Source organism: Physcomitrium patens, chromosome 2, assembly GCF_059467195.1.
Source record: "Physcomitrium patens ecotype Gransden chromosome 2, ASM5946719v1, whole genome shotgun sequence".
Taxonomy (NCBI): Eukaryota; Viridiplantae; Streptophyta; class Bryopsida; order Funariales; family Funariaceae; genus Physcomitrium; species Physcomitrium patens.
The window spans coordinates 24,021,351-24,093,439 of NC_143411.1; positions in this window are offsets into that span (position 1 = coordinate 24,021,351).

Sequence of the window (72,089 nt, forward strand, 5' to 3'; positions counted from 1 at the left end):
TCCTTACTAGCTAATCAACTTGTTTATTTTTCACCTCTAGCAATGGCATATCAAGTATAACATTATATCTAAAATTTGCTACTTTAAACTTCTCCCTCAAGACATAAGTATTACTTAGCCTTATGATATCTTCTTTAGTTATCTCATTCAATACATTTTTTTGATCATCTACTAGATATATACTTCTTCTTTGATCACATTTATTTTAATTCCAAGTCCGTTGATAATTGAAGTCAAGATGCAATTTTTTGTAGAGCTGCAATCTATAAGAACTTGACATGATAGTCTTTTTAGTTGACTTGTTTGACACACCAGTCTATCCTTTTGATAGTTATCTGAGGCCATGCTATTTGTCTCTAAGAAATAATAACTATCTCTAACACTAGCTTTTAGTGCCTTTATTGGAGAGCTTCATTTTCTTGCTCTACTTTTTCATCAATTTGGTGGCCCTTGAAATTGTAAATCCATCGTGATTTCTTAGTGCTTGAACGTTGATGTTTTGAGCAATCTCTAATCTAATAGTTTGGTTCTCGACAATAAAAGTATAGACCCTTTTGTGCCAATATTTGTTATCTTTGTGGTGTCAGTGGTCCTTGCAAAGCATCAATCTCTATCAACATTTATTGTTGGAACACAATATAGGCTAGTGGCATAGAACTTTGTATTATAGGTTATATTCTATAATTTCTAAAATCTACGATATCCACTGTCTCTACAATCTTAATTGCCTCCTCAAATATTTGTAGATTCTTTAATTCTACCTCTTGCTCAATCACAAGTTTCAATCTTTGTACAAATTGATCTATCAACTTTGCTTGTGAGATGTTGCTAATTTGAAGATATAAGGTGTAACAAAGTATAGATAAGATAATTATATAGATAGTTAGAACCATAGAAGTTTCTAAAATTGAAATTAGATTAGTGGATCAAGTAGGATCTACTATAGAATATTCTAGAAAGAATTTAGAGCAATTATTTAGGTGTAGCATACCATGGAACCTTCTAAAAATGGTATTTAATGTAATTATCTATATAAGGCCCACTACCTAAGAACATTCTCGAAAGTCCAAGGTGGTAGGACAAGGTATAAATAAGACTAGCTAAGGCCTTTTGAGGCATCTGGTCAAGTATGGCTTCAGAATATTTTTCTTAATAAAGTTTGATTTTACATCTTTTTGTTTTGTTCAGTTTTCATTCAGTCAATTTGTCTTTCATGTACTATTTTGTTTAGTTCTATTTAATTTTTTTCCAGTCTATTTTGTTCCATTTAGTGATGAGATTTTTTGTTAAGGACCATATACAAGATAAAAATTCAAGACCAAAGAATGGAGTTAACTCAACATTAAAACAACTACTAGATACAAGGTAAGAAGATCCTAGTTAGACTACAAGAAGTAAGTTGTCGAGACTGAGGATCCCCTCAGTTTTAATTCCAATATATACTAGGTCCTAAGAAGCTTCTTAAGAAGTTTCTATGAGACTTGTGAATAAAGTAAGCCTAAGATCCTTCTTCAGTAACTTTCTAAATCATCTAAAGCTTTTGAGAACCTTCTAGAACCTCCTATGACCTTCTAGAACTTTCTTAGAATCTATTGGAAGCTCTTACCTTTTGGAACCTTCTAAAACATTCAAGAGCCTTCTTAAAACCTACTGGTCCCTTTAGAAACCTTTTGGAACTTTATAGAACCTTTTGGAACCTTCTTTAGTTATATGTCCATGACATCATATCTTCTTCTAGCTTTGAGATCTCCGAAAAGAAATATTGTAATAAGCTAGTAAATGCTTAAGAAGTTGAAGATCTATCACTATTCTAAATATTTGATAACAACTAACTCTTGAGAGGTTGCTTCCTCTTCTTCTTTATGAGGCCAAAAATTAAGAAACTTTATAATAAAGCCATCTTATCAAGCTACTGTTCTTTATTTTGTCACTTTTGGTCTAAATGGATGTTCTTAATAGAACCTTCGAATCTTTATTTGTACATTTATAAGGTTGCCAAGTGGTTTCCACGTGTAATTGTTGATATCATATCTGTTGTTAGGATAGAAAGAGTTTGCCTCAAGAAAGCACTAGGCTTTAGGCTATCACTAATTGCTCAATCAAACTTCAAAATAACAAAAGTCCTAAGTTTATATATAAAATTTCCCTTTTGGAGCAAATACACCAAATACATAAGTCTCAAGTAACCAACAATAGCCAAAATATGATAAAATCCTCTAAAACCTTGTATATCCTTATGTGGAAATTTTTCTAAACTTCAATACCCCATATCTCCTGATCCAACCATCTAAACTTATTCAAATTTTATATGAAGTATTAATATATTCATATCAACTGTTATAACAAATTTCAACTACAAATTCAATATGGATCTTAAAATATCACCAAAATCCTAACAATAGCTTTAAGCTCTAGTTTTTATACACCTACATGCAATTTTTTTCATATCTTACAAACTAAATACCCAAATGCCACAAAGTTTGTATGTATAATTTCTTAATATAATTATCTATGTGTTTTAAAAGATTTGAGCCAAAAATTCTTTTAGAAATTCAAGATATGGCTCTAACCATTATTATGAACAAAATCTCTTACTTACTACCTTTGAATTGGATGCACTGATTTCAACCTTCTATAACTTCTTCATCTAAATTCCAAATTCATTAAATAATATATGAAAAGTATAGTCAAAAAAGTTTTCTCTCCAATCCTAGTTGCCAATCTTTTGTTGCTCTCTATAAACGTATGTTATGCCCCAAGAGTGACAGTAGATATAAAATTGACACCTTAACTTTGATCTTCAATAACTCCTTCAAAAAATATCCAAATAACAAAAAATTTGCATCCAATTTGTACTCACAATCCTAAACTTGATGATCTTAGCCTCCAAAGTTCGAATGACTTTGAAAAAAAAACCCTAATTCCTAATAAGGCCTCGGGCAGCCTCCTTGAAGCCCATTGGGTATAGCCTTTGACCAATAGGAATGAAGATCTCCATTCCTTGTCTTCATTCAACCATGCCTTATTTTCATCTCTCCCAATAAGCCTCCTACTAGTTAAGATTTTCATCTTTAGGCTCTAATCTTCTGTCAAGGCTTCATACTAAACATTTAGATCCTATAATTTTTATAAATGCTATAATAAAAAAAGATAAAACTCAAAATAAAGTTTCTTAGATCTAGTTTCTTTAAATTAATCTATTAACCATTCTAACATACATCTAGATTTATTAACATATAATATATTTTAATTAATTTTTACATACTATAAATTTTTATAATATGATACCATGCAAATAGATTAGATATTCAAGCCTTCAATGTCTTATCTTTGAATCTAATATATCTTCTACTTCAAATTCAACATGATCATTGATTTCAACCATAGGAGGTGGTGGTTGTTTGTGACTTGGTATGTTTGATTCTTTATACCTTTCTGTAAAATAGATATTAATTTATTTTTGAAAGATATTGATAAAATATATTAAAATTTCATATAATAGGAAATTTAGGAGGACAGATGAGTGATTTAGTTATTAAAAGTGGTTAATTACAGAATTACAATTAGAATCTGGAGAATGAGAAGAAAATATATAGGAGTTGTAGAAGTTAATTAAGGTGCCATCACTGTGATAGTTGTGAGCCGGGATAAGCTTGGTGCTATTTCTTTTCTTTTGTTTGTTATTTTCTTTGAATAAGAGGATTGAAAGTTTCTGAATATTGTAAAAAGAATTATGGAATAGAAATGTGATTGGTATTATTTGAGAAGAAGAAAGATTGAATGCTGAGATCTGATTGTAGTTTAGCAGAGAGAATGAGTCTGTGTTTGTATCAAACACCGTAATGTGAATGGCAGTTCTGTGTGAAGAATTCCAGTGATTGGAATGAGGGTAATTGTGAGCTGAAAGCTGTGAGGGCGCAGTATTATACTTGGAGATTATGAAGGTGAATATATTGGTAGAAATAGCAGTTATTAGTATGACTGAATTGCTGTAAGGAAGAGATCGATAAGGTGAAGGAAGAGATTATAGTTTCCTTGTGTGTTTAGATATTGGAAATAGAGATGATACATTCAGGAGGTAATTGATTGTGTGACCTTAACGTGAACGCTCAAGCAACTAGTTATTCCTTGTGTACGAATCCCCCTATACGGATTTATTCCCATTAGAATAAATTAGAATAAGTAAAACAAGCAATCACATTTTGGTGCCATTGCCGAAAAGTCATAATAGCTTTGAATGTTACAAATTAATTACCAAACGTGTGAGAAAATTGGCAATGGAAGACGATTTCAGTAGTATTTGAAGCAAGATTATGGTTAATAAGAACGAGAGCATTGCATCGAGGAAAATAAATCAGTTGAGAGAAAGATAGGAAAGAGCGCAAGGAAGGAACTTACTTAGAGAGGAGCAAGAACGTAATCTTAAAAAGAAGCATCAACAGAATTGGATTTAACCATGGTTGCAAGCTAGTCGGCACATCCGAACATATCAAGAACTGAACAAACTTTTAATTCTGTAATTGTATGTATCGTTAGAAAAACTGCCAAGAATACTCGTGGAAAATTTTATTAACATTCCAGTGGAAATCTTGGGGCCATTAATTGAAAGAGAAGGAGACATAGAAGAATTTGGTACTCCATTGGATATTTTTTCAATAGGGGGTACCGCTGAAACGAGCAATAGTGGCTCTTCAGATTGGCACAAATTGGTTGCCAATAAAGATAACTATATTATATTACAAAATTTGATAAGGTGAAGGAAGAGATTATAGTTTCTTTATGTGTTCAGATATTAGAAATAGAGACGATATATTCAAGAGGTAATTGATTGTGTGACCCTAACGTGAACGCTTAAGCAACTAGTTATTCCTTGTATTCGAATCCTCTTATACGGATTTATTCCCATTAGATTAATTTGGAATAAGTAAAATGAGCAATCATATTTTGGCGCCGCTGCCGAAAAGTGATAATAGCTTTGAATGTTATGAATTAATTACCAAACGTTGTCGTATTACGTGCTTTCTTGCTCGAGAATGCACCGGGCGTCTGGTTGTAGAAGGTAGTATGGAGATTCACCGATAGTCAAGCAGTCTATCAGTTTTGACTACTGAAGTATAAATGACTGCAACAATGTATCGTAAATCTATACGGATGCTCTTCGACTGCTTGTCGAAGTCCTTTTTGCCCTAGCCGGTAGGTCTCTAAACGTTACAAAGAACCCCGAACAACCCAAACTGTTAATCTTCAATACCGCTTTGTACTTACGATCTTGTATCCACTGACTGTCTTGTTAGATTAACCCAATAAATTTCATTCACTCCGCATACTCAATCCTATAGACACCCTTTTAATCCTTCAATCACAGACGTAACTCGATTTCACAAAATAGTCAAGAGTATTCAAACCCACTTCATTAAAAATCTCGATTCACCATTACAATACTGACTTCAGCAGCGATTGCCTTAGTCTTCCCAAAACTCTACGAAGAAGAAAAATCCAAATTCTATGTCTTTCCTTCCCCGACTTGAAGCATGAAGCCCCTCTCTCTAATCCCCTTGATCTTCAAAAACCTCCAATGAAAACCGAACTAGTAACCTTGCAAAAGCTTTCTGCCGCTCCACCCATTCCCCTTCAAACTTATTCTCCCTCTAACCTTATCCTCTTGAATTCCTTCAATCTTCCGTCTTGGATCCGAAATTGGCTCTCGCCATCAAGGCTTAGATCCGAAATTGGCTCTCGCCATCAGAGCTTTTTTCCCCTCTATTTTTACCTTTAAGAGATCCTTTTACCGAAAACAACGTTCCCTGAAATGGCACAGAGAACAGGACAGCCGGAAACAGAATTGAAACCCCGTAATCGGGACCACATTGAGTCGCCCGACCAATTCAGGTCTCATATTGGGTAAGATGCCCGTAATAACCTGGATGTTCCCGTAATTGAGTCTGCATTGGGTTGCCCGGCTAATTCAGGTCTCATATTGGGTAAGAGGACCCAGATTGGATTCTCGAAATTGGATCCAATTGGCTCTTCGAACTCTTCGTGTGAATTGGTCCTTCTCTTCCTACTGACTTCCGTTATTGGAATTGAATGGAGCATTTCAGTATGCCCCGAATGACTGTAACGGGGTGACTGAACCTGGCCACTCAGTATTTGTACAGGAGTTGGTCGATGCTGCCAATATTCGAGGTAACTGAATATTAATAAAATTCCTTTTTCTTTTTATTTTCACTGTATACTCGTGTTACAACACGACATCCACCCCCTTTGAACCTGTGCATCCTCCGGTATGCACCAATTTACCCAATTGCTGTTTGATTCAGAATATATCCTCTACATCTTTGTCCAGTTCGTCTTCGTTACCTTCATTATCCAAATCACTTTCATCTTCTTGCTGCGGAATCTCTATACCTTCATTAAGGTCTTCCATATTCATCTCTGCGTATCTTCGTTTAAATATTTTTACTCGCTTCCCTGCAATTGGTATTTTCAATTTTGTACCATCTAACTCCCGTATGAGTAAGTCGCATTATCATGAACTGTTGTTACCACATATGGTCCAAACCAACGTTTTGAGAATTTCCGCAAAGTACTATGTTGATTATCCAGACTATTGTCATAAACAAGTACCCAGTCACCTTCCTCGATTGCTTTTGGTCTCAATCGATGTTGCTTATCGAATCGCGCCTTGTTTTGTAACCTTGCTCTTTTTAACCTTCCTAATGCTATCTGGACATCTTCCGTTCTTTGCTCCAATTGTCGAATCCTAATAGCCAGAAGTTCTTCTCTTGTCAATCCATCTTCCCATGGTAGCATACTCCAAGTAAGTACCTTTTCTTCAATCAGCATAATTGGTTTTTGACCTGTCATAAGTTCTACTGGCATATATCCTGTCACCGAGCTATGTGTTGTTCGATCAGCCCATAATGTAAATGACAAAAGCCGTGGCCACTCTTTAACTTTCCTATTACAAGCTTTAACCAATGCTTTCACAATCGGTGGGTGATCACGTACGCTTTTTGCATTCCCTTTTGGATTATAAGCAGTAGTCAGTGATAGTTTAACTCCACATCTTTCAAAGAACTTACGAGCTTCTTGTGCATTTAATTCTCCACGATCTGCAGTGATTTTTCCTACACACCCGTAATGGCAAATGACATCTTCAAGCAAAAACCTACAAATCCCCTCTGTAGATTTTGTCCTCAATGCTCTTCCTTCTACTTGATTTGATAAATCTTCACGAGCTAAAACCAAATATCTCATCTGCCATAACCCAACCGGCATAATAACCAAATCAACAACCCATTTAAAATGAATAGCCAGAGGATACGTAGGATGAAGACCATCTCGATGTCGGATATTAGAATACGATTGACAGATTTCACATGACTCTACAAATGAGAGCACATCTCGATACATATTTTTCCACCAATATCGTTCCTTGAGTTTAGCAAAAGTAGCCCAGATTCCTCTATGCCCTGCCCATAAACTATCATGAAACTCCTTTAATAATTTTAGTTTTTCTTCCCTTTTGCCCATCACTCGTTGTGGCATCCCAATTCCTTTCTTCGGTCTCTTCCATAAGAATCCATCTCGAAGTAAAAATCCATATGCTTTTTTTCTTATTTGTTTGAATTTTTCTGTAGACCAATTCTCCTGTTTAGTCAAGATATTCAAATAATGACCAATATCCAATAATTCTCATTCATAAGATTCTTTAAAAAATAGCTTGTCTTCTCTGTTGAAATTTGATATTGAATAGAATTTCAATCCGACATCATCAATGTCTTCAACCATTTCGTCCTCCCTCTCGTATCTTGCTCGAGATAGCATGTCTGCTACTAAATTGTCCTTCCAAGTCATATGCTTAAATTCTGGATTTAGTGACTTAATATAAGCAATCCATCTCAACATTGTAATATCTGGCATTGAACAGTTAATAATCATTCCAAGCAATGGCAAGCAATCTGTTTCAATTACTACTACTGCCCCAATCAAATAGTCCTTTTTAGCTTTCACAGCCAAAACGACTCCCCAAAGTTCTCTTTTGACTTGCGAATATGCACGCTGACGAATACTTAAAACTTTAGCCCCAAATCGAACTGCAAATCTACTCCCATTCGAATCATCTTGACCCACCGCCCATCCAACGGCAATTGGACTAGCGTCTACAGTAAGAATCACTGGTCTATTGCACTTATAATCAACCTTCCTCAATATTGGAGGTGACATCAATAATTTCTTCAATCTTTGCATTGCCTGAATATGCCTTTCTTCCCATTTAAATCGGTAACCCTTGCATAACAGTTCATATAATGGATCCGCTATGTGAGCAAAATGAGGGATCTAGATTCGATAAAATACACATGCACCCAAAAACCTGCGAACCTCTATTAAAGAATCACAATCCTCTTTCATCCTTCTAATTGCATTAACTTTAGTCGGATCTGGTTTTCTTCCGTAAGATCCACATAAATGTCCAACAATTACAACCTCTCGCACTCCAAATACGGACTTCATACCCGATAATGTAAGATGAACTTCTCCAAGCCGAGTTAAAATCTTTTCACAATCTTGTATATGATCAACAACATATCTGCGACACCCCCTCGTATCTAAAGTTTCATCCTTGTCTCCTTCTCTGCACCCTTTTATAGGAACATCATCCAGAAAAGGCATAGTCTTTTCCGGAATAAAATCTCTCAATACCTTATTCATCCCATTCATCATATGGGCAACTGAGTTGGTCGCGCCTTGAGGAAGAGTGCACATTCTAACCAATCCAAGCGGTGTCCTCATCGTTGTCATATCTCTACTTCCTTCGGCAAGTTGAAATTGATCATAACTTGAATACAAATCACCCATTGAATAGATCGCCCTTCCAGCAAACGATTCAGCAAATTCATCCACAATAGGTCCAATTCCTGCATTCCTGACAGTTACAGCATTCACCGGTTGCATATCTTGAATAAACCGTAGTGACCCATTCTTCTTAGATACCGTAAACCATCGACTAGAATACGATACAAATGAAGGTTCTAATATTTTCATCTTTATCTTTTCTTTCAATAGTTCCACCAATTTAGGTAAATGTACCCTCGGTACTAGAATCGGTCTTAGATTCCAAGGTACATGCGGTACAGTGAAGATAACCATAGGTGTTATAATATTTGGATCCACACACCCAATTTCATGAGATTCGAAGGCAAACGATCTACCTTGTTTAGCCAACATCTTTTTGAAGCAAGTAATTTCCTCCGACAATAAAGAACCATCAGAACCAATCTTCAATTCTTCAAAAGTCTCGTCAGTAAACTGATGTCCAATACTCATTGGATCTCTTAAACTTGCTTCTTTTGATGCTTCTCCCATTTGTTCTTTAGAATCCTCTGGTAATGGTCCGGTAACAGGCTTTACCTTCTTATCTGCCGTTTTATATCTCGTCTCTACTGTGACTTCTAGTGCTTGAAAAGATTCAAGCATGGTATAAACCTCTCTCGAATGAATCTCAACAATCTTATCATTATCCCCTAGTCCAATAGATGTAATCAATTCCAATGAATCTTCCAGTCCATTTTCTTCATAAATACCCAAAATCCTCTCATCATCTTGCAATGTACCTATCTTACGTAATTATCCTCAATATTATATAATCTTTTTCTTTCTTTTCTTTTAAAATCATCAACTTTCTTATACATAATATTTCCATTCTCCAATATACCAATAAAACTCGCATCAAAGGCACCTTCATCTTGCAAGAGTACCTCCTCTTTTGTACCTCCATAATCTCGCTTTACAGTGGTACCTCCCCAAAATCCTTAAATCCTTCAACAATCTTTGGCAATGGTTTCTCCCTCAACCTATCTCGATTCCGTTCATGGTTAAGAGGTACTGTTAGAAATTGTACAGCTTTCCTCTCATCTTCGCTCCGTACCCTTGCATAAGCAGAACCATCATCAAGTACTTTTGTTTCCATCCGTGTTGCCATGATATAAGGTTGTCCTAAAATCAACGGATAAGACGTTGTATCTTGAACGAAGAAATGTTGCTCCGTCGCAACATCCTCAATCCGAATTTTGACATCTGGACAAGCTCCATATAATTCGCCTCGTGTGTTATTAGTGGCTCGTATTGCCCATCCATGTTCCATATCAATTGGCCATTTTTGCTTCTTATAAAGATCTTTAGACATGAGATTTATTTCAGAACCATGGTCTACCAAAGCAACTATTGGTTCTTCTATATCTCCTACCTTCACCAATACCTCAGTAGTTGCCCTTGCCCAATGCTTTCGAGTATAATGGCTCAAAGTTTCTATTTCCTTGTCACTAGAATCTTCGAAATGTATTCGCTGATTATACCCATTCTTTTCATTTGTTGGTTGCTTGTAACCAATATCAACCTCTTCTTCATCTCTACATATTCTTGCATCAATAGCATGACTCATTCCAGTTTCGCTCATTAATTGCCTCTTTTGCTTAATGCTGTCAATGATAACATCATGAAACTCCTTCTTTGCAATTCCCAAGACTTCTTTCAATGTGAATTCCACCTTAGCGTTTAATATACGTTCTTCCAACACCCCTTTCAAATTTGTTGCCGCTTCAATATCAGAAAGTAGCTTATAAGCAATTGATTTGCCCTTATCTTTTGTCTCCGTTGTTTTTTCTCCCAATGATGTTGAGGTATCCTTTACAGGCAATTCTTGTGAAGCTGCCTCCCGAGCCTTGTCTCCTCGAGTTTGCCTCTTAAAAGAATTTCTTTCTCTAGTATCATCAAAATTTCCTCGTCTTTTTTCTTCCATCAAAGCTTCATGTTGGCTCTTAGCAATATATGCATGAACTGAAAGAGACTCAACAGGATCCTCCCAACCTGTTCTTCCTCGTATTGTAGCTGCAGTTCTCAATAACGCTTCTCGAGGTAATTTCCCTTCTTGCATTGTAGAAACGGCAGAAGCCCAAAACTCACTAGTTTCCGTACTTCCACCAATTTCATCATCTACTCTAGCACCATAACTTGCACTTTCTCGTACTACTGTTTCATGCTCTTTTAAGTAATCTTGAACCAATGCTCTCATTCCTTCCTTGCCAAAATTGGTTTGAAGAAGATCCTCCCTATCTTTCAATGCTATCTTCCCATCTTTCCAGTAAATAATTCCCTGCCGTATCATATTATTAAATTCATTGCAATCTTTTCTAGTGTGTGAAGCATCATCACACCAAATGCATCTTTGTACATATTCTTGTTTAGAAACATTCTTCGAATTGTTTATAGAAGTATTCTCTTCAAGTCTTGCCAATTTGATTTGAAGATCTCGCATTCCTTGTATAATTTCTTCCATACCCATATCTGCTTTCTTTGACAAGGATGTAAAAGGTTGAACTGTAGGCATTGTCGGTGGTGTTGTACGTACTGGAGCTTTGGTTGCTTGTACTGTTTTCGGAATATTGCTCCTATCCTTCCTCCTTTCATTTTTTGTAAGCAATCCCATCGCATCTTCAACGTTCTTCCACTTCGTCATCAATCCTTCATCTTCTTCTTTGTCTTCAAGAAGGGGTTCTAATTTCTCTTACAATTCTACATCAGCAGCTTGAAGAAATAGATCAACTTTGTTTGGCTCCAATGTCAATTTTTCTACCTTCGATAATTGAGAGTACTGCCTCTCAAATTCCCTTAGTAGCTCTGTTGCTTGCAAATTCTTATTGGGCCGTTCAATCTATCCCAGAAACAGCTTCTTAGTAACGCGATCAGCATCTTCCAAGAAATATTCATCTTTCAATGCATGTGAAAAATCCTCCCATGAATTCCCACAACGATCCGTAATCGATGTAATGTGGTCCCTTATCTCCGGTATCGTGGCAAGTCCAAATAGTGCAACCATTTTCTTCTCAGAAACCCGATTTAATTCCATTTCACGAACATAACATCTTAAATACCTTGAAATATTCCTTCCATCAAATTGATCAATTTTATTGACCACTGCTTGCAATGCTTTGGTTGCCAAAGCTTCCTTTCGATCATTGCTTTGCTGTTGCTGCATTGACAATGAGAGGGCTTGAAACAAACTAGCAATAGACAGATCCATGTGCATATCTTGTCCTTTAGAAGACTCCCCACCAGAAACTTCTCCCAAAAATCCTTCAAAATTTTTATTTTCGTTTTCCATAAAAATAAAGATAAAATCAACCAAAATCCAATACCTTCTACCTCAAGCTTTCACGTCGGGTTCACCACTTATGTCGTATTACGTGCTTTCCTGCTCGAGAATGCGCCGAGCGTCTGGCTGTAGAAAGTAGTATGGAGATTTGCCGATAGTCAAGCAGTCTATCAGTTTTTGACTGCTGGAATATAAACGATTGCAACAATGTATCGTAAATCTATACGGATGCTCTTCGACTGCTTGTCGAAGTCTTTTTTTTTTTTCCCAGTCGATAGGTCTCTAGACGTTACAGAGAACCGCGAACAACCCAAACTGTTAATCTTCAATACCCCTTTGTACTTACGATCTTGTATCCACTGACTGTCCTGTTAGATTAATCCAATAAATTTCATTCACTCCGCATAATCAATCCTATAGACACCCTTTTAATCCTTCAATCACTGACGTAACTCGATTTTACAAAACAGTCAAGAGTATTCAAATCCACTTCATATAAAAATCTCGATTCACCATTACAATACTGACTTCAGCAGCGATTGCCTCAGTCTTCTCAAAACTCTATGAAGAAGAAAAATCCAAATTCTATGTCTTTCCTTCCCCGACCCGAAGCATGAAGCTCCTCTCTCTAATTCCCTTGATCTTCAAAAACCTCCAATGAAACCGAACTGGTAACCTTGCAAAAGCTTGAAAACTAGCTCCCCCCCGATTCCCCCGAAAAAAGAAAAAAAAACCTCCTTCCCTAAAACTATATTCTCCCCTAACCTTATCCTCTAAATTTCTTCAATCTTCCATCTTAGATCCGGAATTGGCTCCCGCTATCAGAGCTTAGATCCGAAATTGGCTCTCACCGTCAAGCTTGAATCCAAAATTGGCTCTCGCTGTCAGAGCTTTCTCCTTCGTTTTTACCTTTAAGAAATCCATTTACCGAAAACAACGTTCCCTGAAACGGCACAGAGAACAGGACAGCCCGAAACAGAATCGAAACCCTGTAATCGGGACCACATTGAGTCAGCCGACCAATTCAGGTCCCATATTGGGTAAGATGCCCGTAGTAACCTGGATGCTCGCGTAATTGGGTCAAATTGGTCTTCGCGTCAGACTGGCTGAGGCCCGTAATAAGACCTGGATTTTCCCGTAACTAGACTGCATTGGATTGACCGGCCAATTCAGGTCTCATATTGGATAAGAGGACCCGGATTGGATTATCGAAATTGGATCCAATTGGCTCCTCGAACTCGTCGTGTGAATTGGTCCTTCTCTTCCTGCTGACTCCCGTTATTGGAATCGAATGGAGCATTTCAGTATGCCCCGGCTGACTGTAACGGGGTGACTGAACTTGACCACTCGGTATTTGCACTGGAGTTGGTCAATGCTCCCAATATTCGAGGTAACTGAATATTAATAAAATTCCCTTTTTTTTTTTTTTTTTTTTTATTTTCACTGTATACTCGTGTTACAACACGACAGCGGTGGCACCAGAGTATCGTTCTATATTAAGTTCATCGTTAACACAGCATAGGCACCGTAATAAAGAAGTTTATAAAGTCAGTTTGAACCTTGACCTCGGTGCACCAACCATCGATGTTTCGATTGACAGTGTTATGATCTCAGGTGTTCGGGTGGATGGTGGTTCCAGCGTCATTTTAATGAATGTTGATACAATAGATGCTTTAGATTTGGAACACTTAGTATCCACGACATTGGTATTATGAATGGCAGATCATAGCAAGATTAAACTAATGGGTATCTTATGAAGTGTTGAAACTATGATTGCCGATATTGTATATGAAATCAACTATATCATCTTTCAATTACAACGTTTGACTTTATCATATCTAATTTTATTGGAACGACCTTAACTTTATCAAGCAAAGGCCAAAAACGATTGGAGTTGGGGTACTTTGACAATTGGCAAGGGCAGAAACAAATTGGTGTTACAAATGTACCTAGTACACTATCACGGGGAGTCTCAATTGCCAGCATCTGAACTAACATCGGACGGTGAGCTTAGCTCCAATGACGACGTAGTAGTATCAATTATGGAGGCGCCCGTGGAGGCAGCACTACATCCTAGAGTAGTGTACCAATGTGGAGGTCCGGGGGAGTACTTGATATACCCGACGGACTCGGAAAACTCGGATTATGTTAGTAGTGATTAGACGACTAAGTCTGATGTGCACCATATTAATACCTTGGATACAGGATTTAGTACTTCATACATGTCAAACTTATCGACTGACTTTAAACCATCGTGGAGATTGAAACAGAACATCTCCGTTGTACCTTTATGTCAAACTATCAACTTGGCAAGCACAATAGAATCTCGGACAATTAAGGTCTACAAAGGTATTAAGGAACAAGAGTTGACCTACTTGACCAAATTTTTCTTGCATCATAAATCCGCTTTTGCTTAGACTTATGATGATTTAAAAGGTATACCCGCTGAAGTCTGTGAGCATCGTATCATTTTTGAGGAGAACGCTAAACCAGTACGATAGAGGCAACATTGCCTTAATCCTAAATATTCCCTCATGGTGAAGGAGGAATTGGACAAGCTTCTTACAGTTGGTTTTATTTACCCGGTAGCAAACAGTGAGTGGGTTTCTCCAATTGTGATGGCGCCAAAGAATAATGGAAAAATCTGGAATGTCAATATTTTTAGAAACTTAATATAGCCACCAAGAAAGATTACTTCCCATTACCTTTAACAGACAGTATGGATAACATGTTGTCATTTTCACCAAGTAGTAAAAGAATAGAAGTGGGGCACTAGTTAAAGTCATTTTGTGGTGTTGTTTTGGGTTGGCTGGAGTGCCATTTTCTTGTATTTCTTGTGTTTTTGAAAGTAGTAGTTCCAAATAAAAGTTAACAGTGAGGAGCCAGTCAGAAGTATCAATTAAAGAAGTTCGAGAAGAGAGGAGTCACTTTCAGCACTAGTTGGAATTGAGATATGCCCAGATCCTAAAATTGGAAGCTCCAATATATGAACTGGGCGAGTACAATGAAGACCTTTCAGCTCAGTTGAGGCAAGAGCTGATGAAAAGATTAGAGGAGGATGAAGATTTGCAATTGGAACCGGAATCGATGGAACGAATAATAGATACTATGGCAAATGATTACATAAATTGGCCAGAGGGATCGTAATTTTTGTAGAGTTTTGTTAGATAATTTTTAGATAGGTATCAATTGAGTGTTTGCGAGGACGCTCCACTCATAGGAGTGGAGCTATGTAGAATAGATATTAATTCATTTTTGAAAGATATTAGTAAAATATATTAATAGTTCATATAATAGGAAATTCAGGAGGATGGATGAGTGATTTAGTTCTTAAAAGTGATTAATTATAAAATTACGGTTAGAAGCTGGAGAATCAAGAAAAAGTATATAAGAGTTGTCAAAGTTAATTAGGGTGCCAGACTGTGATATTCATAAACCGAGGGCCATCGTTGTGATAGTGTGAGCTAGAGTAAGCTTAGTCCTACCTCTTTTCTTTTGTTTGTTATTTTCTTTGAATAAGAGGATTGAAAGTTTCTGAATATTGTGAAGTGAATTATGGAATGGAAATGTGATTGGTATTATTTGAGAAGAAGAAAGATTGAATGCTGAAATCTAGTTGTAGTTAAGCAGAGAGAATGAGTCTGTATTTGTGTGAAACACTGTAATATGAATGGCAGTTCTGTGTGAAGAATTCCAGTGATTGGAATGAGGATAATTGTGTGCTGAAAGCTGTGAGGGTGCAGTATTACAGTTGGAGATTATGAGGGTGAATATATTGGTGGAAATAGCAGTTATTGGTATGACTGAATTGCTTTAAGGAAGAGACCGATAAGGTGAAGGAATAGATTATAGTTTCCTTGTGTATTCAGATATTGGAAATAGAGACAATACATTCAGGAGGTAATTGATTATGTGATCCTAACGTGAACGCTTAAGCAACTAGTCATTCCCCGTGTTCGAATCCTCTTATATGGATTTATTCCCATTAGATTAATTTGGAATAAGTAAAACATGCAATCACAATGGATCAAGTAGGATCCACCATGGAACATTCTAGAAAGAGTTTAGAGTAGTTATTTAGGTAGGGCCTATCATAGAATCTTCTAGAAAAGGCTTAAGAAAATTATTTAAAAGAGGCCTACTACCTAAGAATATTTTAAATAATCCAAGGTGATAGGACATGGTATAAATAAAACTGACTAGGGCCTTTTTGGACATCTGGTCAGGTATGGCTTTAAATCCTTTCTTTTACTAAAGTTTTTTTTTTCATCTTTTTATTTTATTTTGTTTTATTTTTTTTTATTTTTTTAGTTTTTCTTTTATGTCCTATTTTATATAATTCCCTTAAATTTTTTTTTGATTTGTTTTATTCTATTTTGTGATGAAGTTTTATATTATCATAGAAAGAAGGATCTTAGATTTTTGAGATAGTTTGGTCATGTTTCATAGAGACATAAATTGAGAGACATAATCTTGTATTGACCTAGATTGTGTAAGGTTAGCTAACTAATCACATGTTAACTACTCTGCATTGATAGGCCAAAATTGATTCCTAAGTTTTATGTCAAATTCTTCTTAGTTACCAAATCTATCCTAAGTTTTATAGCTTTGAGCTTGACATTACTACCAAATGGCTCTTGTACCTCTCAAACAATTAAAAGCATATATAATCCCTTTTTTGGTATTTGTTCCAAATAATTAGAGGTATTATTGCATGCTTGTAGAATAAGTAAATAGACTTTGTGGTAAGTTACTAGTTGGTTATTGACAACCTTAAAAATTAGACTGATGGTTAGGCAGTTTAGTTAGTAACAGTAGGTTGTTAGTAGAAAAAATGGTTAAGAATTCAAAAGGTCATAACCTTTGGAATCTACTGGCCGACGCATCATCTTTTTAGTAGGAAAAATAGGTTGAGGAAAGAGAGATCAGGGCCAGACTGAGAATCATAAGCCGAGAGCCAAACTGAGAGTCGTAAGTCGAGAGACGGACTGTGAGAATTGTAAGCCAAGAGCCAGATTGTGAGAGTCCTAAGCCGGAATAAGCTTGGTACTACATCTTTATTTTCTTTATAATTTGCTTATGAAGAATTATGATTGAGAAAAGTATTATTGAATTCATAATCATAGAATAGATTATGGGTTGAATTAAGATGGAAGTAATAAGCCTCGATGTTTTGTAGTTTGATAATAGATTTTAGATAGCTAGTGTATAGTCAATTGTGACACTAAGAGATCCAATTCATATAACCGGTCTTTTCCCATGTTTGAACCCACCTCTATTAGTTCAATTGCTTTAGTCTACTAAAGCTTGAACACAACGAGAACAACATTTTGGCACTACTATCGGAGAAATGATAATAATATGAAATGTTAAAAATTGATTGTATGGAATTATATGTTGAATGAGAATGTGAAAAGAACCAATTTTAGGATTACAAATATGTGAGTTATAATTCAAGGCAATATTGATTTTATAAAAAAAAATGATAGATTATGAGTAATAATCATAAGAGGGAGGATTATCAAAGAATTAATCGACAAACGAAAGAAATATAAGAACAATTATGCATAAGAAATAGCCTATGGAAACGACAAAAAGGAATTGCAGGTCCAAGAAAAACCAAAAGAAGAAAAATTCAGATTCAAATAGTAAAGAGACCAGTGATAACACCTATGGCCGTGGAAGTGCCAGAAGTACCAATTGCAGTATAAATGGAAGCAGTAGGAGACCGAACTACAAGTATGGCACCATTATCTATTTTTAATAGTTAACCATACTCTAATCTCGATCACCATATATCTCAATTCTTGACAGTCTACATGGCTAATAATGGTATAACTCAAGACATTTGGTTGAGATGGTTGTCAGCAACTTTAAAAGATACAACTTTTGAATGGTATATTCGGCAACCAGTGGATAGATTTTCCAATTGGGAGGCCTTGAGGAATGCCTTTCTAACCCATTTTAGACTAATTGGATTTGAAGATCGGCTTCGAGAAAGTTTTATGAATAGCAAGATGTCTAGGGAGAAATTCGTAGAGTCTTATTATGGCCGGATCATGGATATACTTTGTAAATGGTCAAATAATCAAATGCCAGATGCGTTTATATTGTTGATATTAATTAACGATTTGCATCCACCAGAATTGAAAATGTTTGTAAAAGAAGCTCGACCAGCTATGGTAGACGCATCGTTGGCATGAGTAGAGGTCTGGAAAGAATGTCATAATACCAATTATTAACAATGGGAGCCACAATGATTCTAAGTTTAGGAAGCGAACAAATACAATCAGAAAATGTGTCGATGAATAATTATCCACAAATGGCTGCCTCCAATGTGGAGAATGTTATGTTGCAACAACCAATTAATTCTACACCACTCCAAGAAATAGTGCCAATAATGATGACACCTTATTTTATATCACCAACCTATCAACAATCGGAGTTGTTCACAAATGCAACTGTTAAAGATCCAAATGAAGCCTTGTTATTAAATCTAACAAAGAAGATGGAAGAATTGGCCGTGAATTTGGTTAAAGATGAGGAGAAATAACATAAGCCTTCTAATATGAGACCTAATGTATGGTATAATAATTGTAAGGGATAAAGTCATTTTGATATGAAATATCCATCAGCCAGACAAACGGGTGTTCAATATACATTTTGCAGAGGAAAGCACCCTATCGAAAATTATTGGCATTTACAAAGGCAAAAATAATTTAGTAATGAGATCATGATCCCACCAACTCAGTGGAAAGTCAATCAAATTCAAACGGGAAATACATATGGATGGAATGGAAATCATTCTAATTGATAAAATTGAATATTCAATAATTTTCTAAGTTCCAATTTTAATCAGAGGTCTGCATTAAACTCCCAGATTTACGAGAAGGAGCAGTAGAGGAATCAGTAATATGCTCCATCGATATCATCGAATCAAGTATCCTCCATATCAATGGGACAACCAAGATCATTTTCTAATCCTACATGGAACAAACTTAGTAGGTATATACTGGTGGAGACAGCCAATATGCCAGATGTGGGTATGAGAAGACTACTTTGTTGTTTCTGTTGCAGAGAGATTGGTCATTATGCCAATGAATGTCCCAATCCCAAAGCTAGTGATGATTATGTACTAGTATGTACAAATTTTAAGTAGTCGGGATATACTTATTAGCAATGTAATGCTTTGTTCAATTTCAATAATCAAGATCGTCAAATCCAAAGCTAAGAAAAAATAGAAGAGATAAATCAAGGTCCTCAAGATTCACTACTTCATCGGGTAGAAGTAATCTAAGTTATCTTTACAAGAAGTCAACAAAAGAGAAAAGGACTAATTCAACATTTCGATGATCTTGAAGCAAAGGACCAATTGGACCCAATTACGGGGACATCCAATCCAGGTCCTGACATGGGCCCCTTACTCAGTATAAGACCTGAATCCATTGTGCATCCCAATGAGGTACCAATTACGGAGGCTTCAATTTCGTGTCAAGCTATTTCGTTCTCTACATAATTTCTAAAACATCCTCTCCATTGAAAGATACTCTTAGAGGTGAGAATTCCAAGGAACCAATATCAGCCTAATTGAGAGAACAATCTTATCTGTTAAAAGAAATGATTTTATAAGCTCTGTCAAATTCAGTTCCAATAGCTTTACAAATTTCTAATATTGAGAAAACTAATTTACTTGCGTCGGTGTCAAGGACTTGGAAGAAGAAACGGATATTAGGAATTACCACTAATATAGAACCATATTATATTCTAAAAGATTTGGGTACCATATAGCCCACAATCTCTATGAAGCAACTATTGGCAGTAGCACCTGAGTGCCGAACTATCTTAAATTCTTCATTAATTTGTCGCAGATCTTGAAATAAAGAAATCAGAGAAGTAAGTTCGAATCATGATCCAAGTGCACCAACGATTGATGTCTCAATTGATGGAGTGTTATTATTGGGAGTGCAAGTAGATGGAGGATCTAGTATAAATCTTATGAATGCCGCTACAATAAAGGAGTTGGATTTGGATCACTTATTGCCTACTACAGTGGTTTTGAGAATGGCTGACTCTAGTGGAATTAAACCTATGGATATTTTATAAAGTATTGATACAGTAATTGGAGGAATTACCTACAAAATTGATTAGATTATTTTTTGATTGCGAAGCTCTATATTGTCATACCTAATTTTATTGGAGTGATCGTGGTTGTATCAAGCTAAAGCTCGAAATAACTAAGGCTGTAGTACATTGTCAATTAGAAAAGGCAATGATAAAATTGTGCTTCAAATGTACCCTGTCTAATATCATAGAGAAATTCAAGTTGTCGTTTCAGAATTCATATCGGATTATGAAAGTGAGTCTACAGAAGAAGAAATTGGTGCATCTATTCCAATTTATGCTGATACAAGGCAAGTTGTCGAGCATATTAGAATGAACTATAAATGTAGGGGACTGAAAGAGTACTTAATTCTTCCAGATGTTATTGACAATTCTGATCAAATGATTGCATATTGGATGAATAGACGGGATGTTTATCACATTAGTGTTATAGAACTAGAGTTGGAAAGTTCTAATGTATCAGATTTTATGAAAGTTTCTAAAATTGAGCAGATTATTATTCTAGAGACACCTGAAATTCCACGATGTCAATAAATTAATTTAGGTATAGGGGAGGCTGTCCAAATAATTCAGATTTACGACGGTATAAAAAACAAGGAGAAAGAAATTTGGGTGGATTATTTTTTAATGCATAAAACTGCTTTCGCTTGGTCATATGTGGATTTGAAAAGAATTCAAGTTGAAGTTTGTGAGCATCAAATTATATTGGAGGAGAACGCTATACTAGTAGGCCAAAGACAATATCAACTTAATCCAAAATACTCACTTATGGTGAAAGAAGAGCTGGATAAACTCTTAGAGGTTGGATTTATCTATCCAGTTCCTTTCAATGAATGGATTTCATCAATTGTTATGATACCAAAAAAGAATGAAAAAGTTTGCATCTGTTAAGATTTCCAAAAATTAAATGTGGCTACCAAGAAGGATTATTTTCCTTTACCATTCACAGATAGTATATTGGATACTATCGCTGAACATTAATGTTATTTATTTCTTGATAGATTCTCTAGTTATAATCAAGTTAAGATTGTAAAAGAAGACCAGTTAAAAACTACTTTTACTATGGATTGGAGGGACCTTTGCCTATAAGGTTATGCCGTTTGGACTTTGTAATACACCAGCTACATTTCAAAGGATAATGATGCAAGCATTTTAAGATTATCTACGAATTTCAATGGAAATAATTTTAGATGATTTTTGTAAATTTAGTACAAGAGTGAGATATTTAGAATATTTAAGTCAATATTTGAATCAATGTACCAAATATGGAATTTCTTTAAATTTGGAAAAATGTCAATTTGGTGTACCTTCTGGTAAACTGTTGAATCATATAGTTTTGATGGCAGACATTGCTACAGATCCAGATAAAATAAAGATTATAGTAGAATTAAAGCAACCAGATACTATTATGGGTATTCGAGCATTTGTCGGCCATGTCAGTTATTATCGGCAATTTATCTATCTATTCCGAGTTATATGTCTTTTTTTGACAAATCACTTCAAGAAACCACCAACTGATGGGACCAGTCTATTTTGGACAAAGGAATATATAATTGCATTCAAAACTTTGAAACAAAAATTAATTTCAGCACCAATATTGGTGGCACTTTGTTGGACAAAACCATTCCAAGTTTATGTGGATGCATCTAATTTCACGATTGGTTCTGTACTAAGCTAGAAAGATGACCAGGGTTTTGATCATCCTATTTATTATGCAAGTCATCAATTGGTAGCAGCTGAAAGAAATTATACAACAACCAAACGAGAAGCATTAGGGATGATTTATTCCATACAAAAGTTTTGACATTATCTTCTTGGTTATAAATTTATTTTCCATGTCGACCATGATGCTTTAAAATATATGATTAATAAGCCTCAATTGAGTGGTCGTATTGCATGATGGGTTCTACTCTTACAAAAATTTGACTTCACTATTCAAGTAAGACCAAAAAAATCACATTCCAATGCGGACCATTTATCTCGATTATCCAATATATTGGATAATGAACCCATTAACGATGCACTACCCGATGCGGAATTGTTTGCGGTAGATGTAATTACTCCGGAGTATAGTGAAATAATTCAATACATGACATTTCAAACCTTTCCATCCAATTTCAATGAAAAGCTTAAACGATGCTTAATATTAAAATGTGTACCTTATACGATGATTGGTGAAGCTTTATATAAAGAAGATAAGGATGGAGTTTTGTGATGTTGTATTTATGAGACTAAAGTGTGAATTATATTGGAAGATTGCTACTTAGACAATTATGGTGGACATTTTGCGGGAGACAGCACGGCTCGTAAAGCTTTACAGACTGGTTATTGGTGGCCAACAATGTTTATAGATGCCCACCAATTTATCAATCATTGTGACCCATGTCAAAGAACGGGTCGACCTATTGGAACTTTAGTAATGCTATTGGTACCAATTCTGGCTCAAGTGCCTTTTAAAAAATAGAGAATTGATTTTGTAGGACCAATTGTACCAGCCTCAAGAAATAGACAAAAATAGTATATACTAGTAGCATCGAATTACATAACAAAATGGGCTGAAGTAGTAGCTATGAAAATTGATAATGCAAGTACAATAGCAATCTTTTTGTATGAAAATATTATTACATTGTTTGATTGTCCACGAGAATTGTTTGGTGATCAAGGAACTCATTTTATAAATAGTACAATCGAAGTACTTACGGCTAAATACAAGATAAAATAGTGTAAGACTATACCATATCATCCTAGCATCAATGGAAAAATGGAAAAGACTAATGGAATTTTATGTAAAAACTTAACAAAAATAGTTTCAAAAGCGGAAACAGATTGGGACATTAAGTTGTTCGCAGCTTTATGGGCATATCGTATTGCGTATAAAGTTACTACCAATGCTATTCTTTTTCAATTAGTTTATGGCCAAGAAGCAATCTTACCCATTGAATTAGAAGTCTAAAGTTTACGAATTGCTATAGATCATAGATTAGGAGATCAAGATTCATTATGGCACCGTTTAGAAGAATTGGAAAAATTAGATGAAACTAGAGCCAATGCATTAATGATAATGGAAACGATACAAAAATGAAGGAAGACTTATTATGATAGTAAGCTTAGACCAAAGGCTTTTATGCCAAATGATTTGATACTTCTTTATGATAGTCGATTTAAAAAAATTTCAGAAAAATTTTAAGTTCAATGGCATGGGCCATATCGAGTTATTGAAGGATTTTCAAATGATTCAGTACAATTGGAAGATTTTATGGATACTAAATTTACAACATGGATCAATAGCAATCGGCTTAAACTTTACTATGCATAAACTCGGGACGGGTTTGCTATTACTAAAGAGGGAGTCGACTCAATTGATTGATCTATAGTAAGAAGTAGGAGAGAGATTCTTGACAAGCATCGTATTTTCTTTTGTAGTTAAGGAGAAGATGGCAAACATGATGTTTGAGAAAGCAAGGATAGAGACCAATTAGAAGGAATGACAAGAACGGCTGCAGGTAGAGGTTGCAATATTATAGACTAAACTAGCCGCATTAGCAAAGAAAGCCAATAATCTAGTATAAATTAATATGCCCGTTTCACTGACAACACCTTCAGAGATACCTTTGAAACCGACAGAAGAATGGCAGAAGATGTTTCAGGAGGATGACAACCAAATTGCCCAACTTGAGTCTCAGGTAGGAGAATTGGGCTTGCTTAATGAAGATCTAATGGCACGTTTGGATGGAGAACCATCGAACACTGAGGCAGATGATGAAGATGTAGTAGAGGAGAAGGTCAAGAATTCAAAGGGTGGTAAGCCAATGCCATTGACTGAAGAAGCCAATGCTGTTATGTCTTTATAAGTTGAGGCTAAACTTCTTAAAGTAGATCATTACAGGCCAAAAATAATATTCAAAGTGATCACAATAATTGACTTCAAACTAAACGATGGCTATCAACACACTACCAAAGAATAGACTAATATTTGCTCTTATATCAATGAAATATTATTAGATTCTCTAAAGTCTAAAACCTTAGCAAATCCATAACAATAAAGATCTTGATACAATGTAAGGCCAATTGTACTAGAATAAAACTAAAAGTAATTAAACGGAATAGAACTTAAAAGATATGACTAAGAAAAAGAAAGTAGAATCAAATAGAATTAAGTACAATCAAATAGAACTAAATAAGTAATTCAAACTTTATTAAAAGAAAGAATTTGAAGCCATACCTAAAAAAATGTCCAAATGGCGTGAGTAACTCTTATTTATATTTTGTTCAACTATTTTAGAACTTTTTAAAATATTTCTAATGGTAGATCTTATTAAAATAACTATCCTTTTAAAAGATTCTAAAAATGGATTCTATCATGATACTTACTATAAACACAATTGATAGCTCTAATAGTTAGTTGTAATTACTTTTCTTATTTTTAACATATTTTTATTAATTTTAATATTAATATAATTAATTTATGGATCTAAATTAGTTTTTTAGTTAAATATGAATTAATTTATAGTTTTAGATTATTGATTAGATAGATATTTCTAACTATTAGATTGAATGATTTTTAAAATTTTTAAAATATCAAATTTAAAAGGTCCATGATTTTTTTTATTTATTTGGTTTAAATCCTCTTTTGGTATTAAAATTAGGATTTTAATAGAATTTTTTTTTTAAATCCTAAAAATTATATCTTGAATTAATCCACAATCTTAGTTTTCAATTCTAAGGCTAATTCCTAATTTAACAATGCTTAGAAAATCCCTTAAGTCTAATTGTCCAATCTTCCTATTTAATTTTTAAGATTTTTTAAGATTAAATTTTATGCCACAATTTAAATGGATTAAAAATATAAAGTCTTATTATTAAAATAGTGATGATTTCTAAAAAATAGAGGTGAACTAATTTTTATGGTGGAGTTTCCTTTCATAGTGATTTTTATCATTATTTGGAATTAAAGAATAGAGAAAAATAAAATTCAAAAAATCAAAAAATCAAAAGTATATTAATTCAAGGCCAAATTAAAATTAAGGATTATGATTTGTCAAGAGTTTGTGCTTAAGAGAGTTCAAATTGAAGAATTGTAATCATGAAGGCTTTGATGGCAAGAATCCTTGCTAATCTCTTAATTAAGATAATTAGAATTAGAATTTTAGTTGAATTTTATAATTAGATTAGTAAATTAATTAGTTTTAATGATTTAGAACTTAGATTTGGACTTATAAATAGTTGTTCTTGGAATTAAAATATGTTGGACACATTGGTGATATTAGTTTTGTTAAAAAGGAATTAATTTTTGATATATAGGCATTTCCAGACTTGAAATTGGGTTTAAGCTTAAGATCATTGTGGATCCTTAATTTTGATTAGGAATTTTTGATCTAGATGGTGGAGATGTGTCCGCCACTTTTGGACCTCCTCCCATTTAGCTAAGAGGGCTTGGATGACTAAGCTCCCTCTTCTTTTCCATTTTTTTCTCGTAGAAAAGCCACGGCAAAATATTTCTCCATTTTGTGAATGCAAATCTTATCTCTTAACCTATAATGCCTTAGTTTTTTTTTCTCAATCTATTTATTTTCGTTTTCTTTTTATGAGTTTTTTAACAAAATTTTATTCACTTTTAGCTTTGTAATGGTATAAGGTATGCTTGATTTGAAGCTGTGACGGATTTTTGGCAAATTTTTAAAGTGGCAGAGATCTATTGCCTTTGGCAATATAAAAGCATTGTGTTTAAAAATCCATAACTCGGTGATCCCTACTTCAACTTTGTTTACTGCAATCCAACTTATTACAAGAATAATTAGTCTTAATATTACAATAAAATAAATATATCTTATTGCTAATGTAGAACTTAAAATATTCTTTATAATAGATATTAACATAAATTTCTTATGATTCTTGAACTTTTCTTAATTTTCTTTATTATTGCATGCAGTTCAAATAAATAATTTGTAAAATCTCTTATTATAAGATTATTATCATTTATAAATTTAAAAGTATCAAATTATTAATAATATCTATAATTAGTATTAAAAGGTGATTATATAATAGAAAAATATATCTTATTATTATAAGCAAACTTTGCCAATGTCAAAAGAATTATCTAAATATCTTTATTATATTTGATGGTAAATCTCATATAATCTTTAAAAATTTAATTCATATGTTTTTTTTATCCATCAATATAAAGATTAAATATCAAATATAATTTTATATCTACCTTAAATATCTTAAAAAAAAATCTTTAAAACCTATATACAAATTGAATCTCTTTATTTGATATAATATTTCTTAGTAATCTATGATAAAAATTACTGTTGCCATAAAATAATTTAATAATTTTTTTATTTGATATAATTTTTATATATGATATAATTTTTTTAATATAGTATCCTAATTTCAAAAATATAAAATCATAAGAAATTTATATTAAAAGGTTAATAATAAAATCAATAAAAATAAAAGATATTAATTATTATAATATAATTAATGGCCAAAGAAATCTATAAGATTAATGACAAGATATTTGTTTTATTTTAAATAAATATTATATGATTGTACAAATTCTTTAAATTTCTTTTGTATCAAGAGCCACTTAAAATCTCTTGAAATTAACTCCAATGTCTTATTGTCAAGGACATGAATCTCAAAGAAAGAAAATCCTCTATACACTCTTATATCATTTAAAAGAACTAAAAATTCACTCAAAGATGATATAATATTGAACTAGAATGGCTATTGTCAAAAAACAAGAAGATTAAAAATTCTTGGAACAAGAGTAAGGACTAGAAAGGCATTGATAAGTATGAAGAAGGCTTCACTCTTCCTTCCATATATATTCATTAACTAAAACCATATAGTGATATTCTACAAGACCTCCAACATATATTGACTTTGTTAGCTACATGTTTTAATTTGTAAGGCAAGTTATATATGTATGTATTACATAGTTAGCTTATTCTACAAGCTTATATATGGGGTTAACTTGTTCTATAAGCTACTACACGGAGTTAACTTGTTCCACAAGCTATCAACATGTGGTTAATTTGTTGGCTAAGTTTCTAACCTATCAACACATCTAACGTCAAAATCATATCTATAAAGCTGCTAGGAAGCTTTTTTAAAAGACTTTATAACATAGATATATATTTATCCACTTCTATCTAATCATATAAGTAACTATTGGAATAAATGTATATATCTATGATATTATCCCTCTTTCAAGGAATAAGTTCCATAAATAGTAGTCATTAACTTTCATGGATCTTTACAATTCTTTATCTTGATTTTGATGGATGTTATTGATGAAAAGCTTTGATCTTCTTTGTTGCAATTACAAGATTCTTTATTGACTCCTATATACATTTGTTAAATAAATATTTGTTATTTTATCAATATCAATGAACAAGATATTTTAACTTATTTTGGCACCATCTTGAATCTAAGACTTCTTCCACCTAAAACTCTTGATTATTATCTACTTCTATAAGAAGTGGTATTTGTCTTCTTTTCGAGATATTCAATGTCTTATACGGCTCAAGAAAGAACACATTATTGTGATGTAATATGACTATATATTAAAATTATAATCAAAATTAAATTTCTAATTAATATCTAATTATCTTGATTCAATATTAATTTGAGGTATCTAAACATAGCTTTTATAAAAGCCTTTAAGATTATTTTTTTATCTTAATAGTTAATAGATTAAAGGTTAGTTAGTAATTTTACCTTCTAGACTATAGAGACTCTTTTATCACCTTAGAAAGACCATAAATTGATAAAATTAGATTAAAAGAGATAAATAATTAGTATAGTTGATACTAAGGTTAAATTGAGGCTTGAATTGGGCTAAAAAATCCTTAGGATAGGTTAGATTGATGCCTAAGGGTTGATTGTTTTTGAGACAAGGTCAAAATCAGACCTCTGGCCACTAAAATGACCGCCTAGGACAATATAGGATTTCATTTGAAGATTAGAGATTAGAATTTGAGAGCTAGTTTAGAGCTTATTTTAGAAATATAAGGTAGGTTTTGGATAGGATTTCCATGATATCTAGAGATCTAACAATTAGATTAAGGTTAAATTTGGTATGGTATTGAAGAACTTAAAAATCAAGTTGTATACTAATTTTGAGTCAAAATTAACGATTGAAAAATGAGAATCATTGTTGGAACTTTTGCTTCATCTTTTAAGTTGGCAGCTAAGTGACGTTAGTGTAATTTTTGGAGGTGTAAGTTGGATTGGGCTGAAAATTCTTGAGCGTATAAAAGACTTATATTGACAATTGTATGCAAAATTTTACATCAAGTAGAAGATCAAATTAGAAGTTACAGCTTATCAAAGCTCAATGATTAGGATTGGGACTTTCAAGAAAAAACTAAATTGCTTAAATATGAAAGTAACAAGGTCATTGAGGCTTATGTGAGATTGAGTGTGATTGCTCGTTTTACTTATTTCGGAAGAAATCTCCCAGCATAAATCCGTATAGGGAGATTCGAACACGAGGAATGACTAGTTGCTTAAGTGTTCACGTTAGAGTCACACAATCAATTACCTCCTAAATGTATTGTCCCTATTTCTAATATCTGAATACACAAGGAAACTATAATCTCCTCCACCTTATTGGTCTCTTCCTTACAAAAATTTATTTATACCAATAATTGCTATTTCTACCAATTTATTCACCCTCATAATCTCCAACTATAATACTGTGCCCTCACAGCTTTCAGCACACAATTATCCTCGTTCCAATCACTGGAATTCTTCACACAGATTGCCATTCACATTACACTATTTTATACAAACATAGACTCATTCTCTCTGCTGAACTACAATCAGATTTCAACATTCAATCTTTCTTCTTCTCAAATAATACCAATCACATTTCCATTCCATAATTTACTTCACAATATTCAGAAACTCTCAATCCTCTTATTCAAAGAAAATAACAAACAAAAGAAAAGAAGTAGCACCAAGCTTACCCTGACTCACACTATTTTAGCGATGGCCCTTGGCTCACGACTCTCATAGTTTGGCATCCTAATTAACATCTACAACTCCTATATACTTTTCCCTGATTCTCCAGATTCTAACCATAATTCTGTAATTAATCGCTTTTAATAACTAAGTCACTCATCCGTCCTCCTAAATTTTCTATTATATGGATTATTAATATATTTTACTAATATCTTTTAAAAACGAATTAATATCTATTCTACATAGCCCCACTCCTATTTGTGAAGCGTCCTCGCAAACACTCAATTGATACGTATCTAAAAATTATCTAACAAATCTCTACAAAAATTGTGATCCCTCTGGCCTATCTAATTAATCAATTGCCGCAGTATCTATTATTGATTCCACCAATTTCGGTTCCAACTACAAATCTTCATCCTCTCTCAATCCTTCCATCGGCTCTTGCTTCAACTGAGCTGAAAGGTCTTCATTGTACTCGCCCAGTTCACGGACTTGAGCTTCCAATTTCAGGATCTCGACATTCCAAAGTTCCAATTGTTTTTGTTGCTGACTCATTTATTCTGGAATATCTTCAATTAATACTTGTGAGTGGCTCCCCACTGTTAACTCTTAACTAGAACTACTATTCTCGAAAACACAAGAAATACAAGAAAATGGCAGTCCAGTCAACCCAAAACAACACCACAAAATGATTTTAACTGGTGCCCGACTACTATTCTTTTATCTAGTGGTGATAATGACAACATGTTACCTATACTATTTGTGAAAGGTAATGAGAAGTAATCTTTCTTGGTGGCCACATTTAACTTTCAAAAATCTTGACATATCTTGATTTTTTCATTTTTCTTCAGTACCATCATGATTGGCGACACCCATACACTATGCGGAACAAGATAAATAAAATCCACGTCAAGAAGTTTATCCAATTTCTCTTTCACTAAAAGAGAATATTTTATATTAAGTTAGTGTTTTCTTTGATGAACTGGCATAACACCCTCCTCCAGAATAATCTAGTGCTCACATACATCTATTGGAATGCCTTTCAAATCCACATACGACCACGCAAAGACAGATTTGTGACACCCAAAAAACTATTTTCAAGCATCCAATTCTGTACCAATAATATCGATATATATTTTAATTAGCTGTGGCATTTCGTTGGTGCCCAGGTTAATAGATTGACACACAGGGTCTTCAACAACCTCTGATTTAATTGTCTTCTCCTGATCTGAATATCTTGTATTATCCGACATATGAGAACCACCCAAATCTGGTTCCAATGTGCTGACTCTATTGACTACGGATTTGTTCATCCATTCAGTAATAGAATGATCCGAGTTAGTCACATTTTCCTGATGTAGTAAATATTCGCCGGAACCTCCACATTGGTAGACTCCTATCTTTGTTGTTGAAGTGTTTTGTCCTACCCCAAATTGCAGTGAACCTATAGCATCATCATCTGCCTCAATCGATTGACTCTTGTTGTCTAATGTAAATTCTGATTTTGGTAATTGAGATTCCCCATGATATTGTACTAGTTACATCTATAGAACAATCTGGTCCCGGTCTTTTCCAATTGTCAATGTACCTTGGCCCTAATCGTTCTTAGCTTTGGCTTGATAAAGCCTAGGTCTGTCCAATAAAATGGGATACAATAACGTAGAACTCTGTAATCGAAATACAATACAATCAATTTTGTATGTCAATCCTACGATTACAGTGGCAATATTACGTAAGATTCCCATTGGCTTTACTCGACTATGATTTGCCATTTGTAAGATCAATGTCGAAGGTAGCAATTGCTTTAGATCCAAGTCCTCCATTGTATCCGTGTTCATTAAATTCACACTGGAGCCACCATCAACTTGTATCTCTAGAATTAAAATGCCATCAATTGATACATCGATTGTTGGTGCTCTCAGATCTGGATTTAAGCTTATTTCATGAATTTCTTTAGTACGGGATCTTTGTCATATTAATGTTGAATTCAATGTAGATCGACATTCCGGTGCTACAGCCAAAAGTTGCTTCATTGTAATTGAAGGCTGAATAACATCCAAATCCTTCAGAATGTCATAGGGTTCCATATTGAGAGTAATTTCCAATGCCCTCTTTCTTTTTATTGGTTTGAGTTTAACTCCATGAGGTAAGATATTCTTCCGTCCTAGACTCAGAATTGAAACAGCAGCCGGGACTTCCTTGGAATTTCCGCCTCCAAGAGGATCTTTCAATAGATAGGACGTTTCTCAAAAGTGCATAGAGATCGAAACTGCTTGGAACTAAACCAAAGCCTCTTTAATTGAGACCTCATTGGGTTGTGCCACCGAGTCAGGTCTCATACTGGGTACGAAGCCCGTAACAAGATCTGGATTGGATGGTCCTCTAATTGGATCAAATTGGTCTTTCCTATCGAGATTATCCAAATGTTGAATTGGTCTTTTTCACTTTTGCTGACTCCGGGTAAGAACGGCTTGGATACATTCTACCCGATTTATCGGAGAATCTTGAGGACCTCTATTTATCTCCTCAAATTTTTCTTTGCTTTAGATCTGGTGATTCCAATTATTGAGATTGAAGAAAGCATTACATTGCTGATACGTATGCCCCAACTATTTGTAATTCCCACAAACTAGTGTATAATCCTCATTGGCTCTGGGATTGGGACATTCATTAGTATAATGACCAATCTATCTGCAACAAAAACAATGAAGTGGTCTTCTTGCACCCCCATCAAGCATATTGGGTGTCTCCACTAGTATATACCTACTAGGCTTGTTCCATGTAGGGTTAGAAAATGATCCTGGTTGTCCCGTTGGTACTGAGGGAACTTGGTTTGATGACATCGGTGGAGTATATTGCTGATATCTCTGCTACTCCTTACTATAATTCTGAGGGTTCGATGCAGATCCCTGATTAAAATTGGAACTTTGAAAGTTATTGAATGTTCAATTTTGTCGATTGAATCGATTTCTATTCCATCCAAACATATTTTCCATTTGCACTTGATTAACTTTCCAATGGGTTGGTGGGATCATGGTCTGATTACTAAATTTTTGTTGTTGTCTTTGTCAATTCCAACAATTTGTTGTTAGGTGCTTTCCTCCACAAAATGTACATTGACCCATTATTTGTGAGGGTGAGGGGCATTCTGTTACAGAATGACCATGGCGCTTACAATTACTACACCATATATTAGTCCTAGTATTGATAGGCTTTTGCCTCTTCTCCTTATCTTTGGCCATATTGAAGGCCATTTCCTCCATTTTCTTCATCAAATTCAATAATAAGGTTTCATTGGAATCTTTTAGGGCTGACATTATTGGTATTTCTACCATAGTTAATGCTTGTTGTTGATACGAAAAATATGGAGTATACATTGTTGTCACATTCGGTGGTATAGCTTGCAATGGGGTGACATTAACTGGCCCTTGAATATTAGTATTGGAATTGGTCCCTGTTTTTAACATCCGTGGATAACTACGGACTAATTTGTTCCAAGTTGGATTTTGATATCTACCTTGAACTGGAATCATCGTGGCTCGTGTAGTTAAAAACTGATCATAATGGCATTCCTCCCAAACCTTGGCTCTATTAAGGGATGCAGCCACTGTAATGGGTTGAGCTTCCTTTACAAACATTTTTAGCTCTGGTGGGTGCAAACCATTGATTAATATGGATAAGATAAATGCCTCCGACATTTTTTGATTTGGCCACTTACTGAGTATATCAGCCATTCGACCATAGTATGATTCCACCACCTTCCATAGGATCATTTTGCTGTTCATTAACCTCTCTCGAATGCGGTCTTCAAAACCAATTGGCCAAAAATGAGATAAAAATGTATTCTTCAATGCTTCCCAATTCGAAAGTTGACTCACTGGTTGGCGGTTGTACCATTCAAACGTCGTATCTTTTAAGGTTGCTGACAGCCATCGCAATCAAATATCTTCAGTTCTGCCATTATTAACTACACATGCTGTAAGAAACTGAGACAAATGTTGATCGAGATCCGTACCCAAAAATCCCCAAAAAGTAGGTAGTGGCACGACACTAGTCGTACGATTGCCTACTGCACCCATTTGTACTGCAATCGGAATGGCTGATCCTCCTGATGCCATTGAATTTCTTGTTCTGCTAAACTCCATTTTAAAATAATCTCTGCTTTTCTTTATTCTAATTTCCAAGCTCTCAGTGCTCCTCGATTTACTATTATTTTCCACAATTAGTTTTATTGGTTGAATTGTGGGTAAAAACGTTGGATTTTGAAATACATAATAGTTATCTTTATTGGCGATTAATTTGTGCTAATCTAAAGAGCCATTATTATTCGTTTTAGTAGTATCCTCTATTAAAAAATTATCCAATGGAGTACCAAATTCTTCTATGCCTCCTTTTCTTTCAGTTAACAGCCTCAAGATTTATACCGGAATGTTAACAAAATTTTCCGTGAGTATTCTTCGAAGTTTTTCTAACGGTACATACGATTGCAGAATTAACAATTTGTCCGATTTTTGATATGTTTGGATGCATCGACAAACTTGCAACTATGGTTTAATCCAATTCTGTCAATGCTTCCTTTTAAAATTACATTCTCGCTCCTTTCTACCTTATTCTAGAAGAAACCTCCCAACATAAACCCGTATAAGGAGATTCAAACATGCGAAATGACTAGTTGCTTAAGCGTTCAAGTTAGAGTCACACAATCAATTACCTCCTGAATGTATCGTCTCTATTTTCAATATCTGAACACACAAGAAAACTATAATTTCCTCCTTCACTTTATCGGGCTCTTCCTTACAAAAATTTAGTCATACTAATAACTACTATTTCCACCAATATATTCACCTTCATAATCTCGAGCTGTAATACTGCACCTTCACAGCTTTCAGCACACAATTATCCTCGTTCCAATCATTGGAATTTTTCACACAGATTGCCATTGACATTACAGTGTTTCACACAAATACAGACTCATTCTCTCTGCTGAACTACAATCAGATTTCAACATTCAATCTTTCTTCTTCTCTAATGATACCAATCACATTTCCATTCCATAATTCACTTCACAATATTCAGAAACTTTCAATCCTCTTATTCAAAGAAAATAACAAACAAAAGAAAAGAAGTAGCACCAAGCTTACCTTGGCTCACACTATCACAGCGATGGCCCTCGGCTCACGACTCTCATAGTCTGGCACCCTAATTAACTTCTACAACTCCTATATACTTTTCCCTGATTCTCCAGATTCTAACCATAATTCTGTAATTAACCGCTTTTAATAACTAAGTCACTCATTCGTCCTCCTAAATTTCCTATTATATGGATTATTAATATATTTTACCAATATCTTTCAAAAACGAATTAATATCTATTCTACATTGAGGCTATTAAAAAGAGTATTTTATAGGACTTTTGAATTAAAATTTGAATTTTATTCTTCTCATATGGATCAAACCTATTAGGATTTCTTAGATATTTGTAAAAAACAACCTCACCTTCTACAACTAGTTGCCCAATGCATTTTCAAATAAGAAATTACATTATCCTATTACATGAAGTTTGGCTTGAGAATGCACTAGGCACATAACTATGGAAGATAAAACAAAAATTGCAACAAAAAGTCCTAACAACTCTAATAGATTCTTAAACAAATTACAATTAAATATTAGAAAATATAATCAAATATCAATCATATTCAATCAAAATTTCAAAGGAATCAAAATTTCAAAAGAAACACAAAGTATTCTTGGAGACTTTTTAAAGAAATCATAAAGAAATAATATAGAAATTCAAAATTATACTAAAATTAAAATCTTAATAAAATATTAAGATAGAAATCTTAATTAAATCCTAGTCAAAATCTAATAAAATTTTAGTCAAACCATAATCAAATTCTAATCAAATTCTTACCAAATTCTAAATGAATCATATTCAAACCTTAACAAATCCTAACCAAATCCTAATAAAATCCTAAAATAAATCCTAAAAAATTCCTAAAAAAATCTTAATCAAATTCTAAACAAATCTTCAATAAACCTTAATCAAATCCTAATCAAACTATAAAAAAATCCTAACCAAATCCTAAATAATCCCAAGTAATTTCTATAGGAAATTTAAACCTCAATAAGTAATGAATGAATTATTGTTTTTAACTAAAATTTTGCATAATTCTTAAAAATTAAGTTGAAAAAAAGTATAGATTTTTTGAAGAAGATCAAAATCACCAAAAAAAAGATTAATCCTAATATTGCTCGGATGTTGGCCGGCCTCCTTCTCAAATCTGAATGTTGAATTTTAAGTATCAATATCTCCTTATTGAACCATTTAATTGATCTTAAATTTCTCACATATGTAGAAAAATAAGTCTACTATCTACTTACATAATTTTCATTCTAATCCAATTAATAGATTATAAGAAATCTTAGAAACCTTCTCTAGACCTAAAACTCTACTTTCAAAGATTCTAATCCACTTAAACCTCAATAATCCTTGATCCAATCCTTCGATCAAGCTCACACTCACAACATATATTGAACACATATAAACTTACAAACCTTCAAAATTTCACCTATAAAACTATTGCCAAACTTATTGAATTCTCCAAAAAGTATTTTCCATTTTATTGCACAAATTCAAAGTCATTTAAAACAAACCTTGGCTTTGCAAAGCTGATAAAAAATCAATACAAATCCAACTCACCTCAAATTAATGCCTATTGATACTTTATCAAGTTTGCTCTCTGATTCCATTCTTTGTTCTACCAAAAAATCCCAAAATCATCATTGAGGCTTAGTTTTTTTCCTTAGGGTCTGATTTTGATCCTATTTCATAACTAGCCTTCTCTGGGTATCAAAATCTAGTTTTTCTAGGTAATTTTTATCAAGATTTATTTTTAACTTCTTCTTAAAGATGCTTATATTTTTTATTTTTCTAATCTACTTTATTTTGCGTTATTTATGGTCCTAAAAATTAAATAGAAGTTATTTTTTTAAAAAGGTAATATGACTACTAAAAGTTTTATTACTTTTTTATCTTTTATCCATATTTTTCTAATTTATCTTTTAACTTGGTTCTTTTATAATAAGATCCATATTATTATCTTTTACCATATAGTCGTATTACAATATGATAATGTAATACAACAATGTGAAATACAAAGTGGATGTTCTTAGATTCTCATAGATATAATCAATAAGCAACAAGATTGATTTGTTCACAAATAAGAAAAGGTCTCAATTATTACATGTTACTTTAATAAATAATTTTTTTAATCTTCTACTACACGATTATCAACTTTTGAAAATTTAAAAGTATCAAGTCATGGATGATAATCATAATTGACAAAGAAAGGTGTTTCTTGAGTAGAAGAATGTATCAAATTATTGTATATAAACTATGCTAATGGCAAAAGAGTTGTTTAATCATCTTGATGATAGATGATGGTATGCATCAAATATTGTTCTAAAATTTGATTCACCCATTGTATTTGTCTATTAGTTTAAGGATGAAAAGTTGAAGAAAGCTTTATATTGATTTTTAGGATCTTGAATAGGATTCTCCAAAATCTTGATACAAATTGAGTCCTCCTATTCAATATAATATCTTTTGGCAATCCAGGATAGCAATAGATATTATCAATGAAAAGCTTAGCTATTTTTTTTACTTAAAATAAATTTTATACATGGTATAAAATATACCATTTAGGTGAACTGATTTATGATTATAAATATAGAGTCATATGAACTTGAGACTAGAAGATCTATGATAAAATCCATAGGAACGGAAGACCATAGTTATTCTAAAATTAGTAATGGTTGAAGAAGTCTATGAGATTAATGGCAAGGAATTTTGGATCTTGAAGAAGTATCGCATGATTGTACAAAATCTTAAATTACCTTCTATAATTGAGGCCACCAAAAATCTCTTGATATTAGCTCCAAAGTCTTGTTGTATCCAAAATATTCAGCTACTAAAAAATCATGATGAGCTTGAAGGACATATAATTATACCTTGTATTTTGGAATATATAGGTGATCTTTGAAATATAGTGGATTGTTCTTAAAATCAAACTTTGTTGTGTCATAGGACTTAGAGGAAGTATTCTTAATATTATGAATAAGAGGATCAGAAGACATACTTGATTGAATTTGCTTAACAAAGGTTGAATCAATAATCAATGTTGATTTTATTGCTCAAAGATGAAAATACTCATGCTTGAAGAAAATCATTCTTTATTGATCAAAAGAGGTATTTCTTTCTTTAGGTATAAGATAAAAAAATTTAGAAAGGGCATTTGATAGACCTTATTGTATTACTAGGTAGAGTTTGTCATATATTTCTATTTGTGATAACAGAAAACTCATAGCAAAGTTTGATGCATCTATTTCCATAAAAAAATACCTTCAAGAAGTCGATATAATATAAAATTGGCATAGAAGTAAACTCCTTCTTTAAAGTATCAAATGATGTTTTTTTCTTTTTTATTCTACTCAAGTTTGTCTTTATAAACCAAACACGTAAGTGGAGTTGCAACTTGAAAAAAGTTCTTGATGAAGATTTCGTAGTAATTAACAAAGCTCAAAAAGCATTACACATCTCATATTGTTCTTGGAATCTTTCAATCTATGATAATTTGGACCTTCTTGGAATCCATCATAAAGCCTTCATTGGAAATGATATATCCTAAAAAGTCAACTTAAGTAGTGTGGAATATACACTTTTTCAACTTGGTATATAATTATGTATGTCTAAATTTCTATAATATGTAGCAAACATAAAGTTCATGTTCTTCTATATTCTTAGAGTAGATTAGAATACCGTCTAAATTACAAATGATAAAATCATCTAGAGACTCACAAAAAATATCATTTATAAGATGTTGAAAAGTGGCCAAAAGACATGACATTATATTCAAAATATCCATGCATAGTTCAAAAACCAATCTTCTATTCATCTCTTTCTTTAATACAAATTAAGTTGTATGCTCCTCATAGATCTATTTTGATGTAGATTTTTGCTTGATTGAGTTGATTAAGAATTCCTAAAATCAAAGGTAAAGGATACCAATTTTTGATGGTGATCTTATTGAATCTTCAATAATCCACACACATCTATAGGTATCCGTCTTTTTTCTTCACAAATAAGATAAGAATCTTGATTAGAGATTTAGAATGGTATATCAAGTTCTTTGCCAAATTCATATCAATGTACTCTTTTAATGTTGGCAACTCATTTTGCAATAAATTATATATTGGTCCAAATAGTGGTTGAGCTCCTTCTTACAAATCAATTGATTATAAGGTTGATGCTTTAAAAGAATATTTATATTTTTCTTTTCAAAAATATCTTGAAATTCTTTGTATTGGCTAAAAATACCACTTGACATTTTTCCACCATTATAAATGGGTACAACATGTATAGCAAAAGATGATCCTATTTTTACAGCATGTATGAAAGTTCTCTCATCTACCAGTAAAGGTTTGGATATATTAGACTTATGTACTTCTACTTCTCTAACATGATCTTGGATCATACTACTGAAAAAGTTAAGATTATAATAAATCCAATTTATTTGAAGATTATATTTTTCTAGCCATGATAATTCTAAAATAATTGGATTGGAGGGAGATTTTATTACATTAAGTATTACTATGCTGTTATGATCTTTAATTGCTATATCTAAAGAAACAGTCTCATAAATAATATTTCCAAAAGATAACAAATGACCATCTATGACTTCTACATGTATGGATTTAGTTTTCTTGATTAAGGTTATATCTTGTTTTCTAACAAAGCCTTCATCTGTAAAATAAATTGAGGCTCTTGAATCCAATAAGGCTAAGACTTTATAATTTTTTGGTCATAAATAGACTTCTATTGTAAAATAAAGTGAAGAATTAGAGGAGAGAATATGACCTTTGTTAGGTGTTGTACATGATTCTAATTCCATAGTTCCTATTGTAGTTGGAATAACTCATTTTTTGTCATTTTCTTCTTTGATAATCATGCTTTTTATTTTGTAATTACGTTGTTTCTTTAGACAATGTTGAGCAGTATGTTTAGCTTCTCTACATTATAAGCATAAGTCTTCTTGATGTTGTCGATTCTTTTTTTGCTTTGTGAGGAATTTGAAACATACTATATTAATTTGCATTGGTTCTGGCTTTGATAAATAAGTTTCCAAAAACTTAGGAGATATCATCATTAGTTGATTTATTCCACTCTAGTCATATCTTTATTCTTGACGTCTTTCAAATAATCAATTATTACCTACAATGGCTTGAGGAATAAATTGCTCTAAAGCTTTTACATTTGGCATTGTGAATAAAAAGTCTTTGATATTATCTTTCAATCCATATCAAATTTGATTGATAAGGGCTTCATCATTTGAATCCACATCGCAAGCAAGGTTTTGGAATTTAACAGCATATATGGTGGCTGATCGTGATCCTTGCCATAAAGATAAGATCTTGGTCTCTGCTACTCTTTTTTGATCACTTTCTCTGAATGTAATTGTAAATACTTCTAAGAATGAATTCAAATCATAAACAAGTTACAAATCTTTTTTCATTAAAGGTGCAAATCAAAAGAGCGCACTTCTTGATAGAAGTATAATTATAAATTCGACTTCAGTAAATCCATTGAGGTATTGGAAAGAATGCAACCTTAAATAGAGCTTGATTTATTGCAAAAATCTTCAAAATTTTGACCTTATTCCATCAAAATTCTTAAGCATATTAATTCTTATCCTTGTCATACTTATAGAAGCAAAACTTCCTAGATTTGGTTGTAAGATTGATCTACTTGTTTTCTTCAACTACACAACTTCTTGCCTCAGATTTTAAACTTCTTGCATAGGCGTAGGGATGGTACTTCCATGGTTCACGTTAGAAATATTTGAGATTTTTACTCTTAGAGTATTAATAAGCTCATGAAGTTCTACAATAGTTACAAATCTATTTTGACTTTTGCTAGGAGTAGCATCCATAATCTTTCCTTCTATGGACAATTTAGACAAATCCAAAAGATTAAATTAAAAGAAAGTAATCTACAACCTTTAATAAAAATTTCCTCAAAGAGGGATCATCTACTCTCTTTAAGAAAAATATCAATGTTAAAAAATAAGATTTTTTATTTAAAGATAGATAGTCTCCAACGTTCAAAATATAATAATAGAAATAGAATAATTTACTCACTTCTAAAATAAGATAAAAATAGTATATTAGTACTCTTGTCAAACTATTAAGGATATAAATCTCAAAGAAAGAAAATCCTTGATATACTCTTGTGTCTCTCAAAAGAACTAGCAAATCAATCAAAGATGATATAATATTGAACTAGAATGGCTATTACAAAAAATAAGAATATTAAAAAGTCTTAGAATAAGACTAAGGACTTAAAAGGATTGACAAGAGTGAAGAAGGCTTCACTCTTGCATCCATAAACACTTTCTAAGTAAGAGCTGCATGGTGATATTCTATAGGACCTCCAACATGTATTGACTTTGCTAGCCACATGTCTTAACTTACAAGACAAGTTATTTATGTATACATTGTCATACTATAATTACTTATAATAAGTAAAAATTAGTTAGAACATATAATATGTTTATAAGTCTTGGTGTATATTAGAATGGTTAATAGATTAATTTAAAGAGAGTAGATTTTAAAAACTTTATTTTGAATTTTATCTTTTTTGATTACAGCATTTAAAAAAATGATAGGACCTAAATATTTAGTATGAAGTCTTGAGAAGAGATTAGAGCCTAAAGATGAAAATCTTAACTAGTAAGAGGCTTATTGGCACAGATGAAAGCAAGATATGGATAGATGAAGGCAAAGAATGGAGATCTTCATTCTTATTGATTAAAAGCCATGTCCAATGGACTTCAAAGAGGTTGCGTGAGGCCTTATAAGAAATTAAGATTTCTTTTTTAAGCTCATTGAGCTTTGGAGGCTAGAATCAATAATTTTAGGTTTTTGGTTATAGATTGGATGAAAATTTTATGTGATTTGAAGTTTTTATAAAAGAATTATTGACACTCAAAGTGAAGGTGTCAATTTCATACCTACTATTACTTTTTGGGACATAACATAAGTTTACAAAGAGCAAAAAAAGATTAGCAATTATAATTGAAGAAAATACTTCCTTAATTAAACTTTTTATATACTATTTGATGAATTAGGAATTTAGATGAAGAAATTATAGAGAGTTAAAGTTAATGCATCCAAATCAAAAGTAGTAAGTAAGTATTTTTGTTCATAATAATGGTTGGAGCCATATCTTAAGTTTTTGGACGAATTTTTGGCTCAAACCTTTAGAAAAGGTAGATTATTGTGTTAAAAAGCTATACATATAAATTTCGTAGCATTTGAGTGCTTAGTTTGTGAAATATGAAGAAAATTGCACGTAGATGTATAAAAACTAAGGTTTGAAGCTACTATTAGGATTTTAGTGATATCTTAAGATCTGCATCGAATTTGTTGTTAAAATTTGTTGTAATAGTTTTTAAAAAAATATCAATACTTTATGTGAAAATTGACTTTGTTTGAATAGTTCAATTGAAAGATATGAATATTTGAAGTTCAAGAATAATATCCTATAAGGATATTTAAGGATTTAGAGATTTTATTATATTTTGGATATTTTTTGGAACTTAAGACTTATATATTTGATACAATAGTATCTAAAAGTATTCTATATATATATATATATATATATATATATATATATATATATATTTACAAACTTGGTCTTTTTTATCTCAAGACTTGATTGAGCAATTAGTGGCAACGAATAGCCCAGTGCTTTCTTGAGGCAAATTCTCTTTATCTCAATATATTGGTGCTTCGACTAAGAGAGCTTTAAGGCACTAATTATTTCAACAAATTAAGATGGAAGACCAAAATCTTGGATTAATATTACCAAATGGAATAGGTACCTATGATTTATTTAGGATATTTGTTCAATTTATAGAAGAAAGGCAACAAGTGCATGGAGAGGAAAGGAGCACTACTAAGGCCTTACAAGTAGTGGAAAAAGTTAAGAGGTTTGATGGGAGGAATATTACTATATTCTTAAGGATTTACACATGTAAAATAGAAGTACATCAAATTCTAGAAATAAAGATGATCACTATCTTTGATTTGGCAATGATACCAAAGCTGATGAATATTTGGATGATAAGCTTCTCTTTTATCTAGCAAACAAGACATTGAAGAGTAGTTTTAAAAATAATTAGAAGTTAGTAAAAGAGATAATGGAGCTTTTAACTAAACAACAGAGGATTAAGACTTGTAGTTTAATATCAAGATTGGAATCAATACCTACATCTCAGAATGAAGTGCCACCTCAAAAAGTGATGAGGATTATCAAAGATGGTACTCTTGAAGAATTAATTAAAGACATATAAGATTTAAAGGTGGAAATGATTGAATTGAAGAATTCTCAAATAGTAAGCTCATCAAAGGATTTGTGGAGAGATATATGTAGTATGATAATCCAAATCATAAGTGTGGTGAGTGTGACAATTATAAGGCTGCAATTAAAGATAATATTGTATATTTTATAGAGGATAGTATAAGATTAAGAGGGTTAGATAAGTCTTTGAAGACTAATTTTGGAAATGGTGGTATAAAAAAATTGATAGAAGAAAAAATATTAAAGAATATTATAATATAAGGAAAAGAAATTGAGTCTTATTTTGTTACAATTGAGCAAAAATTACTTAAGGCTAATTCTTTATCAACTACAAAAACTATGATTAAGAAAGCTGAAGCTATCAAAAAAATGACTAAATGGAATGATCTAGTTGATGTCATTAGTATTAAAGCATTTTTATATGAAAAAAAAATATGATGATTTTTATAATGCTATGGTTGAAGAAAAAAATAGTAGAGCTATTTGTGAAAAAGATGCTACTCAACTTGGAAGCAAGAAGAGGTCTCTATATAATAAAGAAGCTTATGAAGGACAAAAGCTAATGAAGGTGTCTTTTTTTGTTCATCTTGGAGATATATCAGTACCAAAGGAATAGTAGAAGAAAGACAAAGTGAAGGAGAAGGATGATGTTAGCAAAGCCAAAGCTGAAGTTATTATAGCGGAAGCATTGGATACTTGGATAACTATGAATAAAGAAAAAGAGATTGGCCAGATATTTGCTCTTAAATGTGACCCTATGATTAATGATGGCTACAAAAAAAAAAAAACAAAAAATTGGCTCTAGTGAGGCTCAAAAAGAGGAAGTTGAGAAAATAGAAGAATTTTTTAATGGAAAAATAAAAAATAGGGTTTTATAAATATTTTCTAAAATGAATATGAGTAACATAGGGATTATTATGGATATAACATGTATTCAAAATAAAGTTGAATTTAAAAATGGACGAGCACAAGGCTTAATAAAAGAAGCATAGATCATCAAAATTCAAGAATGCATGGTTGAAAAAATAATAAATGAAAAGATGGTTCACAAAGATACAAAAGTACCTATTTATATTGATAACTACAACTTTGAGTGTAGTAAAGAAAAGAAGGTGGATTATTATCATTTATTTTAAATAAAGGTGAAGCTTGGAGAGCTTGAAGTTATGATTTTAGCTTTGATTGTTTATGATTCTAAGAAACAAATCATGTCTAGGAGACTTTTTGACAAAAAAAAATGGACCATTGATATCAGCCAAAAATGGATATTGAGAGTTTTAAATAATATGGAAGATATGTGAATAGAAGTTTTTAATGGTATTTTAGACCACCAATATAATACATAGAAGAAATTTGTTCCATCTCTAAGCTTCACCTTTGTTCAAATGGAGTCATATATACTTGCAACAATACAACACAATAAAACATATATATTTTGTGAATTGGATGGTGTGATTTTGAAGATACCTATAGCTAGAAAGTAGAATAAGGCATTTAAAAGAAGAGATGGCAGATTTATTCCAAATAATCTTTCAGATTTTGAAACATTATATCTAGACCAAAAAAAAGATGCAAAAAAGGGATGAGGATGAAGAGAATAAAGATGGTAAGATTGGCACATATCGAAAGATGTGTAGGTTTGGAGATAGTAGATGTCATATTATAAATGCTTATAGTATGTAAAAATTAATTAAAACACATTATATGTTAATAAATCTAGATGTGTATTAGAGTGGTTAGTAGATTAAATTAAAAGAAGTTGGTATACGAAACTTTACTTTGTTTTTTTACTTGTTATGATTTTGGCATTAAAAAAAATATAGGACCTAAATGTTTAGTATGAAGCCTTGAAAGAAGGTAGAAGCCTAAAGATAAAAATCTAAATTAATAAGAAGCTAATTGGGAGGGATGAAAGCAAGGCATGGTCGGATGAACGCAAGGAATGGAGAACTTCATCCCTATTGGTCAAATATTATGTCTAATGGGCTTTGAGGAAGCTACCTGCAATCTTAACAAGGATTTTGGTGACTTTAAAGAAATCATTTCAGAATTAAAAGTCCAAATTTTAGAGTTTAGAATTTGGACTACAATTTTTGTATAAAAATTAAAAGATTTGGAGTTAAAATGAAGAAGATATAACCATTTGAAGTTAAGGTATTAATTTAAGACATATTTTTACTCTTTTGAGAATATGAGGAGTTATACGGCAGATTTTGAAGATCAAAAGGTGTGGCTAGAACAATGGTTTCAAGGCCTATATTCTTCATCAAAGAATTATTGCTTTTGGAATTCATATAAAGGAATTATAGGGAGTTAAAGGTAGCACTTCCAAATCAAAGTTAGTAAGTGAATGGTTTTATTTATAATAATATTTGGAGCCATAACTTGAGTTTTTACACGAATTTTTGCCTCAAACTTTTTGGAGAATGTAATATTTTGTGTTATTAAGCTAAACATACAAACTTTGTAGCATTTGAGCATATATATTGTGAGATATGAAGAAAATTACATGGAAGTATATAAAACCAAGGGTTTCAAACGGCTATTAGGGTTTTAATGATATTTCAAGATCTGCAATAAATTTACAGTTGAAATTTATTGTAGAAGTTAATAAAAATACATTAGTATCTCATATAAAATTTAAATTTTTTTGGATGGTCGGATTAGGAGATATGAAGTGTTGAAGTTCAGGAAAATTTCTACATAAGGATATACAAGGTTTTAGAGGATTTTATCATATTTTGGATGTTGTTGGTTACTTGAGGCTTATGTATTTGGTGTAATTGCTTAAAAAAGAAAATTTCATATGTAAATTTAATCTTTCTTATCTCAAGACTTGATTGAGTAATTAGTGACAGCCAAGAGTGCAGTACTTTCTTGAAGCAAATTTTCTCTACCCCGATAGTGCCACATAGTTAGCTTGTTCTACAAGATACTACATGGAATTAACTTGTTCTACAAGCTACAAATATGTGGTTAACTTATTGGCCAAGTTTCTAACCTATTAACACATGTAAAGTTTGATCTGTAACTATAAAGCTTCTAAGAAGCTATTCTAAAAGATTTTATGAAATAAATCTATATTTACCTATTTTCATCTAATCATATAAGTAACTATTGAAATAAATGTATATATCTGTGACACTTATTATATCTAAAGTATCATGCAAGTAGAAAACTATAACAAGATTGAACATTATAAGATTCTTTTATATTTTGGAATATATAATTATCTTTCAAAATAGAGAAGATTTTCTTTAAATTCAAACTTAGAAGTATCATGAGATTTAGAAGAATTATTCTTAATATTATGCAAAAAAAGATCTAAAGACATATTTGATTGATGTTAATAAAAAAAAGATTGAATCAACAATCAATGTTGTTTTTATTGCTTAAACATAAAATTACTTTGGCTTCAAAAGAATATTTTTTTATTCATTAAAAGCTGAATTTTCTTCTTTTGAAACAAAATAAGAATATTTTAAAAAGATTTCTAATAAGTTTTATTTATTTTTAGATAATAAGTGATACTAAATTCAAATCTTGACAAGAAAATACTTGAGATTCTTATAATTTTTATAAATACTTATTAAACTCAAAGCACCTTTGAAATAATGGTGCTATTCATAAAATAAATATATAATTACAAAAACATCTTTGTTATAGATCTTGTAACTGATCTTAGTTACTAAATTTTATTTTGAATGATTTTAGTAATTGATCTATGCTTCTAAAGAACTTATTAAGTCTTTGTTAAATCATACACATCTATAGTAATCCATCTTTTTCTTTTGCAAATAAGAAAAGCAATCTTTTTGGAATTTTTGAGTGGCTTATGAAGTTTTTGGCTAAATTTTTATTAATATAATATTTTAGTGAAGCCAAATTATTTTATAATATGTTGTAGATTGGTCCAAATGGCAATTGAATTCTTCTTCAAAGATCAATCAAACAATTATAAAGATATGTTTTTAGAAGAATATTTGTAATCTTCTTCTATATTATTTCTTAATAATTCTTATATTACATTAGAATGCTATTTGAAGTCTTTTTAATATTAAAAATGGATGTGACATAAGTATATATATATATATATATATATATATATATTATGATATGTATAAAAGCTCTTACACTTGTAAATAAAGAATTTATCTTATAAGACTTATGATTTCTCATTTGATTAGCAAAAGTCTTAGTTATATTATAATAAAAATTAAAATTTCTAGAAATCTAATTTATTAAAGGATTATATATTATTAGTCACAATAAATCTAAAATTATTAAATTAAAATGACATATAATTAAATAAAATAATATTAATTTTTTATAATCATTTTTTATTATGTCTATTTAAATAGTTTTATAGATAACATTTCTGAATAATAAAAGACAAAAGACAACCATTTATGATTTTTATATGTATTACCTTAATTTTATATATCAAGGATATTTTATATTTTTAACAAAATATCTATTTAAAAAAAAAGTTAAGACTCTTGAATCAAATAAGATAAAAAAAATTATTTTTAGATCCTAAACAAACACCTATTATAAAATAAAGTAATGGTTTCAACAAAAAAATAAGATCTTTAGTAGGCATCGCATAAGATCTTGATTACATTGTTCCTATTATACTTACATAAACTTATTTTTCAATACATTGTATAGGAGAATTTGAATACAAGGAAAGATTAAACGCATGAGTTTCACTTGTTAGGGTCACACAGATAATTGTATTCCAAACCACTATAATACTAAGAAATACTACAATGCTTCCTCTCAGTAACAATACTCCTTTATCAATTGATAACTACAATGTACAATCCTGCACTCTCAAAAGACAGTCCAAAACTCAATAAATTCCATCCAATACTAAGAATAACAGACTTCACTCTAACCATCTTAAATTCACAAAATTCTTGTAATCATAGACTTCCTCTGTCGAAATACACATACACAACTCTCAATAAACAACAATCATAATCTTCCATCCATAATCAATCTTCTAATAACTTCTCATATAATTCAATCACTCAGTACTCCAATTACATAATCAATAACTCATAAATCAATCTTTGATTTATTCCAGAGACTCACAACTCAATATTCAGAAACTATCCATTACTCTTCAATAACAAAGAAAAAAAAAAAAAAAAACAAAGAGGAAGCACCAAGCTTAATCTCGACTCATGACTATCACAGTCTGGCCCCCCAACAAACTTCTACAAGTTCTATATAATTACTATTGATTTCCAAATTCTAACCATAATCTTATAATAATTACTTTCAATAACTGAATCAATCATCCGTCCTCCTAAACTGACTATTTTATGGATTATTAATCTATTTTATTAATATCTTACAAAAAAAAATTAATATCTATTCTACTTAGCTTCACTCCTATCTATGTAGTGTCCTCACAAACACACAATAGATACCTATCTAAAAACTACTTAACAAAACTCTATAAAATTATTAGTTCCTCTGACCCACCTAATTAATCATTACTGCATTATCGAATGTAGGTTCTATTGATTCTGGTTCTAAATTCAAATTTTTCTCCTCCTCCAATCTATCCATCGACTCCTTCCTCAACTGGTTTGATAGATCTTTATTATACTCATCCAATTTATGGACTTAAGCCTCCAATTTCAAGATCTGGGCATCAGAGAGTTCCAACTGATGCTGCTGCTGAATCATCCATTCTGGAATATCTTCAATTGAGACTTGAGACTGGCTTCTCATTGTTAACTCTTCCATCAATTTTGTCACCTCAGCTTATAAAACTTCGATTTCAAACCTCAACTTCTTTGTTTTGCATCTAGATTACTCACTCAATACTTCTTTCTCTTTCGTCAATAACTCTGCTTTGTCTCCTTCCATCTACAATTGGTATTTGAGTTTCTCCCATTCCAAATTCCATGTCTTGCGATTCTCGATCAATTCATCCTGTTTTCCTTCCATAATCTATAAGATGTGTTCTTTTTCTTTTATCTAAGACTTATATTAGTGAATCCATTTCTGTTCCAATACCAGCTTGGATTTTCCAATTTTGTTTATCGTCCATTCTTACTCTTCAATTCTTCGGTTTTGCTTTGATATCACCTTCTTACTGCCCTCTAAATCTCGTTTGCTACTGCCTTCTACATCTAATGCTCGCACCATACAATGTATTTGTAAAATGTACTTCATTAAAATATTCTTAAGAGGTATTCCTTCAAGCAATTGACCTTGTGGAAATGCCAACTGATTAATATCCATCAAAATTGGGATTTCATTCTCCTCCTCCACTGCTAAACAAATTGGAATCCGTTTTGATTCAATAACTGGATCGACCCCTTATGCCACTGCACAACTTGACTCCCCAATTTTGTGTATTACATCTGCTATATTGACATTCTAAACCAATAAATTTCATTTTCTTTGTGGAGGCACTGGCACTAATATAAGACTTTCTTCTACTGGCATTGTTTGACGCAATGTGTACGTGAACACAACATATACATAATTAGAAGAAAGCAAATAAGTAAATTTCTCCAATTTCTACTTGACTCTTTTCTCTGTATGAATACAAGTGGCTACATACACTGCCCAGTTGAACACCATCCCTTCCAGTGCCCCTACCGCTACATACAATAACTATTTGGACATATATGTGGAGTGTCGATACAATCCTAACGACCTCACCACAAAATGGACCATTCCACGAGTTTTGGTGAAATTGCCTCAGCAGTCTGCCAACCATCTCCTCTCAAAGGCCGACATACCTCCCTTGAAATATCATCCTGGACTGAAGTCACTTGAGTCATCAGCTCCTACTGCTTCTCCAATAGGAAGATATAATATCTTTTCTTGGATTGTTCCATCAATCCCGATAATTCGCCCTTGAACCACACTCGATCCATCCTCCGAGTCATAGTTCACAATATATTCCTCCACTAATGACATATTAATTGATGTTAAGCAATCTGATAGGTATAAAAATTAGAACAACTATGTATTCTAAAAGTCTTTTATTCTTTTTGGTGTCCAATAGATATCTAACTTCATCAATTCCATATTTGTAACGATTATCACAGAAGGTGGTTTTAATGCGAGTCTAGCTCTCATGTTTTGACTACTATCCTTTTTGTATGTAGTTCACTTTGTACTTTCAATTGCCATGATGCTCCCTCTCTCAAACTCTTAACTGGAACTACTACGCTAAAAAATGTAAGAAACACAAGAAATAGCAATTTCAAAAAACAACCAAGAACAACAACATAGAATGACCTCTAACTAGTGCCCCACTCTTATTCTCTTACTACCGGTGATCATGACAACATGTTACCCATACTGTCTATTTCTCATCTCCGTTCCATCTGACACATTAATAATTACTAACTATCTTTTTAGCCGCTTCTACACCCTAACACACTTATACCATACTTAGGTCTACCTTGAGTCCATTCGAAGTCACCCCTCCAAAAAAAAATGAAAATTTGTCCCGGATTTTATGTATTATATAACTGTAATGGATTCCTATTAATGTGGATACAGAAGCGATGGCCTATGAAATCTTTCAATTGAACAGACCCATTGAAAAAACCTTCAATCACCCGATACGGCCCATGCCAACAAACTTGAAATTTTTACAAGAAATGATTAAACCGACTATCATACAATAATATCAAATCATTGGACATAAAAATCTTTAGACGCAATTTACTATCATAGTAACTCTTCCTCTGTTTTTGAGTTGCTTCCATATGAAAAAGAATTGCAGCCCGTATTTCATCCAATTCTTTCAATTTTGTCAACTGAGAATGTAATGACTCTTTGTCACTAAGTCATTCATCCAAGGTAATCCATAAACTTTGAACCTCCAACTTGATAGATAAAATTACCTCTTGACTATAAACTAGTTGAAACGGAGTAGAGTTGGTAGTTATTTTATATGCGGTGTCATATGCCCACAAAGCCGCAAAGAGTTTGGTCTCCTAATCGGTACCCGCTCCTAAAATTGTCTTAGTCAAGACCTTGCACAAAATTCCGTTGGTCTTTTTTATTTGCCCATTAGCATGAGGATGCTATGGAGTGGTTTTTCGATGCTTAATCTCATATGTGTTCATCAAGGCAGCTATGGTAGCATTTAGGAAATGAATGCCTTGATCGCTAACCAATTCCTTCAGACACCCAAATAGAGTTATAATATTCTTGTATTGAAAAGTAGCCACCGTACTGGCATTATCATGGCGGGTAGCAATAGCCTCTACCTATTTTATTACATAGTCCGTGGCGATTGAAATATATCACTTTTGGCCATATTTTGACGCTGGTGCAATAGGACCGATAAATCAATACCCCATTTTTTGAATAGGGCCTGTGCCAAGATTGGAACTAATGGCATGGTGAAAGTGTCCGTGGGTCGACTATTTCATTGATAAGGATCACAACGACAAAAAAATTGGCGTACATCAGAAAAACATTGTGGGCCACCAATATCCGGCCATTAAAGCCTTACAAGCAGTACTATCTCCCGCAAAATGACCACCACAAGTATCCAAATGGAAACCTTTGAAGATCGATTGTACTTTACTTGAAAAGATACAACGACATAAAATGCCATCTTTACCTTGTTTATACAAAGCATCACGAATCATTGTGTACGGGGCACTCTTTAGAATGAATCGCTTCTTAAGCTTCTCGGTGAAAGTCGGCGGAAAGGTGTAGAAGGTCAGAAACTGAATGATTTCACTATACTCGAGAAAAATCACATCCACCACAAATAATTTGGCATTGAAAAGAGCATCCGAGATAGGCATATTATCGAGAATATTAGACAACTAGGATAAATGATCAACATTGGCATGTTTCTTTCTAAGTCGTACGACAATCGTAAAATTGAACTCCTGTAAGAATAAGACCCATCGGACAATGCGCCTACTCAATTGAGGCTTATTAATCATGTATTTGAGGGCATCATGATCCACATAAAAAACAAATGGATACCCAAGTAAATAGTGCCAAAATTTCTGAATCGAGTATATCATACTCAACACTTCTTATTCAGTAGTAGTGTAATTGCGTTTGGCACCTATCAATTACCGATTGGCATAATAGATAGGATGATCCAGACCCATGTCATCTTTCTGACTTAACACCGATCCATTAGCCACATTGGATGCATCAACGTACACATGAAAGAGCTTCGTCAAACGAGAAGCCACTAATATTGGTGCAGAGACCAATTTTGACTTCAATGCTTCAAAGGCCCCGATACACTCCATGGTCCACATGGGACTAATCCCATCTAATGGAGGTTTCTTCAGTAAGTTTGTTAAAAGTTGACAAATAAATACAAACGAACGAATGAATCTTTGATAATAATTGACATGGCCTACAAACCCACAAACATCGAAGATTGTCTCTGGTCGAGGCAAGTTCATTATATGCTGGACTTTGTCAGGATCCGTAGTAATACCATGGCTGGAGATGATATGTCCCAATAATTTACTGGATGGAACACCAAATTGATACTTCTCCAACTTCAATAATATTCCAAACTTAATGCACCGAGCCAAATATTTTCCTAGACAATTAAGATGATCTTGTTTTGTATTGAATGCATAAAAGTCATTTAAAAAGATCTCCATAAATAGTCAGAGATAGTCTTGGAAGGCTTGAGTCATCACTCTGTGAAATATGGCTTGGGCATTACATAACCCAAAAGGCATCACGTGAAAAGCAAATGTGCCCCAATCTATAGTAAAGGTCGTCTTAAGCTGGTCTTTCGTTGCAATTTGAACTTGATTATATCAGGAAAATCCATTGAGGAATGAATATCATTTGTGACCAGCTACGGCGTCCAATATACTATCTAAGAAAGGCAATAGAAAGTAATCCTTCTTTGTGTCCGTATTAAGTTTTCAAAAATCTTGACAAATGCAGATTTTTCCATTCTTTTTTTACATCATGATGATTGGAGAAACCCACTCGCTATTTCGCACTAGATAAATAAAACTAATTGCAAGAAGCTTGTCTAATTCCTCCTACACTATGAGGAAATATTTAGGATTAAGGCGATGTTGCCTTTACTATATCTGTTTAGTGTTCTCCTCTAAAATGATACGGTGCTTATAGATGTCAGCGGGAACATCCTTTAAATCAACATAAGTCCAAGCAAAAGCAAACTTATGATGCAAGAAAAATTCTGTCCAATAGGTCAACTCTTGGTCTTTAATACTTTTGTAGATCTTAATTGTCCAAGATTCTACTGTGCTCCCCAAGTTAATAGTTTGACATAAAGGTGCAACGGCGATGTTCTATTTCAACTCCCACGTTGGTTGAAAATCAGTCAGTAAGTCCGACATGTGTAAAGTATTAAATCCTATTTCTAGAGCACTCTCATGGTGCACATCAAACTTGGTCATCCAATCAATACTAACATACTCAAATTTTTTTGAATCCGTCGGGTATATCAAGTACTCCCCCAGACCTCTACATTCGTACACTACTCTAAGGTATTGCGCTGCCTCTACGGACGCCTCTGTAATCAGTGTGACTATATCATTATTAGAGCTAAGCTCATTGTTTGACGTCAATTCAGATGCTAGCAATTGAGACTCCCTATGATAGCGTACGGGGTACATTTATAATACCATTTTGTCGTCGTCCTTGTCAATTATCAAAGTACCCTGACCCCAATCATTCTTGGCCTTTGCTTGATAAAGTCAGGGTAGTTCTAATAAAATTGGATACAATAAAATCAAACGTTGCAGCCGAAAGATGATATAGTCAATTGTATATGCAATACCAGCAATTATAGTTTGAATACTGCATAAAATATCCATGGATTTAACCCAGCTATGATCTGCCATCCATAATACCAATGTCATCAGTACTAAGTATTCTAAATCTAAAGCATCCATTGTATCAGCGTTCATTAAAATGACATTAGAACCACCATCGACCTGAACACTCGAGATTATAACACCGTGAATCAAAACATCGATGGTTAGTGCACTTAAGTCAGGGTTCAAACTGACTTCACAAACTTCCTTATTACGTTGCCTAGGCCGTGTTAACGATGAATTCAATGTAGAACGGCACTTTGGTATGACCACTAGAAGTTGCTTCATAGAAATAGAAGGCCGAATAGCATCTACATCTTTCAATATGTCATAAGGTTCCATATTTAGGGTAATACCCAATGCCCTCTTTCTTTTCATTGGTTGGAGTTTAACTCCTTGAGGTAAGATATTCTTCCACTTTAGACTCAGAATTGGAACAGCAGACGGAGCTTCATTGAAATTCTTGCCTTCTAGAGAATCTTTCAATGGAAAAGACGTTTTTCAAAACTGTATAGAGAACGGAATAGCTTGAAACAAATCCAGAGCCACCATAATCGGTACCTCATTGGATAGCCCAACCGAGTCAGGTCTCATACTGGGTAAGAGACTTGTAATAGGACCTGGATTAGATGTCCCCATAATTGGGTCACATTGGTCCTTCGCTTCAAGATCACCCAAATATTGAATTGGTCCTTTTTTTTTTTTGTTGACTCTTGGTAAAAATGGCTTAGACACATTCCACCCAATTTACTAAAGAATCTTGAGGACCTTGATTTATCTCCTCTATTTTTTCTTGATTTTGGATCTGTTGATCTCAATTATTGAAATTGAATGGAGCATTACATTGCTAATAAGTATGCCTCGACTACTTGTAATTCCCACAAATTGGCACATAATCGTCACTGACACTGGGATTAGGACATTCATTGGCATAATGGCCAATCTATTTGCAACGGAAACAACGAAATGGTCTTCTTGCAGCTCCATCAAGCATATTGGGTGTCTCCATCGGTATATACCCACTACGCTTGTTCCATGTAGGGTTAGAAAATGATCCTAGTTGTCTCATTGGAATGGAGGGAACTTGGTTCGATGACGCCGGTGGAGCATATTGTTCATACCTCTACTGTTCCTTTCTATAATTCTAGGAGTTTGATGTAGACCCCTGATTAAAATTGGAACTTTGAAAGTTATTGAATGCTCAATTTTATCGATTAAATAGATTTCGATTCCATCCACACGTTATCGTACTGTAAATGCTTACAGTATGTAAAAATTAGTTAAAACATATTATATGTTGATAAATCTAGATGTGTGTTAAAGTGGCTAGTAGATTAAATTAAAAGGACTTAGTATAAGAAACTTTACTTTGTTTCTTTATTTCTTTTGATTTTGACATTAAATATATATATATATATATATAGGACCTAAATATTTAGTATGAAACCTTGGGAGAAGGTAGAAGCCTAAGGATGAAAATCTAAACTAATAAGAGGCTAATTGAGAGGGATGAAAGCAAGGCATGGTCGGATAAAGGCAAAGAATGGGAAACTTCATCCCTATTGCTCGAAGGCCATGTCCAATGGACTTCAAGGAGGTTGCCTGAGGCCTTATTAGGGATTAGGATTCCTCTTTTGAGGGCATTCGGAGTTTAAAAGCTAGTGTTGTAAAGTTTAGGGTTTGGAGAACAATTTGTGTATAAAAATTAGAGGATTTGGAGTTAGGGTGAAAAAATTATAACCGTTTGAAGTTAAGGTGTTTATTTAAGACATACTATTACTCTTTTGAGAGTACGAGGAGTTTTACAGTAGCTTTTGAAGATCGGAAGGTGCGACTGGAACGGCAATTTCAAGGCCTACATCTTTTACGAAAGAATTATTGCTTTTGGAGTTCATATGAAGGAGTTGTAAGGAGTTGAAGGCGGCATTTCCAAATCAAAGGCAATAAGTAAGCGGTTTTATTTGTAGTAATGGTTGGAGCCATAACTTGAGTTTTCGGACGAATTTTTGACTCAAACTTTTTGGAGAATGTAAGTTTTTGTGTTAAGAAGCTACACATACAAATTTCGTGGCATTTGAGCTTATATTTTGTAAGATATGAAGAAAAATGCACGCAGATGTATAAAGACAAGGGTTTGAAGCGACTGTTAGGGATTTCAAGATATCTCAAGATCTGGAATGAATTTGTAGTTGAAAATTGTTGTAGAAGTTAATAAAAATACATCAGTACCTCATGTAAAATTTGAGTTTGTTTGGACGGTCGGATTAAGAGATATGAGGTGTTGAAGTTCGAGAAAATCTCCACATAAGAATAAACAAGGATTTATAAGATTTTATCATATTTTGGAAGTTGTGGATTACTTGAGGATTGTGTATTTGGTGTAATTACTCAAAAAGAGAAAAATTATATATAAACTTAGGGCTTCCCTTATTTTCAAGCTTGATTGAATAATTAGTGACAGACAGAAGCCAAGCATTTTCTTGAGGCAAACTCTCTCTACTCCGACAACGTATTTTCCAATTGAACTTGATTGACGTCTTAGTGAGTTGGTGGAATCATGGTCTGATTACTAAATTATTGTTGCCTTTGTAAATTCCAATAATTAGCTGTTAACTGCTTTCTTTCGCAAAATGTACATTGACCCATCATTGGTGAGGGTGAAGGGCATTTTGTTACCAAATGACTGTAGCCCTTACAATTATTGCACCAAATATTGGTTCTAGTATTGGTAGGCTTTTGCCTCTTCTCCTTATCCTTGGCCATATTGATGACCATTTCCTCCATTTTCTTCGTCAGGTTCAACAAGGCTTCATTGAAATCTTTTGGGGCTAGTATTATTGATAACTCTACTGCAGTTAATGCTTATTGTTGATATGAAAAATAGAGAGCATATGCTGTTGTCATGTTCGATGGTATAGTTTGCAATGAGGTAACATTAACTAGTCCCTAAATATTGGTACTGGAATTGGCCCTTGTATCTAACATCCGTGGATAAGCACCTACTGATCCGTTCCAAATCGAATTTTGATAACTGCCTTGAACTGGAATCAACGTAGCTCCTCCAATTAAAAATTGATCATAATGGCATTCCTCTCAAACCTTGGCTCTATTAAACGATGTAGACACCGTAACGGGTTGAGCTTCCATCACAAATATTTTTAACTCTAGTGGTTGCAAACCATTGATTAATATGGATAAAATAAATGCCTCCGACATTTGGTGATTCAGCCATTATTGGCTATACATGTTGTTAGAAACTGAGACAAATGTTGATCGGGATCCACACCTGGAAAGCCCCTAAAAGTAGGTAATGGAGCCATGCTCATTGTGCGATCGCTCATGTCACCCATTTGTACTACTATTGGAACCGTTGGACCACCCGTCGCCATTGAAGAGAACAATGTGCCGCTTAATCTCTTATTAAAATTACCACTGTCTTCTCCAATTGTCTTTTTCAGACTTTTCAACCTCCTCAATTTACTATTATTATCCCTGAATAAGTTTATTGATTGAATTGTAGGTGAAAATGATGGATTTTGAAATACGCTAAATTGGCCCTTATTGGCAAGTAATTTATGCCATTCTATGGAACCAATTTTTACAAAATCGATAGTTTCCGCTATTGAAAAGGTATCCAATGGAATATCTAATTCTTCTATGTTTTTTTCACTTACAGTTAACGAGCTCAAGAAATATGCTAGGTTGTTGACAAAATTTCCTATGAGTGTTCTTGGCAATTTTCTTAATGATATATATTGTTGAAATATTTGATGTCGATCAGCTTCTGGATATACTCGAATAAGCTGACAAGCATGCAACCATGGCTTAATCCAACTTTGTCGACGCTTCCTTTTTAACTTGAGTTCTTGCTCATTTTACAACGATTCTCTTGCTTGCGCTCTTTCTTGTCTTTTTTTCTACTATCGTATTTTCTTTACTGCAATGTTCTCATTCTTAATAACCATAATCTTTCAATATATACTACTAAATATGCTTTTTATTTTCCATCTACTCATCTGGTAGTTAATTCCTAACACTCAATACTATTGTCAGTATTTTCGGTAGCGGCACCAAAATGTGGTTGTTGTTTTGCTTATTCTACAATTCCTTCCAGAATAAATCTATGTAGGAGAATTCGAACATAGGGAAAGACTAAAAGCATGAATTTCACTTATTAGGATCATACAATTAACTGTATTCTGAACCACTAAAATACTAAGAAACACTACAATGATTCCTCCTAGTAATAATATTCCTTCATCAACTAATAACCATAATGTGCAACCCTGCACTCTCAAAAAATCACTCAAAACTCAATAAATTCCATCCAACACCAGGAATAACAGACTTCACTCCAACCAAACTGAATTCACAGAATTCCTATAATCACAAACTTCCTCTGTCGAAACACACACACACAACTCTCAATAAACAATAATCATAATCTTCCATCCATAATCAATCTTCCAATAACTTTTCATATAATTCAATCACTCAATATTCCAATTACATAATCAATAACTCATAAATCAATCTTTGATTTATTCCACAGACTCTGTCATGGACATACATTGGAAGATTCTTCGAATATTCTTCTAGAATATTCTCTAAAGATTCTCTAAAGATTCCTTTAGAAGGTTCTAGAAGATTCTTAGAATATTCCCTAAAGATTCTATTAGAAGGTTCTAGAATATTCTTAGAAGGTTCTAGAATATTTTGATAGATTCTAGGAAGTTGCTCGAGAAGTTTCCTAATTAGTAGAAATTGTTGGAGAAGCGTCCTAGTAAGCGGAAGTAGCTCGAGAAGCTTCCTATTCAGTAGTATATATAGGAGTCGAGGCTGAAGGGTTCTTCAGTCTCGACAACACATCTCTTGGAGTTCTAGCTCACCTTTCTGGTGTTGTTCTTGTACTCATCTGTTTAATCTAGTTCTGCCACTTCTTCTTGAACTTCTTGTTAGATTTCAAGTCTGTATTTTGTGTCCGTGACAGACTCACATCTCAATATTCAGAAACTATCCATTACTCTTCAACAACAAAGAAAACAAAAAAAAACAAAAATGAAGCACCAAGCTTAATCCTGGCTCATGACTATCATAGTTTGGTCCCCCAACAAACTTCTACAACTCCTATATAATTGCTATTGATTTTCAAATTCTAATCGTAATCCTATAATAATCGCTTTTAATAACTGAATCAATCATCAGTCTTCCTAAACTGACTATTCTATGAACTATCAATCTATTTTACCAATATCTTACGAAAACAAACTAATATCTATTCTACACATTGTCTTTTTTAATAGTTGTATTCTTCGTTTTGTAGTTGTATTATCATTTTAAACTATGTTAAGTAGTGTGCTTAGGTTCTCTACAATATAAGCAGAATAATTTTTGATAACATAAAATTTCTTCTTACTTAATAAGAATTTTAAAATATATCATATTAATTTGCATAGATTACAACCTTAATAAATAATTTTTTAAAAACTTAAGAGTTGGTGATATGATTTGACTTGTTCTTTTTTAATCAAACCTTTGTTCTTAGAGCCTTTCAAAAAGTTGATTGTTACATTCAATGGCTTAATCATTAAAATATTTTAATAAATTTTTTTTGGCATTGTAAATAATAAATATTCTATGTTATCTTTTAATTCATATTAAAATTGATCAATAAAGGCTATATTATTCCAATTCAAATTTCAAGAAAAATTTTAGAATTTGATTTAATAGATAGTAACCAATTATAATTGTTCTTTTAAAAGTTTTTTTTTTTTTTTTTTTTTTTGAATCACTTTTTTTTCTAATGTAGTTGTTATTTTGCTGAGAAGTAGTATAATATATAAAAATAACATAAAATATTATAAAATTTTTATTTATAATAAAAAAAGAACAAAATAAAATATAAATAAAAAAAATTGATGAAAAAGATCAAAAGAATGAAGTAGTGAGAAAAATAATCACAGGTATAACCAAAAATTTTAGGTGGACTTCATCTAATTAGAGCTCAAGAAATAAAGGGCCGGCTGATTGTATTATTTTTTTGCCTCCTATTCTCACTAGCAATTTCAAGCCATACGCCACTCTTGTCAATTAACAAGTTCAATAGAAATCAAATCCAAATTGGCTCAAGCAACATGAATTTAATCAGCCATTTAAATTTAAGACATGATATCTAAGGTTGTGTATATAAATTTTTTATTTTTTTGTCTTAAATTTTATTAGATTTCAATCCTTACTTTTATTTTTCTTTTTTACCTTTCAATTTTTTTGAATTTATAAGTTTATGAATTGATAGTTTAAATTAAGAATTTTTGTTAATAAAAAAAAGAAAGAAAAAAAAATGATTATAGATATAAGTTGAGATAATTTGGTATGAGCTTGAAATAAAGTGGTATGATGCTGAAGTAAAGAAATATGGATTGAAGTAGAGTAATATAGGATGGTATTGATTTTTAGATTGTTCTCTCCTTCTTTACTTAGACTCTGTGTCATTAGGAATAACTAGCCATTCTTAAGAGGTATTCTTATAGTATATTTAGAATTTTTATTTGAAATTTTGAAAAGCTTTTTCTTTCTTTATGAGCTCTTAAAAAAGCTCACTTGCTCTAAGAAGATTTAATCTGAAGTTGTGGTATCTTTTTGAATTAAAAAAACTAACCATTCTTTAAGATTTTTCTTTAAGGTTTTTTTATAGTTTGTTTAGAATTTAGATTTAATATTTTGAAGAATATTTCTTCTCTTTATAAGCTTTTTAAAAAGATCTTATTTTCTTAAAGAAGATTTATTATGAAGTTGCAATGTTTTTTTGAATAAAAAAGAGCCAACCATACTTTAGAATTTTTCTTTAAGATTTTTCTTTTAGTGTATTTAGGATTTGAATTTAATATTTTGAAGATTTATTTCTCTCTTTATAAGCTTTTTGAAAAGCTTTCATTTTTACTAAGTGGAATTAGTATAAAGCTAAAATATGTTTTTAAACAAAGAGAGAACTAGCTATTCTTTATGGTTTTCTTTTAGGATTTTTTTTTAAGGTATTTTTCATAGTATATTTAGAATTTGGATTTGAGATTTTTGAAGAGTAGTTCCTCTCTTTATGAGCTTTTTAAGTAACTCTCATTTTCTTCAAGAAGAATTAATATGAAGTTAAGGTATATTTGTTTTGATAAAGAAGAGTCAATTGCCTTGTATTAACTTGATATGAGTCTTTGTTTGCTCATAAAGTATGTTATAGAGAATTTTAGGAAGTGAGATTTGGTATGTATATGTAAGGGCTGAATAAATCTTTAAAAAGCCATCATATGCTAAAATCTAATAAAGTATAGAACTATGGCATCTATTTGAGTGAAGAAGGAGTGTCAATTGCCACATACTATTAAGAGCTATCATGTACATATGAGATAGTAGATTTCATTTGAATGAAAGGTAGTATTTGATCAAATCTAATTGCAGCCAAGAACCCTATGTTTTCTTGAAGTAAATTCTCTTATCTTTGCATTATAAATATCTTCGAGTATAAATTTAAATTTTATAAGAGTTATAAATCATTTCTATTAAAGATGCAAACTAAAAGAAAATACTACTAGCTATGAATGCGGTTATAAATCCAACTTGATTAAATCCATTAAGATATTTGGAAGGATGTAATTTTAAATAGAGCTTGACTTATTGTAGAAATTTTCAAAATTTTGCTCTTGTTCTATAAAACTTCTTCAGTATACTAATCTTTGTTTCTTTTACACTTGTAGTAGTAAGTATTTTTTTGATTTACTTGCAAGATTGATATATATATATATATATCAATTACACAATGTCTTGGCATAGATAATAGAAATTATTGTTGACTTCATCTATAGATATAAGTATAATACTTCTAAAGTTGAAATTAGTAATATATAAAATTTGTTCCTTAAGAGTACTCACAAGCTTATAAAGATCTATAATATTTGCAAATCTATCTTTATTCCTATAAAGTGTAGCATCTATAAAAAAATATATTAATTCTATAATAAAAAGAACTATTAAATCTTCAAGTCAAATTACAAGAAAATAATCTAGAAGCTCTATTATCAAATTTTTTTTAAAAAAAAAATAAAATAATCTACTCTCTTTAAAGAAAGGATTAATGTTAGAAAATAAAAAATAATAAATTATAGGTAGATGGTCCATAGTCATTAAAACTTTAAAAAAAAGTAGAATAATTTACTCACTTTTAAAATGAAAATAATAAATTAGAATTCTTATTAAAATATTAAGGACATGAATTATAAAAAAATTATAAAAAAAATATTTTTTTAAAAATTTTATATAGAAAAAATAGAAAAAATAAAGATAATTATAAAATTAAAATTAAAATTGCTATTTTCAAATATAAAAAATTAGAAATTCTTGAAATAAAGTTAAGAATTAGAAAGGGGTTGACAAAAGTAGGAAAGGTCTCATTCTTATCTATATATATATATTTATTTATTTATTTTTCTAATTAAATAATTAGATGGTAACATTCTATATATCATCTAACATATATTCAACTTGCTCAACAAATGTCAAACTTAAAAGATAAGTTTCTAGTACATATATTATATGACCAACTTGTAAAGTAAGTGACCAATATGTGCTATATATGAATAATTTGTAAAACAAGTGGTCAACACATGCAACATATGGCCAACTTCTTGGCTAAATTTTTAACCTATTAATTATCTAAAAACACTTGAAAAGTCAAATTTGCATTGATGAAGTTTCTAAAAAGATTTTTTACAAAATAGTATCAAATTTACTTGCTTTTACTTATTTCTACTTGACTCCTTCAATTTAAATAATTATTAAAATAAATGTCTATATCTATAACAACTAATCACCTGTAAACACTTATAAAGTCAAATCTATATATATAAAGTTTCTAAGAAGCTTTTCCATAAGATGTTATCAAATTTATTTATTTTTATTTCCATCTAGTTCTTCTTATATTCTTAATTATTAATACCAATGTTGATAACCATAATATTATGCAACATGGTAATTTCTTTTATATATTTAATATTAATCAATAGTTATTAAAACTTCATGTCATATGTATATATATATATATATATATATATACATACATACATACAAGTCAATCAACAAATCAACAAATTTTAAAGAGCCATCTTTAAAAGAATATTTATCTTTTTTCCAATTACAAATTCTCAAAGATGCACAATCAAGTTAACTATCATCTTTCAAAATTTAAGCTTAAAAACTTTAGCAATAAGAGAGAAATTTTATTTCAAAAAAACTTAGGTCTATTTTGTAACCTATATCTACTTATAAATAAATAATTTGTAGATCTTCTCTTAAAGGCTAAAACAACTTGGATATTCTTTGACATGCTATGATAGAATTTTTGATATTCTTAATGAATGATGGAATTGAAAGAAGCTTATATATCCTCTAACAATTGAAGCATGCATTTGGCTAGTTTTAGATACTCATTTAATTTTTTTTTTCACAAGTGCCTATACATATTCAATTGGATTTAGATCAATTGATTGATAAGGCTAAGTAAGTACATTAAAATTTTGTATTAACAAAATTAATCTTTCAAAATTAAGTCAATAGAACTAAGCTTATTTGAAATATAATTTCTCTCTTATTACCATTACATTCAAGCTAAAAGTTGAAAGAATAATAGCTAGCTTGGTTGTGCATCTCATCCAAGTTTCAATTTGGTAAAAAGTTTAATATTCTACAAGATAAGGCTTTTCAAAATAAATATTTTTTCTGATTGACTCAATTTTAAGAGTCAGTATATATATATATTATTGTTATAAATATTTTTATATATATTATTGTTATAAATATTTTTATAAATTTATTTTATTTTATTTTTAACCAAAAATATATATTTTATTAATATAAAGTATAATATTTTAATAGTATTCTAATTTCTATTTCAAATCGTTTTAAAAAAATAAATCACAATATATAGTAAATAGTGTAGAAATCCTTTGAGAAATAGAAAATCAAAATGTTAGTAGTGGAGATGGAGTCTTAGTAAGACTTGGAGGTAATTATCTTTGTTGATTTAGTATTTTATTCATTATTGAGTATTAAAGATTGTTTATTAAGACCAATATTTATATTGGTCTTTTATCTATATGTACTATTTATAAAAACTATAAATATTAGTAGTTAGAAAAAGCATGAGAAAGAACCTCATGTCATTTTAGTTATTGATATAAAAAATAGTATTTATAGTAGATTTAAATTGATGTTTATTATTATCAAAAATCACGAAAGTAGGAAAATAAAGCTTTACATGGATATTAGAATTATAGAAATATTATAGGATTTTTTAAAATTTATTTAAAATTTATTTATAATTTATTTATAATTTTTTAGGAATTTTTAGAGCAATGTTTAAGATCTTGGTAAAAATGAGTTTTACCACTTCGGAAGCCATTATGAAGAAAGGGAGTAAGATTTGAAGGCCATATGAAGCACCCAAGCTAATTGAGTGGTTTTAAACACCATGGTAAAGTCAAAAATACAAAAAAATAAATTTTATTAGTAGAAAATAGGAGGACCAGCAGCTAATCTAGTCCTTGTAGGAAGGAAGGTGCACAAGTCCCATATGGGTTGTAGTACCTTGGATATAGGTAGGAAGATAAGACTAAGGCCTCAAGGCTTCTTCAAACATCTGATATACATTACATGTGAGCCTTGGTGAGGATCGAATCCTTGACTTGGAAGCAAGTTATCATTGTGGTAAATTAGTTTCACTTAACTTTTATTTATTTAATTGTTATTTTTAAACCTTCATAACTTACTCATAATAACTCGGATTTACATGTTTCTTATATCATTGGAAAGCTTCAAAAATTAATTTCCTAAAAATATGATTTTTACTTTTATTTTTTATTAGGTGAAAACTTCGTGAATAGATTGTGACTAAGTTTTGGAATGTATATTTGCTTGTATACATTCTTTTCACTTGTTTGTGTTGTTTCTTCTTTTGTTCTTGTTCATTGCATCTTCTACTTTACACTACCCATTATAAGTAACTCTTAATTGAGGCCATCTTGTAATTTGGATAGAGGGATGAAATTTACACTCATAAATGTTAAGTTGGGATATATTTAAAATGACACATTAATAACCCATAAGAGTATGAATAATAATTTTAATAACCAAACTGCTAAGTAATTGAATATGGAAGATATCTAAACAAACTTCAATTCTAATAGTTCAATTATTAATAACTGCAATCAATAATAATTGTATAATACTTATTGTTGTTCTCGTTGTGTTCAAGCTTTAATATATCAAAGCAATTGAACTAATAGAGGTAGGATCGAACATGGAGAAAGACTGGTTATATGAATTGGGTCTATTAATGTCACAATTGACTGTACTTTAGCTATCTGAGATCAATTATCAAACTACAAAACACCAAGGCTTACTACTTCCATCTTAATTCAACACATAATCTATTCTACGACTAACAATTCAATAATACTTCCATATTCTTATCAATTCATCTCCCACTTACTCTCTTTGCGGTTTATATATATTCAATTACTAATCTCCAACTTATTTATTACATTCAGTTTTTCAATTCATCACACAGAATTCAATATCTTTACTTAACACATCACAATTCAATAATCTCAATTCTGAAGTTTACAGATTTTTTCCAAAACGGTCAATCCAAAGCCATATTCCACAATATTCTAATCACACTTTCAACAATATTTCTCTCAATCACAATTCTTCATAAGAAAATAATAAAAGCAAGAAAAACAAAGAGGTAGCACCAAACTTACCCCGACTTACGACTCTCACAGTATGGCCCCCCCAGCTTACTACTCTCACAGTCTGACCCCCCGACTTACGACTTTCACAATCTGACACCCATCTTCTTTTTCTCAACCTCTTTAGCCTACCAAAAGATGGACCATCAGCCAACAGATTCCAAAAGTTATGACCCTTTGAATTCTTAACCATTTGTTCCACTAACAACCTATTGTTATCAACTAAACTGCCTAACCATAAGTCTAATTCTCAATAACCAACCATTAACTTACCACAAAATTTATTTACATATTCTACACTTATATATACATCTCAAGAAAGTGTCTTATTTAAGAATATATTTTGTATTCATTAGTTTTTTTTTTTTATTGAACGTCTACTTACAATAGCAATACAAATTGTTCCGCATATATGATTCTCTAGATCCAAGCTTAAAGTAGAGCATAGAAATATGCTCCACACCTATCAAAGAAGTGATCCACAATTTTTTTGAAGAATTCTTTAGTTTTACATCAGTCCTGTGTGTAGTCTATTCAAGTCCAAATAGGGCTTGTTATCATGTTAACTATAGATAAAGGCTAGAATTCCATGGTAGGGAAAAAGAGTCCATCCAAAGACAATACTTATCATCCTAAGCTGCATTCTACATTGTTGGCTTTAAAACTTTGATAGAAGAGGCGTACATTTGGAGCAACTCTGCAACAGATGGAACTCACCTTGTTTGGAGCTGCTCCAGAAGCTATTCAATCGCCCAGTATTCAATATCCCAGACTGAATTTCTGATCTGTTATGCATCTTGTCACTTGAAGTACACGACGTTCAAAGTTCAAAGTACAGAGGGATGGCGTTCAAAGTGCAGAGGTCTTCGTGGAGAAGACCACATGAATTTTTAAGCGCATGTTAAAAAGTACAGCACATGGACAACTGTCTTGAGTAGTGAATTATCATACCCTCTAATTAATGATGTCACGACTCACCATCAGTACCATTCAGGGCACTTTCCAATCGAAACGACCTAACCTAACAATAGCAACCCGTTCCACCGAGAGTAACTTAGAGCTGCAGTTCTGACACATGAATTCAAGGAACTAAAAACATAGAGTTTCACAAACACGTTAACATAACTCACAAGCTCATGCATATTGAATTGGGTCTAAATCATCTTGAAACATTGGGTCCCCCCCCCCATTTTATTTCCAATCACGTGAAATTCATATTTGTGGGAGTTAACAGAAGATTTCAAAATCCTGTGCTTGTCTAGTCAAAAAACAAGCTAGCACAACGTCATGCATCCTCTAAAAGAATTGGCAACATGTTACATAAATTATTAACAAGGTAATATACTCCAAACACTACGATCACCCTAAGCTCTTGCACAATTCAAGGCTGAAACGGAAATCATACTCTCGAGGTCAACCTAGGGACGCAGACTTACTCAGGTCCACCCAGGATCTCATGACGCTGTGATTTCGATTCTGCCAGACGAAATTAAGCTCCAGAGCAAAGTAGAAAGAATTGCAAAATGCAAAAGCTGATGAACGACCATGTTAAATTAGTCTGCAGAACTTAAAAATGCCAAATAAGCAAGAATTAGCTTCGTGACACCGTGACGGGAAGACAGCCCATCAAGCAAACATTATGACCAGGAAGGCGAATAAAACAGTCCCGACGATTGCCAAAATTACACACTTCCAGTACTCCGATGACTTCTGGCTCTTGGCAGCACGGGTAAGATGCATGTTTGCTTGAACGGTCGATGACGCTGAACTCTCAATGTTAGCTTCGATGTCGTCAATAATGTATCCCTGGTTTGAAACAATCTGCGCCAAGTCCTTAAAAATCTCGCTGACTTCCCCTATTTGTTGCTGGATTTCTTGAATACCCTGCTCCCTCTCTTCAATCACAACATTATTAAACATAACCTCCGATTCGTTCGCTTGAACAATTAATTGTTGAGACTGCTGTAGCAAGGGAGCTTCCTCATCCCTTCCACCACGGCCAGAATCCAATTGCGGCAAGGAAGCAGCAGGAGGAAGAACGGGAGCATACTTTCTCTGACGAGATTGAGCTGCTTTCTGTGCGCTTTGGAACTCCAGCAGCACAGCTTGAAAATCTCTCGCCAACTTGGCATCCCTAACCTTCTTGTTAGTGCTTACAGAGGAAAAATGATCCGTCTCATTTTCCTCTTTCAGCCGAGCCATTGTCTCTTCTACGAGCTTACTTATTTTCTGTTCCGTCGCATGTATTTTCTCACGAAGTGCATGATTGTCTGTCGGAGTCCCAAGAGTGTTCACGAGACGTTTATAAGTTGACACACTCGTATTGATCCGAAAAATCCCTGATGCCACCACATCGCCGCGGTCTTGCCTGATCGCTACGGCGTTGGAACCTGACTCAAAATCCTCGAAACTCATGGCTCTTCCGCCTTCCTCACACTGAAATCAACACTCGAACACCACGACAACCTAATGACGCAGTACTTATTGTGCTTCCTCGAAAAAAGTACTCCTCCTGTAAACCTCTCTTAATCAATCCCACCAATTGAGACTAATATAGCAATAACAAACGTACACTTCAAATATCCCTCGCCACACCCGCCGATCTCCCCGCAATTCCACCCTTAGATTCCTATCAACATCACCAATCCTTCCACACTACAACACTTCTGCTTAGTAATCCTTCCCACACAGTGCAAACTAAAACCTTCGTGACTCTCAGAGAATATTAACCACAGAAGCCGAACAAATTAACGCAACAATTTGAATCTTACGACACTCAACCCTAACCTGAAAAGGACAGTGAATGGAAAAAAAAGAAATGAACTCAACGAAACACTTGAATGAGCTCTACGTGAGCGTCCAGGCAACAAAGCACTGTCGTCCAATTTGCACCTCCACGGCACGCGTGAGAGAATCCAAACGAGACGACGATGATGATGCCAATGGCACGGTGTCGGTGAAGGAAAGAGGAGTGCCGATGAGTTTCCCGACCTGCTTCAGCGACGAGGAGTTCCTTGACGTCTGCGATCTTACGACGGCAAGTTGTTGGCCAATTTATGGATGAATGAAAAATGGAAAGCGTCAGCAAGAGTGCGAATGACCTCATCCGTCAAACAGCCCACTTCGGCGGTCGAGAAGCCAAATTTTTATAAACAAGTTGATTTTGTTTATTCATTGATAAAAATAAAAATATATATACACATACACTGGCACTGAGGCCCCTTGCTTTGTTTCAAGGATAACATGTTGAAGCAATATTCTTTTTAATTAATAATTTAAAGAACTGATTTGTTGTTTTCAAAGAATAATAAGGTATTAACTTAATTTTAAAATAGCATTTGAATTGAAAACTTTTAGTGTCTTATTAATTCAAGCAAGGATGTGTGTGTGGTAAGACATACATTGTGATATTTGAATGTCTTTAAATTCACAATGTATATAAACTTGTATGTAATTCAAGCAAGGATGTGTGTGGTAAGACATACATTGGATGTGTGATGCTTTAAAGACATACAAATAAAAATATGGATTTTTTGTTAAAGACATACATTGGGTTTAAATTCAAACTAATTTTTGGCTTTAAATTAATTATCATAATAATTTTTTTACTTTTGACCTTAAATCTTAAAACATGACATATCTTAAACTTTGCAAATTTCTTATGTTCTTCTATAAAGAAATAAAAATTAAAAATATTAAAATATCTTAAAATAGCAAATAATTATTATTAAAAAATATATCTATATTTTTTATTAAATAAATCTTATAATTACATAATAAAAATAACATAAGATATTAAAAAACCTTTTATAGAAATAAGATATATGTATAAAATACATAAAAATATTATTTTCAAATGAAGTATTTATTTAAATTCTTTAAATACATATTTATTTACTAAAAATCTATTTTAAGCTCTACATAGTTAAAAAAAATAATTTTTAAGATATTTTTATTACATAATTTTTACACTAATATATATATATATATATATATATATATATATATATGTTGATTTTCTATTGATGTTGTTGTAGAAAAGAAATGGAAATGAAAACTCCACAAATTGAATATATATAGAGCATATGGTATAGGATTATGATAAGCTAAAACAAATGGTAGAAGAATGTATGCTAAAGTTGAATGATGGACAATGCACCATATATTTAAATATCCTTGCATTAATAAATAATATTCTTGGAAAGATATTTTTTAAAAAAAACTAGAAAAAAGTAAAAAAAATCTTTTTTATAATATAATAGCATTGAAGTTCCAAAGTTATGAAAAAATTTGTTTTGTATGTTGTTTTTTTTGGAATTGCAATACAATTTTTAAGTGGTAGATGGACTGTGTATTCTATGTTTAAAATTTTGCTTCATCTTAATGAAGATTCATTTTGTAATGTTGCAAAGAACATACCATATACAAATCTGCTAAAAAGACAGTTCTTATTATTTGGAATGAGGTACCAATACAACATCATCATTATGTTGAGGCAATTGATAGAACTTTCTAAGACATAAATGATACTAATTATCTATTTCGAAAAATTATAGTAGTCTTTAGTAGAGGTTTTTGGCAAATTCTTCTTATTATTATTAAAGACATAAGAAAGGAGATTGTTAATGTTTCAAATGATAAATATTAATAAACTTATTTATGAATCTTATATTAACTATTTTGAAAACAGTTCAAGGATGGTGTTTTTTGAAAAAATTATTTCAAATCACTTCTATGTTTTATTCTTTCTTTGCTATTACACAAAAGATAATTCTTTATTACAGATTTTAAAAAATAAAAACATGTGCTTCTTATATTTACCACCATATTGTAAACCTATACTAATGTAGTATGATTTTTTTACAAAATCATAAAAGTGCATTGTACAAAACTTAGACAATTAATTTGTTCAAACTTACTAGGTGTTAAATAAATATCAATTACATTACTACTATATTCCAAATCCTATGTCAATGTATACCTAATTATCAATTTTTGGCTTTAATAAAAAAATTTTGTTAGTTTTATCACACAAGTCTATATTCCTTTCCTTGTTGTAGCTTTCATAATGACCTCAAGCTCTACTTTACAAGATGACTTTAATGTATTTAGTCAAAGAATACATCTTTCATCTATAAAATTAAATTCCATATATATATATATATATATATATATTTTTTTTTTGAATTTAAGATTTTAGAATATTTTAAAATAATATATAATACTATTAATCAAAAACCAAAGAAGATGTATTGAAAAATATTAAAAATTTACAAAATATTAAAGTAATTATTAAAAATTAAATAATATATATAAATTTATGATAAAAATTAAATTAAATATATTATAAAATAATAATAATAAAATTCTAGCTAATAAATAAAAATTATACAAAAATATGTATTAAGAAAATTCTATTTTATATTATGTGAATAATAAAATATATTTGAAATGATATTATAATATTTAAATAGAAAGAAACTATTTTATTATAAAATAAAGTTTTATATTCATTGAATATATCTTAAATATTAAAAGCAAATATATTTGGTAGGTTAGTATAACGGGGCATGGATAAGATAATTGTATTATTGATGCATAGAGATAGATAATTAAGGCCATTTTTGAAAAGTTTCTGTAAGTTTTTAGAATTGGGGCCAGGTTGGTGGTCCATATAGAGTCCATAATAGAACATCTTAGAAGAATTAAAGGTAATTACCAAAGTAGGACCTACTTCTAAAATCTTTTAAAAAGTCAGTTATTTTAACAAAATCCACCATTAGGAACATTCTAAAAAGTTCTAAGATGGTTGGATAAAATATAAATAAGATTGATCGAGTATTTGGTTAAGTATGGCTTGAGTTCCTTTCTCTCAATAAATTTTGGTTTTTATTTTTTATTTTTTTTAGTTCTATTTCTTTTTCTTTTGTTTTGTCTTTCATATTTTATTTTGTTTAGTTCTGTTTAGTTTTATTTTATTCTATTTTTTCTTACTTCTCATAGAATATATGTTATTATAGACTAGAAGGATTTTACATCTTTAAGAAAAATCAATTCCATTTCATTGATATTAGAACAAGCATTGGTTTGTTCTTTGATAATATATTAATAGCTACTATCTAATTAGAGGTCAATTTTTGAAGTTATACTAATTAATATTTTGGAGCTATAACAAGCTAATTTTAAGAAGTCAATTGAAAAGATAGTAGACATTATAGTAGCAAAATTGGAAAAAAAATTGCAACATAGAAGATATGGCAAAGCCATCTCAAATAGAATCTTAGGTACAATACTTCCTAGATTAGATAATTATTTTGTAAGGACAAATAGAAGCTTCTAGGGCAAGGAAGTTTACATCTGCTAGGCTGAAATTAAGCAAGTCCAAAACATATTTTGGAACTTCAAGGCAAGAAGATGTATGCCTGTAGTTCTTTAGCATATGACAATACATCTAATTATTTAGGACAAGTATCACTTTAGGAATTATATATGTAGTTAGCTATTTAAGAGGTGTGGCAATCATGTAGTAGCAACATTGAGCTCAAAACTATGGAGCTCAAGGTAGATTTTGTAATTAAGAAGAATTTGAGACCAAATTTAGGAATCAATTTCGACCCATCAATGTGGAGAAGTTAACACATGATTAATTGGCTAACCTTATACAATCCAAATTAATACAAGATTATATCTTCTAATTTAAGTTCTTATATCTCCAAATTGACAACATTTTAGAAATGGAGATAATAGATCAATTTGTACAAGAGTTGAAACTTGTAGTTTAGTAAGAGGTA